Raw genomic sequence first — 71,488 nt, forward strand, 5'->3', positions numbered from 1 at the left:
TTTTAATGTTCTCCAAAAGAGTGATATTAACATATTAATACATATGTAGTAATAGACGTCTAGATATTTTTCTCTCATTTTGCGCGTGTGTGTGTGTGTGTGTGTGTGTGACGGGTGGGTGGGTGAGAAATTGCTCGAAACAGTTCAGCAGGGCTGTGCTTGAATGCGGATATGGAGAGGTTTGAGACAAAAAAAACCTCGTTTTTCTGGAAGTAGAAACGCATTTTTGCCAACAGTTGGGTTGAGTCTATGAGGACGCCATGACTGGCAGAAAACTCCGTAGCCCCTCCTATAGCATTCGGGACATTACAGCATATGAGACACGGTTCCCCCACGTTACCCAGCGAGCTTATTCGACGTGAGGTGCAGTGCATGGGAGCCCCTCGCCGGGCGGCAGCACCGCCGTCACGGGCGGCGAGCCCACCGGGCCGAGCCTACGCGAGCGTCAGTGGCATCCGAAGGAGGGGAGGGGGGCCGGGACCGAGGGAACCGTCTCTTGAGGTTCGTGAGGAACGAGGTGCCGGGGAGCTCCCCACCGTCGCGGGGCTGCGGCGGCGGAGCTGGGGGGGAGCTGCCGGCGGGTGGGTTTCGGCTGAGGTGGATTACCAGTTGTGTGGAGGAGAGAGGCCTGGGAGAGGGCACCGAGGTGTGCGACAGGGCTCGGGGAGGAGGTGGGGGAGCTTGCGCAGCGGTCTGCTCATGCGATTACCAGTGTAACGAGTCATTCGGCCGTCGGAATTACAATTCGCCCTCCTCCTCCTCCTCCTCCCGCGACCCAAGCCGACGATTCGAACGGACGGCGAGGAGCGCGGTGGTCGCCGAACCTCCACGCCTCCCCCTTGGACCCTGGTGGGGAAGCGGCGCCGTGATGGGCCGCCCGCCCGGCCGGAGGCGCCCCTTGGGTCCGGGTGCCAGCCGAGGGCTTCGCCCCGCAGCAGGGTCGGCGTCCTACGTGCGGCCGCGGAGGGATGAGGCAAGCCGTCCATCCCGCGGGCATCGGCAGGGGCTCAGGGAAGGCTGATCCGTTGCCCGGATCCGACCCTCCCCATCCCAGCGCGGAAACGCCCGTCATGCACAAAAAGGCGTCTTTTTGCACGGGCAGGGCAAGAGGGTTGCTGCACCCTTCGGTGCTTCAGTCCAGCAAGGTCAGCGTGTTGGGGACCAAAGGCACCCACGCGCCACCGACCACATCTTCCACTTTCCCTTTCCTTCGGAAAAAACCCAAACCACCCGGGGTCCCCGGCCAGGCGGGCTGCTCGCTGGCCAAGGAGCGGCTGCGAGACCCCGAGGGAGCGGAGCGGCTCCCAGCCTGACCCAAGAGAGCTGCACGTGCCTCCCATCCCTATCGCTCCGAATTCGCCATCCCTTCCCCGTTCGTGCTGCTCCAGCTCCGTACGCCATCCCTGCCCACCTCTGACTGCGTGGCGGCAACCCTCCCTCCGCTCAGAAACGCCTTTGCTCTCCGTTAGCCCAGCGCCACGGCCACCGATGCCCACCAGCGAACCCACGCTCTTCGCCGGGCGCTGCGCGAGGGCCTGCCGGCGCGGGGTCTCCGCCGAGGAACGCCGGGCGGAACGGCGGAAAACCGCGTTTTCGGGGCACCGGTACCTGCGGTTGCCGGCTGCATCCGTGCAGAGAGAGAAAAGTGCATACGAGGGCGGGATATGTAGCTGTCCAAGTGTGAACACACAGGACCTCAGCCAGAGGCTTTCTTGGGAGAAGACAAGGATGCTCGAGCGTTTTCCCCCACCAAGACATTCCCCTATTCCACAAACCTTATTTAGCACTTGGTTAACACGCCAGCAAGGAAAAACCCCTTGCCCTAACCACAGCAAAGCCCCTCTCCGTAGAGTGCTATACACGTAAATGTAGGCCTCAGTGTATGGCTAAAACTATCCCAAAGTCCAAAGTCTTCAGTGTTACGTGCCTTGTGCCAGAACACAGGGCCAGCCTTACACAAGGGTGGTTGAGTCTATCTCTATATTATATCTTTATATCTATCGAAAACATAGAAATATATAAATATATAGGATTTTATTTATAGATATATAAGCATGTGATTTTAATCTTTTGTACTGTGTGTATATGTACTGGGATGTGCGTATATACAATATATAGACCATATGCATATGTACTGTATACATACACTAGCTTACATGCACACACATCATACGTGTCTCCAAGGGAGACAGGAATTGCATAGGCATTACTGCATTGAATACAATGGCTGGGGGAGCAACGTACCATTTCTCTGCTTTTAAGACCTCTTTCGACAGGGCTGAGAGGGGAATCTGCAAAAGCAGAGGCTGTTGCTGCTTATTTGCAAGCCGGCTGTCTCGGTTGTCTTGCCCACTGGTCAAACAAACAGCAAACCTCATGAGATTAAGAAAGGAAGGGGACCCCGAAGACCCCGCGGGCCACCCGGTTGAGTTTGTGCTGCGAGAAAGAGATGGACCGAGCCTGAATCACGTCTGAGGAGCCGTATCAGCAAAAGCGCGACCAGCACGGGGGACATCGCCAAGGTCAGCTCGAGACCCGAGGCAGACGACACGCCGGGACCCCGTCCACCTCGTCCCCTCCTCACAACTCCCACCCCCCTCCCCGTGGCTCCCGCGTGCTTTTGCTGGTATGGGAAGAGCTTTGGTCTCTTGTGAGGATTATCCCTGCTGAGTTCGGTCTCGTGGCTGGAGGGCCCGGACCCCTGCGGCCACCGGCGAGCCCTGCAGAAGGACATGTCTGCATGTGCTTCACGGATTTCTGCTTCCCAGCAGGGTAAAAAGAGGCACGGAGCCTGAGCAAAAAGTGGGGAGGGGGAAATTGGCAACCAAAAAGCCCACGGGCCAGAAATACAAACCCGAGGGTCTGGAGAAATGTGCATTATTCACAGTCAGATGCCACAGCTAAGACGCGGGGCGGAGGGGGGGGGGTAAGGAGAGAATAAAGAGCTCGTCTGAGAAAAAACTAAACCGTTCTCTCTTTGCAACCGAAGCGGTTCAAGATGCCGTGAGCAACGCGTTCAGAACGACCTCCTCTCGCTCGCTCGGCGCAGGAGGAAAGGCAGCGATTAAACCCGACGCGCGGCCATCTCGGAGCCAAGGAGGCTTCGCCCTCCCCATGCCTGCCGCTGACCCCCCCACCGGCCAGGCCCTGGGCTTTGCAAACAGGGCACAGACACGCATTTGCTCCCAGGCAGGGCACTGGGAAGCCGGGGGCACTTTGCATTGGTATTTCTCCCTCCTCCCTAGCTTGCTTCATGCCGGCAGTCACGTCTCCATCCACAGACTATCCATGGGAGTAACAGCTAGAGATCTGAGATAGGTGGGTGACCCTAGAGGGAAAGCTTGCAAAGCACCTCTGTTTGTCTTTTCTGACTTGGGGGCGAAGGGGGGGGGGGGAATTGTTGGTGTTAGGGGAGCTGGGCTGGGCCAGCCATCGCCAAAGCAAGGGGTCTCCGACCTTTCCCATCGTGGGTACCCACGACGTCCCGCGGCAGGGAATCACGCTTCCTACCGACACCGCGCGCAAAGTTATTTGCAAAAGAAATAAGCGCCGTCCCTTTGCCGGCTGGCGAAAAAACACCACTCGCTGCACATTTCGCTCTGCCATTAGGAATAAGAGCAGCCGGCGAAAGACGTCACTGATGAGAGCGGGATTTGCAAACGAACCGAAGGAAAGGGGTGAAAAATTAGAGGAATCGCTTCCGAACGAGCGTCCGGCAGCTCTTACCTTGCCGAGAAGGCAAGGCACCATTTTCTCCCCAGTGGCAAAAGTAAAGAGGCTCAGAGCAGGAGTTGTAAACAGGCCTCTCGGGTGGCTCAGCACAAGCCCTGGGGGAGCGATCCTGTCTGCAAAGGTGTCCGGAGACCGTCCGCAAGTGTCCCTTCCCTCCACATAGGCCAGGCACTTAGACGGGCCTCTGGGACAGAGCCCCGTGCCGAGGAGCTTTCACTGCTGCAAACAGAACGGCAGGTTTTTTCCCCCCCCCCCCCCCCGCCTCAAAGAGCTACGGAGCTGAGCAAAGGAAAGAGAAGATGAAAAAAAAGGGGAGGAGGGAAACTTGTCTTTACAGCCTCTCCAACAGCCACAGCAGCTTCCATCAAGTTATCTTTGTTACTTTTGCTTCTGCTGCCACGTGCCATCCCGACAAAGAAGACTCTCCCCCACCTGCCCATTCCCCCCCCGGTGCATCAGTTCACTTCTGGTCTCCAACACCTACGTTCTCCTTGCCCATCTCCAGGTCAGAGACTAACGGAGCAGCTATTTTTCTACCTTTTTAAAATTTTTTCTTTTTACATCTCCTCAAATTTTAACCAAGGAGGGAGCCTGCCGTCTCCCCGGCAGGGAGCAGCTCTGTGAGCTTTTCGGCAGCACCACGAGCGGAGCCGATTCACCAGCCTGGAGGGCTACGAGCACCTCGGCGTGGAGACATCCCTATTTTATGGTCAAACAACAACCACCCAAGTCTGCACAGCTGGCAGAGGGCTTCCAGTTTAATTTTTACTCCTCTAGATGAATGGGTCAATTTGATCACACCATTTACTGGCAAAGACAGGGAAAAAAAAAAATGTGAACAAAGCCTTTTCTTTTTTTTTTTTTTTTTTTGCTCGCTAGGTGTTGCATATTGATGCCCCCGCGCTGCGACGGCACGACACCCTGACCTATTTTGCGACGTTTCCGTGAGGATCGCAGGGAGAAGCGCCTGGCGCCCCTATCCCCGCCGGCGGTTCGGTGGCAGGCGGGTGGTCCTGGGGCAGGTCCCCCCCCCAGCCTGGTCCTGCCCCATCCAGCCCGGGGGCTGCGCGTATCATCCGAGGTAAGGCAGAGGGGACACAGGGAGTTAAGTGCTACGGAGGGTAGCCCACCTGCCCAGCCCTTGCCGTTGACATTCGCGGGGTCCGCTCTACTCCCCTTGGACCGTCTGGCCGAGGAGCCCCATTTTCCGGCAAAAGGGGGAGCGTCGGGACGCAAGGATCGGCCGCCGCTCGTGCTGCGGGTGGGCTCGGTCCCTCCTCGGTCCCATAGGGACGGAGGGGAAAAAACCACTTCCAAAACTCTGACCGACACCGGTCTAGCTGTTCCTGTGGGGTCTGAAAGCGGAGCCAGTACGTAGCGGCTTGGCTGCACGCCTCTGCCCGGCGCTGGCTGTGTAGTTTGGGCAAAGGGGTTAGCGGGAGGTGAGCGAGACCTAGGTAGAAGTGCGTGTTTTTGTGGGGAAGACAGTGCGTGAACCCTGGCAGTGAAAGTGACTCCGAGAGAGATCGGTTCCAAACATGCTACATCTCCATTGAAAACAAACAAAAAAGTTTAAAAAATAAAATAATATTATATATATATATATATTTTTTTATATAAATGAAAAGCTATCAACTAGCAGCAACGGTTCTAGAGATATCTTAGCACCAAGACCAAGGGCAGGGGGGTAACAGGAGAAAGGAAAGGTTCAGTGTTGCTGATACCACCATCATGTTTCCAAACAACACAGCTTGGCACAAAGCTCGTCCCTCCGGGAAGTGAGAACGTGTTGGCTCGGACACCTTCTGGACAACACAACAGGTTCTCACTCCCACGATGGTCTGGTCAGGTTGGTGCTGTCCATGCCACATCAGCGGGGCAAGGCACTAGCATCTGTGGAGTTTTTGCACCTTTTTTGTTTGTGGTTGGTTTTTTTTTCTTTGTTTGGTGTTTTTTTTTTGTTAGTTTTTGTTTTTTTGTTTTTTTTTTTTTTTTGCTTTTCTAACCTGAAGTGATATTGTGTGAATGCCTGGAGCTCATTTACTTTAAAAGAATAAAACAAAGAAGAACCCCAAGCCCACAGAACAATCTCTTTGTGATGGAAGGTGCCAGTCCCCCATTCACATTTCAGCTGGACTCCGCATCCCTTCAAGAAAGGAAGAAATATTTTGCGGGAAGAAGCAGAGCATCCCTCCTTCCTGCTGTCATCAGTCTGCTGTGCTGTGGAACATGTTACCTTGGTCACAAGAGAATACGTGAACCTTTGTACAACATCATCACATGAATATAATCCAAGATAATCTTGCATTGATAGCTCCTGCCACCAAACTGCAGCAGGTTTTTCTTTCAGTCATACCAAACAAAACAAAACAAAACAAAACAAAAAACCCACAACAATCTAGGATTATAAAGACATAGTATAAATAATGTAAATTAGAATATAATTTTTTAAGCCTTTGAATCTCCACCCAGAGATGGCTCTTGACTCATTGGCTGTCTAGCTTCCACAGCAGCCCTGGTTTTGAATGAATAGTTGTATATATATATATTTTTATCTCCTACAATATAAAAATATAAATGCAAAAATTTCCCCCTGCCTTCTCTATTTTGCTATTTTATAGTCTGCACATGACATCATGTTATAATATACGTATGATAGACTGGTACTACGGTTACCATAAAAGGAGCTGAAAGCCAAGTATTACTCTACAGCCCAAAAGTAGGGAGAACTGAGAAAGGGGCATCACAGTTTAGTGGAGGCATTTGTTTCTAAATCAGAAGAAAAACCCAAAATCACGCCCCCAGCCTTTCCCTCCTGCCAGTAATCTCTGTGAGTGAAGAAACCTCCCACTCCAGCGAAGAGAACTGGGGGGAGCTGGAGAGCCGGGGGCAACATAAACGCACGGGATGCTCTGTCGGAAATCAGAAACCTGACGGTCGTCAACAAAAGGCTCAAATGGCTCAATAACTGGACTGAACAACGGAAAGAGAGGCAGAGATTAAAACCAAGTGGGAAAAAACCAACCAACCAAACCCCAAAACAAAACAACACAAAAACCAACCCAACAAACCGACAACACACATACAAAGGAAACCACCGGGAGGATGAGGCTGACAAAGACCCGTCGTCTAGCTTATAGATCATTAGGTTTGAATATGTAGAGTATGGCCCCAGCACATGCTTCTAAAGAATGAAATGTTGCCACCTACACTGCAGCTGCCATGGTTGGAGACACCAGTAAATGTCTAAACATTGTCTCAATCTTTAAAATTCTGCTTAGCTTCTATCAGACGCACATCGTCTTAAATTTTAAATTTTCAGTGTGGGTTTTTCCTTAATATATATAATATATATATATATATTTTATATAATATACCAAAGTTTAGAGTATAGATTAAAAAAATTATTCAACAGCTTTCTGATCTGAGGCATTCCTTCCTAAATATCGGGGTAAAACTCAGAGCCATGGTCCATGCTCTGCAACATCGGCTTCTGATCAAGAGACGACATCCTGCTCAGCATTTCGGCTGACAGTGCGTAACTATTGCCCGACTTCTCCTCGAACCAGCTATCTAGCGCCCTTTTGCAATCGAAGTTGGCAATGGGCGGCCCGTTAACGGCAATCGTCAAAAGATCACTGAGCTGCTCCAGCGTGAGCCGAGAGCGGTTGTTTTTGCGCACTCTCTGCAGGGCGTTGCGCCCCTTCTCACAGCAGGCCGATGAGGTGGGAAGGACTTTGAGGATCTGAACTATTTTATTTAAGAGGGGGAATCTCTGTTTGTATTTACAAATGTGACTGAGCAAGTCTTTAAAACCGTTTTTGGTATAATAATCCACCTTGAGTTCTCGCCACTCCATCAGCAGACTCCCTCGGGTGTCCAACCCCTCTCTGCAAACCTCTCTGGAAAACGATGGGACCGTCTCCAGGTGTTCAAATATTTGTACCATATCCTCCTTCCCATAGCTCATGAGCTCATCTGTGCTTCTGGGCCAAGCTGCAAGGTCAAATACCTGACAGGCCTTCACAAATGTCCGGCTACGGGAATCGAACCTTTGGGCTAGGATCACCTGGGTCTTCTGGCAGATCTTTTCTCTGATCGACTGGAATTTGGCTTCGGCCACCCGTAGGTTTTTCACAGCAATGCCATTAAAGCTTTCACGGAAGTTTTCCTCAAACTCCTGCAAGTACTCCCCGGGTGAGTCTGCTAGCCGGCTGATCTCCTGGATGGCCTCCTCTATTTTATCGTCCACTTGCGACACAAGAAGGTACTCCCCTTGGAAGACGTAGGCAAGGCGTGAAAGCACAGCAATCACATCCAGCAGGAAGTAGATGAGTTTAATCGACTGGTAGTCCATCAGGAACTGCAGGAGGGCCAAGGCAATGGCAGAAGCGTCCGCCCTTTGGGTCTGGCCGCTGACATCTTTGAGATGGGCCACGACCTCAAGGTAATCCTTGATTAGAGCATTGAGCACATTCTGCTCCCCAATGATCCACTTCACCGCTCGAATGTCCCCCAAGAACTCGGTCTCCTCGCACAGAGTGGCAGCAGTGACCCTCAACTCGCACATGAGTCGGGGAGAGTAACGATAGAAACTGAGCAGTTGCTTCAAATTGTTTTCTAGCTCCTCCAGGCACGGGAGTTCCTTCCCACTGATGGCATCCAAAATTTCCAAGTGGGGCCTGTGCACCATAAAGGGCAGGCAGAGAAGCCAGGGCAAGGTTTTTCTGATTGTCATGAACAAGTTGGCTCTCAGGCTGGCGGTAACGTTAGCACCATCGACTCCCAAGCCAATAGTTGGCTTCTCATCCTGCAGTCGTATTCCCAGGCTGGAAAAAGCCCTGTCTAGCGCTTGGAGGTAACTGTCTGTTGTAGAAAAGCCGAGTTCCTGAAGAGAGAGGAATTCGGTTGCCGGAGGCCCGTCGCTGCTCGTGTACTGCACATAAACCGCAACCGTGTCGGCAAGCAAGTCATCGCTCTGCCCGTCCAGAATGATGCTGAGGAAGGGAGACTGTCGGATGCGTTCAACCAGGTCCTCTCGAAGAGCCCGGGCGATATGGTGGATTAAGATTTGGCAGTCTCCCTCGTTCATGTATTGATCCACCACCTTGAGTTCGCACTTTCTCAGTAGTTCTGCCAGAGGCCGAAAGTCGTAGTAGGGCCTGCCCTCCAGGGCCAAGTGGTAGGCCGTATTGAAGAGCAGGGTCATATTTCGGCACATTTCCTCTGTCTTCTCTGGGTGCATCCTGAGCTTGTAAAGCTGCAGGCACTTCTTGTGGAGGTTGCTCTGGCTGTGAAGCTTTATCGTGTGTATCTTGAACTGCTTTGAGCCAATGATGAAGGCTGAAGTCCGAGAGGATTGCACTGTATACTGCCTACAGACGTGGCACCACATTTCATTCAACGTCGGGGAGTACCGCAGAAACCAAAACTTTTTAAGCCACTCTTGCTTGAACCGCCGTATCCTCCGGCCTGTCGCAGAAGACATCTTGGAAGGCTCGTCTGTAGCAGCGATCATGTCGTTGGAAACCGATTCATCAGCAGAATCCACCTCTTGGTCATCGTCCTCCATGATGGTGGGAACAGAGATGATGCTTTCCGAAGCTGTAAGAAAAAGAAAGGGAAAAAAATATGGTATTTGAAAAGTTGCTGAGCTAGAGAAGCATCCTACTGGCGACAGCATCCTACTGCCTGATGAGCTGGCCACAACCTGCCCTCTCCTGTCCAGAACGCACTACGGGTAGAATTTGAATCATGGCTTTGAAGAGAAAAAAACCCAAAACTAAATCAATGTTTCTGCATATGAACTTTGTCTCCAACATGCCACAGTGGACAGCAAGAAAGGACACTACATCCTGGCCACTTGCACAATACATGGTGTGACCCAAATATTCCCTTTGATGAAGGCTCCTGGCTGCTCGACAGCACGTTCCTGGAGGAAATGAAACGTATCTTCAGAAAGGGACACATGGTTGTGTTAAGGCAGTGGAGGAAACAGAGAGGGCTTTCCAACAAGGGACACAGCGGGACATCATTTCATACACAAAGAGCGCACATTTCAGTGTTACCACAGAGTCATTCAGACTTTCTCGGTAGCATGTGAGGCACTGCGGAGGGACTTCCGCTGAAAGAGAATGCATCAAAAATACAGCAAACAAACTGTCTGCAATGGAATGTCTTTTTTATTGGCAGTGCATTATCGATTACAACGGCAACAAATAGAGCAAGTTGTCATACAGAGTCTTTCCCAGACAGTGTTTTCCACTGTGCCCACAGCTGTGTCAGCTCCTGGCCCACCCGGTCACAAAACCTGACAACGAACCTTCCGTGGAACCACACGTTCACCTGAATACTCAGAGCAAAATGCTTTAGATGGGTACACAGCACACAGGCATCTCACTACTCTCCTTAGGCAGGGTTTGGAGAATGCTGTTACTCGGCAAGGCTTACCTGTGGGGTCCGAGAACTCTTGGAGCTCGGGTACCTGGGGCGGTAGCACAGGTGGCTCAGGCAACTTCCCAGATCTCAGCATGTCTAACTCGGCCTGCAGCTCCCGGATTTTCTTCTTCAGCCGGATGCAGTTGGGGCAGAAGGAGGTGGTGGGGATTTCGTGGGAGTTGCCTTGTGCAGAGGCCAGTGACAGCTCCGTCGGGCTGTCTGCTGTGAGTGACAGGGGCTCTTCTTCCTCATCGTCAAGGATGCCCACCTCTTTGGCTGAGCTGAAAGAGGAACCGTGGGGGACCTTCCATTCCCCCTCGCTCCGGTTTCTGCCGAGGTTCAGGGAGCCGTGCTGCATGGCACTGCCACACCTCTCGAAGATGTCTTCAGCCTGGTATTTAGACGCTTTTCTGAGGGAAACCGGTGTACTCGTTGCTAACTGGTTTTCTTCAAATTTTGCAGACTCCAGGGAAGCCTCCAGGACATCTTTGAAGATGAGGTCAATCTTTTTTTTCTTTGTTTGGGGGTGGGATTCCCCCTCGTCACAACTGCGCTTGTAGGGGCTCTTCCCTTGCTTTAAGGTCGCAAGCTGGAGCGGCCCCCTCGCGTCCTCTTGGTTTTCCACATTCTTTTCTGACTTTTCCCTCTGCAACTTTTTGTCTCCTGGAAAGGAAAACGAGGGGTGGGGATTATCACCGGGAACCGAGCAACATCCCTCAATCTAAAACTCAAACGAAAAAAGAACAAAAAGGTAGGCTGAACCCCTGCAGGTCTGCACGTTGCGTTACAAGCCAGGGAACTGACACAACTCAGTGGAAACCGAGGCTCGCGAGAGGAGGAGCCCTGCTAATGGGCACGTCTGCAAAAACAGAGACAGTCCTGGGTAGCCACAGCAGAGTAGGACCCACACACTTTAAAGAGAAGAGAAACTACAGGCAGCTTGTTTAACCTAAAGGTATTATAACCAACCTGAGCTAGAAGGAGACTACGAGGTGAATGACTGATCGCGGTGGAACCTAACACCCAGAGCCCAAGCGCCATTTCGGCTGGCTGGAAGACCTGTGTCTGTTTTGACTTGGTAAAAGGTATCAAGTGTACAGCAGTGCAGCGAGAGACTTGGACCATTTCATGACAACCCCAGCGTCTGTGCACGCCACCGCACAAAGTTTGCAAGCCCCTTTACTCTCGTTCAGTTTGGAGGCTGCTCCAGAAATGCAAAGGTAAAGGAGTAAAAATAACTTGCACTCTTAAACCCCAAGGTACTCATTGTCAACTGAACTACAGCGGGTGAATGCCCTCCAAGGATGGGACATCTAGCTTGTCCCGGTGGAGTCTAAGAGCATGGCCATTCAGTGATTAAAAGAAAAAAAAATAATAAAAGCAACCTCATACAAATTATTAATTGCTTAAAATAAAGGGAATAGCCAGATTTCCTTACCTGGAAATTCAAAAGACGATAGGATTGGCTCAATTTCCATCATTCTTCTATCTTGTAAATAACTTCAAGCATTGATGGCTTCCCAAACAAGACGCTGCTTTATGCTGATTTTTGGTTTTGTTTGCTTTTAAAGTGTATTCATGCTTTCGTAAGAGTTACGGAGCAAAAGCTACCATTCCCTCTCTAAGGAGAGCAATGCTAAGAATGCAGAAAAGATGCAAGACTCGAAACAGTTAGAGTAAGGCACCGTAAAAAGGGCTGGCCCGAATGGCAGGGATTTTGCACTGGGTTTGGATGCTGGCTGGCAAACCCAGCCACTTCTTGAGTGAATCCGTAACAACAGATCTCATTTTCAACACATTGACGAGAATTTCTACAGGCAAAGCTTTGAGCCTCTGCCCTAGTATCTCCCCTGTTACAGACTAAAACGGCTACTGGCAGAGGTAGGGATTTAGTGAATGGATTCTTCTTCTTTCTCAGTGATTTTTTTCCCCCAACCAACCGAGTGGTTCAGCCCTATGGAAAAGCTATAGAAATCACAAGACAATGCCTCATATTATTGGTCTCGACTCCACTGACGAGGCGGGTCAGAAACTACCAACAGAAACAATACCCGGGCACCACGTTATTTTTCTGTGAGTTAATAAAGCGTGCCTCTTCACTCGGCAGGCTCATCTGCAGGGGATTTGAATGAAATCTTTTAAATAGAAAGTGACTCAACGGATTTTGGTGCTGCTCCCTGACCACCTCCCAGTGCCCTCCCAGCTGAGGCTGCGATGTCTCTCGCAAGTCAAGCAACGGCTCAAGCGATGCTCCGTTTTAACAACGTCTCTGTGCTTCTTTTGCGAACGCAGGCTGAGCCCAGCTTGCCGCAGGATGAGCTCACCGAGACGTCGTGGGGTTTCTAGGATGGTCTCCGCAGCCACATGGGTTTCTACCCGAGCGTGTGGTAGGCTATGGCAGGTCCTGAGGAGCCCAGGGGCAGATCTTCACCACACTCACAGCACAAAGCAGGCTGTGAGTTACCATTTCAGCTCCCACAAACCACGGCACCGTGACAAACCACGACTAAAGGCACGTCTGTATGGCAGGGCAACCGCTCGTAGCCTTGGTGCCCCTCCAGAGCAGCTGCTCCGAGGGCGCAGTCCTTCTCTTGCAATACTTTCAGAAAGTACTAAGCCATCTGGACAACTAACGTGTGCATGGGATGCAGCAAAATCACTGCAGCCTGTACCTGATCGCTCAGTGATGTTCATTAACATAAAAAAGCACATTCATAACAATGTTAATTCAGAAATGGGAATTGCCCAAGTACAGCCATCAAGATGTAACACTGCAAGTGCGTAATAACTCCAAGGTGGTGGAGGATAACCAGCTTTTTCAGGACATCTTGTCCACCCCATGATTAAAGAGGAGACACCTTTTACCAAGTCAAGGCAGCAACAGCAGCTGTGTAATAATATACACGAGAACCTTAATTAGAAAGTTATATTTAGTGTGGCTGCCCCTCTGAGGCCCTGCCATTCTGTGGCTAGGCCTGGAAAGAAATGCCCTTAATTAACTTCAGGTCTCAGCATTGTATAGATGAAGAGATGCATTAAGAATTTTTGCCTTCCTCTAAAGCTTCCTGTATTGCTGACATTACACTGACCTAAAGGACCGCTGGGTTTGTTCCAGCATGGCTACTCTCAAGATAACAATTTTTATCCAGGGAAGAATCAGTCTGACAAGTACACAGCCTCCTGTATGTTGTACATGCACTCTAAGGTTGTGAGACTAAGGAGTCTCTAGCTGATGTCGCGCTGATCCCAAATTATCTTTCTGAAGAAAGAGGAGATAAATTAAGCGAGGAAAATGGACATACAAACACACCAAGGAAATCTCTCTTTCATATGCACACAGAACCAGCCAAGGCTCGCTCAAACAGGCTGCTCACAGGACCCAGAGAAAGCAGCACGTTCAGAAGAAAAACCTAATGCCTGTCTGCGGGACCACCACCTTGGCGATCTTCAGGCCAGAAAGTTTTGTGACAGAGGAGCTCTGTCATCCAGGGCTTTGCATCAGGCCCTTGCAGCACACACATGACACGACACACGACACGACACGACACAGCACAAATCCTTCTTTCACGATCTCCATGACAGCGGTTGCATTATTCTTCTCGCACACCCATCCATCCATGCCACGCAGCGCTCTCACCCAGAGACGCTCTGCTTCTAGAAATAACAGCCCTCTCCTTGCACAGCCTGCGCGTCGCCTACTTCACCCACCACACTCGGTTCCAACAAGCATGGCAGCCTGAGGGGATCGGGGGAGAGGGCGGGAAGGGAAGGGACTCACCGCTTGTGAGATTCCTGTTGATGGTCTCCTGGGACATACTATGCAACCGCTTCATGTAATCCTCACTGTACCAGACCCGCAGCTTCTCCCCAGGGCGAATGTCACGGCAGGCGCGGAAGTAAATCCTCTCGCTGTGCTGGAAGGCCATCAGGTTCTGCTCCCTCTCCTCCCGGGAGATGATCACGTACCTGAGGGCGAGGCGACAAGGCAGGCGTGAAGCGCAAACTCCTCTCCTGTGCCCACCCTTGCACAAGAATGACAACCACAATGAAGCCAGAATGACCTTCGGAGAGAGCCATCAACACAGCCAGACTGGAAAGCATGGAGGCGTAAATAATGGTGCGCAAACTGCCAGAGATACAGGACGAGGAGCGTGGACACCCAGGGAACGCTAAGCCAGTGGGTCCATTTCTGCTGGGGAAGGGATGACACCAATGTACATCCAACCTGAAGAAGTACCTGCCAGTAGAGGCGACATGGACTCTCGCGGGCATAAATATCTTTGCCTAGCGATGGAAACAAGGACTTCTGGACTCCCCACCATCACTTCACATCCCAGGGCCTCCTCCCTTGCTCTCAGGAACATATGGAATATGGCAGGGTCCCTCTGCCTGTCTCTTTCCCCCAAACACCATCTTCTTTTTTAGCAGATACCAGATTTCCTTGCTTCTCTCCTTTCGGACAAGCAGAATTGAGGTACTCCGGACAGAAACGTGTGCACGGGGGTATTCGCTGGTTGTCCAAAAGGAAACCAAGGACGTGCCAGTACTGGAAGGTTTTGCATGTGGGCATTCAGCTGGGTGTGACATAAAAACACAAACATCCCTGCAAGTGTCAGGAAAGTCCAGCACCACGCTATGGGGTTCTCCTGGCAGTGCTGACAGGGATTTATTTTCCTGATTTAAACCAGCTAAATTTCATCTCAGCAGAAATGTATTTATTTCCACTTCAAGCAACTGGCCCTCTGTGCAACTTGGTAAGACGGAGATCTACAGCTAGGATCATATTATTTGCTCTCACACTCCTCATGTTCTTGCTAGAGGCCATGAAAAAGGCTTGGTAATACCGGTTCCAGCTGCCGCCAATACAAGCTCGTAACACCCACCCAGGACCAGCAGGAGGCCCTGTCACCATACAGACAGACCCAAGAGCAGATCTCAACGGTTCACAGCTAAACAAAAGCTTTTTCTTCTCTTATGCCATTTGCCTTTACTATTCAGTACTCCCTGCTGCAGTAAGTTTAATGAAGGCGAGCGGCAAATGGCTCCTCTGACATCTGCTGCTACTAGTCCTTGCCCAAACACTCCCTTATAGCTCACAGGTATTTCTTCAGCTAAAGAAATCTGTCAATTTTTCCTTGAACGCTCTCCCCTTCTCTGGCCACGTGCATGCGCAGGTAAAGACACAAGCCCACCTGCACGTGATCCCACCAACCCACACACGCAAGGTCACAAACTCGGTGGAACTTCCCGCAAAACACAGAAAACAAGTCGGCAGCGTCTCAGACTGCCCAAGGCTCCGGCAATTCTGGTTTTAATGTTCAGCAACTGTGCACGTGCCTGCAATCAGCTGTATTTTTCCTAATGTGTGCTACCCAGGATGCTATGCAATCTTCAGTAATTATTTAAACGGCAGGCTCTGACACTGCCAAAATTAGCCGAACATAGGCTTATGTTAACCCTTATGTTACTTTTGATCAGAAAACGAAGGAACTATTAAACCACCGGTTTGTGTATTTGAGAAAGGACGGATGCCTGGACCAGCGCGGTGGGAAGGAGGTCCTGCAACGGCACACACCTAGCGCTGCCAGGCCGCCACTTTTGGGTGCTAGCGATCGCTCCACTAAAGGTGTTACCAGGCATTCAGACAGCCACGAGATACACAACCCTTGAGACACAGCGATGTGCTGTGGTCATTCTGATGCCCTGCAGCACGGGACATCCTAGAGGACGCGCTCCCCAGTCCCAGCAAAATGCCAGGATGCTTCCCAGCGCCGGCTAAAGAGAGTCTCTGGAGCTGCTCTGCATCCCACTGCCCAAACATCGGCGAGAGCGATGACAAGATCAGGCTGCCCCTGCGAAGGAGCCTGGCTGCCTGCAAAGATTTATCACCCTGAAGTTGCTCACGGCTCCTTAATACAACATAGAGGACCCACATCCCCACAGCCAGCGGCACTGAGGAATTCACAGGGCAGCGGCAGGACGGTCCGGTGCAATCCCAGCAAACTGCATTTGTCAGCAAGATTTAGAAAATTCTCTAAACCACAACTTCGCATGGGAAAGGGAGAGCCCGGTTAACTATTCCTACCAGGGCTCGCTTTTATTATCCAGTATTTTATCAAGCACGAGCGTGCTTTTTTCCCTTTTGCTTTCCTCCTGCCTCTAAAGCCCTTCAAATTTCTGCCCGAGAGCGTTCTTCAGCTCCGCCGCCTGCGTCCTGCGGCTCCAGCTGCTCCGGGCACGGCGGGGAGCTGGGAGGAGAGCGCAGGCTGAAGGCTGCGAGCTGCAGTACTGCTGCAGCCCTGCAGCACGCTCCCCTCCTGCGTCCTGCAGCGACCGGCGCTGCCGATTTCACCAGGAGCTACGAAGAAAGCCCTTAACAGACGGTGGTGGAATAATCCGGTCACAAACACGTTTCTTCACAGCGGCTGGCAATTAGTAACTGGTTTACGCTCCGAGAGGAAGCTTTACATCTGTGAGACTTCCCTGAGGTAACAGAAACGGGGATGAGATCATCCACATTAATGAACCGCTTTTTGAACCAGCGCTGCCCAGCCCTAGCAAAAGCGACCCCAGGGGCACAAATGACACGGGTTACAAAGGATTGCATAAAACCCAAATTCCACCTGTCAGTCTAATGCACCTCACCGCAGGTTAGAGGCAGGAAATTTCCTGAGGACAGAGCAAGTCGCTCCACAAAACGGCAGCCTGCTTGGCTAGGCAAGGGCACAAACTGCCTGCTGAGGAGAGGAAAAGACTGCACCGGTCTGCCTTCACTGACATTATCTATCCCCGAGGCCGAAGCGCTCGCATCCTCAGCGACCCTTCCCGTGAAGGCTGGAAAGCAGCCAGTCCCCCTCCTTGCTGCCGAATGCTCAAGCTGAATTGAGGCGAAAAGGCTGCCTTGCTTTAGATGCCTAGGACAGGCACGGCTACGCCGACGCAAGTACTGCGCGCAGACGGGCACGGCCCCACTGGAACAGCGGGTTTCCCAAGGGACCGTGATCCCTAGTGGAAGAACAGGGCTGGGACCACCGCTGGGGCAGACCTAGCCACCCAGCGTTGCTCCTGTTCCTGCAGACAGGCATTGCCACCAGCTGCGAGTAGGTCATTTCGTGTTCCGCTCGGTCCCTGGGACGAGCCAGGACTCAAGAACCACCACAGAGTCTGCCCAGGCTAATCGGGACCAGCCGCTGCACCAGTGGAGACCATTTACGACCCATTTGCAGCTCTTGGGGCTTGGATCAACCCCGTGGCTGTCGGAGGCACAGCTCCTTGCTCCACAGGGCTGCCTTTCCCATAGCCTTTCTAGCTAGCAGCAAAAATCCATCCTCATCTCCCTTTTTTTTTTCTTTTTTTTTTTTTCCCCTAAGCCACAGTCCACTCAGGACACCAAATTGCCATGTTTTGGGATGTCCCAGTGAGCACGCCCAGAAAAACATTGTCAAGGTATTTTTTGACAGCTGGGACCATTCCTCCCCAGGAGGGGAATAGAGCAGCCAGGAGAGACGGTGAGGAGGAAGGAGAGCCCCACGGTTGGAGGAAGGCTCAGGCTTCTGCCCCCCCCCCATCCCCAGGATGTGCCCCATGCCTCCCCCCTGCCCACCCTCTGGCTGTTCCCCTGGGGTGCTCCGCTGACACCCTGCCAGGGCAGAGCACCTCAGGGAAAAGGCCACCGGCTTTTCCCAAATCAACGTCGAGCACAGAGCCAGGGCAGGAGATCCTGCCCGGCAAGAGAGCCGCCACCACGGGGTACCGTACCTGCAAACCCTGCCTCAGCTCTCCCACGCTGAGCGCCGCCAGGAGACCCAGCAACTTGTTACCAGTTCAGGCAAAAATTATACGAGAGAAACAAATGACTCCACAGCAGCTGTGTTAAAAGGGTTATATATTTATTGCATTCTTCATAAAAATACTTTGAAGGAGAATTTTTTCAGCATGTACAAGATGTGGAGATACTGGGGTTGAGCACAGCAGTTTGCTTTGACACAGGCACTTACTTCAACAGCCAGTTAACACGATGTGTGCAGGAGGGAGTATCCTTTGCGAGCCAGTACAGAAAAGCCACTCCATCGAGGGGTCTACACAGGGCAGGAGATACTTCCCCAGATCTGGGCCAATCTGTAATAGTCCACAGAGGAAACTGGGGGAGACATCAGGCAGTTTACAGTACGAGGTCCTCTCTCCTGACCAGAGCCCAGCCTCTGGGGGCTTCTATTGAAGGCTGTGCATCCTGCACCAGGATTCTCTCTCTAAACGTGTCTGTGTGGGCAAACTGGTGACAGCGACGATGACAACTCCCTCCAGTGCCCAGCACCTGCGGGAGTCTCCTCCTCTGCAGACCTGAGGGTTCCCAGAAGGGATCCCCCTGGACAACATCAGAGGAGCTAATCCTATCAGTAAATCCATTAAGGGAACATCAGCAGGGACCAAATATTATAAAAATATAAAATACTACCTCTAATACATAGCAGCAGCACTATATTGACTCAGAAAGCCTTTAAAACATATCACCATTTTTTCAGTTCTCTGTGATTCATAAATTAGATCTTCTACTACCAGATTTCCCAATCTTCCCTTCAAGTGAAGAGAGACCATGACTTTCGCAGAATACAAATGTTACAACAGAAGTAAAACGACATCCTCAGAGGAAAGTGAGCAAGTACTGCCCTGGTCTGGCACCAGCACTACGAGGAATGTCCTCTGCATGAAACCAGCGTGGGTCATTCCTCAGAAAGGAGGTTTTTCTCCTTGCCAGACCTCTACTTCCTGGACCAAGGGCCCTTTACTGCACCACTAAAAATAAATTACTTGAATTAGAATTACAGAACAATGAAAAAGTAAAAAGGAAAAGCACGTCAGGAATGCCTGACACAGCAGACATACAGTGAACTTTCCAGAAGAGAAGCTAGTGCACTATACTTTCAAAGGACAGGCCAGACAGATTAAAGAAGATCCTTCAAGATCACATAAAACAAGCCATCCTTCTCCTATACTGCACTGCCTATGTTCAATTCCTGCTGAAGTTTATACAACTTTTTGGCCAAGTCTGTAGCCCAGACGTGGCAAGACAATGCGCGTTCATATTAACTGGAATAGTTTCCTGCAACCCACCTCCACATACAATAGGACAGCCTGGAGAGCAGCGGTGTGCTAACTGTGTGTGGGTAACACCTTGGCCCTTTTCCCTGCTGAAGCGTATCATGGTAACAGTCCAGATTACTCCAGAGATGAGGGCAGCATGGTAGGTGCAGATGTGCAAATCAAGGAGAAGACAGACATCTTGTAAAAAAGCTGCCACATAATGTTATCACCACCTGAGGTGACATTATTAAAGCCTAGTTTCAGAATCGGGGTTGTACATGGGAATCTCATGCAGCACTAAGCAATTCAAATGTTGTAACAGTCCTTTCTTGCATCTGTAAGGGGAAAGAAAGCAGTACAAAACCAACATGTCTAAGATTTTAACCTATATAGCTGTGAATTTAGATTGTAAACTCTTCACAGTAGGAGAACACAGTACAGATCCCACCCTAAATAACACTGAGTAAGTGCAAAGAAACTGTACTGAAGTTGACAGACTTACAGTGATACAAAACCAAACTGTTCCTGAGGTCAGAGGCAGGCCCTATCTCTTTCCTTATTTCTGTGCAGTCTCTCACATTTTGAGGAGGGTAAGGTGGTTCAAAACGGAAGATTGTAACATGCAAGAAATTAATATGATACAATTCTCTTTAAATGTTGTCATATTATGAAATAATTGTATTTTAACTGCAATCGTGAAGGGTGGATAGGTAGGGGTTTCAGACTGGAGTGGACAAAGATTAAACTCTTTGATGTAAGTGCATGTGGGACCGCAGGATCCAGGCACGTGCCATGCAGCCCTTCTCAGCAATCTAAAACCACAGAGTGCTCAGACCTGTCCTCTTGTCCTCAGTGTCGTGCCTTCTTCCCTTCCCTGCACAAGCTCTGCTTTCACACCCCTCTCCCCAAACCTGTGCGTAAGTCACAGTAAGCCCTGGATTGCCCATTATTGCTGAACGCAAGACAAAAATAATGAGCAATAAGAGTCTTTAGAGCCATAAGGATGTACTTCTGCACAGTGCATATACCAGTTTGCAGGAAGATGATGGGAAGGCAGTAGTAGAGTAAATATGTGGGTTGACTGCAAAGGGAGCTCTGTAGTACACTGTCTCAGTAAATAACATTTCACAGGCACGAGAAGAGATCAAGATAATGATTCCTACTGCATCTCTTAGCTTATAGAGCGTTCAAAGCATGGGGAAGCCAGTGAAAACTCCTAATCTCTATGAACAGAAAGATGTCCTACATCCCAAGCTCTCTAAGATTTGAGATTCCTCTTTGCTATTGCAGAGGGCCAGCCCTACTATTCAGCTGCCATAATTCATACTGCTCTGTTCGCTAGCAGGGGGATGGATGGGTTGGGGCGGCTGTTAACCTTCCCCACAGAGTACTGATACACATGGAGAGGCCATGTGAGCATGCAGCAGCTCAGGAAGGGGCATCTTTCTTTACATTACATGAAGCAGACTAAAAATGGTGTTTTCTCTTTCGTGACCTGGTAGTCCGTGCAGAAGGAGTCTGTTTTGGGGGGTTTTGGTTAGACTCTGCACTGGGCTCAGGGGGCTGTTTTGAGCAAGCTGCTTGCAGAAGAGACCCCTGCATGACACTAGGATCCTGTATCCTATGGAAAGCCTGGACCCCATCGCGGATTTCCGATAAGGTCTGGCACATCTGGCCAACCTGGCTGGTGAGGTCAGCCATCCTCTGACCGATGACATGCATGCTGTCTGCCATGTCTCTGTGAATAGCCACCAGCTCCTGGCAGAACTGCCTGAACAGGTCAGTTTGCTGCATGTGGGAATGGAGAAGCTGGCGATCGAAGCTGGAGAGGGGTGGACTCCGGGTGCGGGGGTGCGGGGGTCTGCAGGATGAGGTGGTGCGCGGGGACGGACGGTGCAGTTCCTGCCTTTGGCTGGTAGCTTCTGAGTGCTCTGATGAGGAAGAAGTGCGGAGGAAGGAGGGCCCGGAGAGCTGGTTGACTCCTGCACTGGCCCTCTGCAGCAATGAGAAGCGGTGTTCCCGAGAAGTGCCTGGCATCTCTTCATCTTCGTCAGCTTAAAGAGAAGAGGAAGCATGAATTATTAACGTGAAATCCCTCACAACTCTGACTTCTGTTTCAAGGTATCTCGAAGCACATGGAAAAAGGGTTTTCCCCTCCCCCCAGTCTGCCAGTTGAGACAAGCCTGTAGCTCCTGATGCATAACTCAACATGCACGTGCTGCAATGTTAGCATCTGGGTGACAAGTTTAGCCTTAAGAGGCCTGAAGAGCAGGCAAACCCAGTCAACCGAGGAGGAATCCAAGCTGCCATGGTATCCTGTACACAGCATTGTTCATTACTAGAACATAAATCCATTTCAGACAGTAGCAATGACTCCCCTTCCCCAAAACCGTAAGTAGCTAGAAAACTCCAATATTTTGGAGGGACAAAGATTCCTGGCCTTTGGTTCGATCTCAGAACACCCTGACACATCCGGTTCCTCATGCCAAAACCCTGTTTCCTTGTCATTTCTTACACCCTCCGCACTGAGAAAAGCATAGATGTAGTATTTGCTGCTCACAAAGTCTGTACTGCAAAGCCACTATGTGGTTTGGCATCACTAAGATAAACAGGCAGTCAGGCATAGCAGCAACAGGACCCTACGTTAATTGGGCAAGTATACTCGATGCAAAACCAAAACCAAAGCAAAACACCATGGGGAAGTTCTCATTAGTCTGATGAATATTTAGTGATGTGCCAGTTCATGGGTACAGGCACACCAAGAGTAAGAAGAGACGATACTTGTTGCAACTGCCCACTATCTCCTTGCATAAGCTCTATTCATTTTACCTCTGAAATAGCATAACTGGCTTCCAAGATAGATGCAAAGAATGACCAAGTCCCACTTTGTCAGTTCTTGAAGATTTTTGTCCTTGCTTTCCCACTAACAACATTACTTTGGGTATGAGATAAACCTAAGGCAGTAGGACAGTGCCACCCATGAAGTGTTGGTCGGCTGACTTCCCAAAAAGTTATCCCCTCTTTCTCTCCTTTGTATCCCTAAAAGCTCACAGACCAAGAAGCTGCACGGCCACACAAGAAAGCTGTATGTATCCAACTGGGCAAAGAACCTGCAAAAAGCAGCTTGTGGTTCAGCACTGGAAGGTGTCTGAGAACTGTGGTGCAAGAAGATTAACTTAGAAAGCAGGGCCAGTAGTTTCTTAAAAAACAGTGAAGAAGGGAGTCATTATCATCTACCTTTTCCACAGCACTTGTGCTGAGCCTTCAGACCGCTCATGAGAAATCATTAGCGGGCTGGCCTCAGAGCATAAACACCAGTGATCACTGAGCCCCCCCAACAGCCCTCTTGGAAGATGGTTACCATGCAGTAATCTATTAGTGACTTGCACATGAGTCTCAGCTTTATAGCATTGCTGTTTTATCGGGGTGCATGCAAGACAAAGAACTCCTAATCCTTTACAAACAATTTTTCACAGACTGGAGGTAGTTGGACTTCAACTACAGATGTTCCCTCACTTGTAGGATTAGTTCAGACTTACAATCCATTAAGAAAGTCAAATCTGAACAATGCCTACCCTTAGAAGACAGTATGGAAAAGGACTAGATAAACAGATACAGAAGATGATCTTAACTTGGAAACAAGCTTTCCCTCAAGCCATCTCAACACCCCACGATCACCAGAGCAGGCTGTCTTGAAACCAAACACGGCAGTAGGACCTAGCTTGACGGGCAACCCAGTATCTCACAAAACACACAACGCTCTTCTGGTGTCAAACTGAGATATGCAAGCATAAGACAAAGAGGTGTTAAGGCAATGATACTTACAGCTTGTTGATGGGCTGTCAACCACGTCCAGATCCGCTCTCCGGAAGCCGTGCATCTGGCGTGACGAATGCAGCGTCGACTCGATGGCTCTCTCGTGGGCGGTCAGGACGATGGCCGAGGGCCGCCCCGTGCTGCTGGGGCTGGAGAGGGACCTCTGCATGAATGCCAGTTTGTCCTTGGTCCTTCTCTTCATGTCGTCCCATCTGTGTTTAATGTCTTTTACAGACCTGGGGACCTGGCTGACTGATGTGATCTGCCTGGCTATGCCTTCCCAGATCTTGTCCCTGTCAGCATGGGATAGACGCATTGTCTCCCTCCCAAACAGCATGGCTTCATTTCGGGTCACCTCAGTGACCAGAATGTCCAGTTCTTCCTTGGAAAACTTGGGCTTCCTCTTTCGTTCAGCCATGTTCCTTGGGTTGAACATCCCACAAAGCACAATTGGGTAAAAGGAAATCAGCGCAAAGCATCCCCCTGCATCCAACCACTTGGCCAGTGCAGCACTGGGGCAGAGGAGTTCGGTGGGATCCAGCTCCCCCCACCCGCAACAACCTCTCAGTTTTCCTCAATCGCACCAGGAAAAGGCAGCCGTTTTGTTTCTAAGAGGCAATTTTCAAGCTTAAGAAAAAAAACACCAAGCAACACTAGTGTGAAGGAGCCTTCTCAGCTTTACAGTTAAAATGAAATTTTACACTTCGTCTGATGCCCTGACTTAGGTATGAGAATTTCAGTACAGCCTCACATCGCTTGCCGCAGTTTGTGCAGAGAAAAAAGCGTGAGAACTCACTATCACATTGATGAATTAGCTTCTAAGGTGACATTGCTCGAAAATGGGTTCTCGAGGAAATTTAGAGGCCTGAAACATATCTTATTGTTCTGCCTGGCACAACATGCAACGGAAACTTTTAGACCACCCTTTCTGTTAAAACTTGCAGGATGTCATGCGGAGGCTACATCAAATTGGATTATTTCCAGGGGAGGGACATTTCAACTAGACTCATGGGCAATTTCTGCAACTTGCTTTTTCTAAGCAAAAGTCTTTTCTTCAGCACCAGGGGTACTGCAAATCCAGCATCCGTCTGCTTCACAGCAAGCTCTTGTTTCACCCAGAAATGGTTGCCGTTTCCCATTGTTCTCAAAAGGAATGAGGCCACCCACTTGTTTTTCCTGGCTAGGCTTTGCTGTCACTGCCGCTGACAGGAGCCTGCACCCAGTTTCTGGCGCTTCAAACGAACAACTCGTAGCCTCAGCCCATTGAGAAGAAGAGGCAGCCATCCTGAGAACAAGCAGTTTTGTCCAAAGGGGATGTGTGTTAATTTTTCCAGCCACAGTCGAAGGAAACTTTAAAAATAAACAAAACATTAGTCCTAACTATAGCTTTTTATTGGGCGGGGGGGAGAGAAGGTGGCAGATCTATTCAATAGGGAAGGAGAACACAGGCTGTGTGAACATGCAGTCTCGCACATAAACAAGGTGGGACTGCGGACAGGGGAATAATCCACAGCCTGGGCATGCGGACAGGGGAATAATCCACAGCCTGGGCAATGGATGCCTGTGTAGAAACATGCGGAACAGCACGGAAGAGATCACAGGCCATGGAGGAGCAGAACTGCTGGGAAAACTTAGTGTATGCCTTGATTTGAATAATAGCAGAGTGAAGTAAAATGCCAAAATGGTTTTTCTAGTGCTACACATTACAAAAGACTGCTTTTACACATCTTCAAACAATTAAAAGCAGGGATGTCAGGAACTTTTTTGAAAGAGGTCAACGTTTTTGGTGCTTATGTCATATAGTTCTTAATATTTTAAAAGGAAGTTCTCGGATAGAAATCTACATCAGCATGGAGTTATGGTGGAGAATGTAACACTCATCTGAGGTAAAAGACTTCAGTGTTAATATAAATTGTCCCCAAAAGCTGTCACTATGAGCCTAGAAAATTAATGTTTTAAAAGGATATTAAGATGGAACAAAGAAAGAAGACATCTTAATGGTTAGGACACCTAACAACTGTAACTCTGAAGTGATACCATGGGAGTGAAAACCTATTAGCTTCCCTATGCATTAGTTTTCTTTCTGCTTATAGTCCTAAATTAAATGAAACCAAAGATGCTATCTGTTAGATACTAGATTTAATTTAGGACTTATTGTTAGTATCTTTGCAACGTTATGGGAATAAAGTCTGGCTGGGATAGCTCAGACCCTCCTCTTTCAAAAAATTACAGTTAATCCTAAAATCTTGCCTGAATGCCCTATCTCTCGCAGGCAGACTTTAGCCACCCCAAAATACTTTCCGAAAAGCTCATATAAGCAAAGGCCTCAGCATTTTTCCCCACTTGCCCCACGTTTGTGATAGCCCTGCTGGCACCTCCTCAGAGATGGGTGGCTTTCAGTGCTGACATGGCCCAGCAGAAGAGAGGTGGTTTGGGATGCATTCGCGTGAAAGGTGCTTGTGGGCCGCAGACTAAGAAAAACCTACAGAAAGGCAGACTGACCCTTGCCAAATGTCGTTCTAGTTTCTCCTTAGTGCCGTTACACTGCTGCTTAATGAATCTCACTGACACTGCTGCCCTCCATCGGGGTAAGTGTCAGAGGCTGTTAACCTTGGTTAAAGCTTGAAAACCAGTAGGAAAGGCTGCTCAAATCCAGGCCACATACAAGGAGAGATGGGAACTAAGTGCACAGATGCATTTCACTGGGACAAACATAAATGCATCCTTGAGATACTGTTTTGGTGGAGCTTCATTTATGGAGGGACTGAGGGAGCATTTAGGGAAGATGGTAACGAAATGATGGAGAGCCGGCAAAGCATTTGCTAACTGACCTCAAGGAAAAAAACCCAACCAACCAAACTTAAAAGGAAAAAGGAGTTCTCCCAGCTGAACACTGGAAGGAGAGAAAAGGCTATGTGGAACACTGAGCAAGGGAACGTTTATGTTTTGATTTTTATCACGTTCAGCAAAACTGGGTTTCATGTATATTCTCCGCAGGTACTCAAGACTGCACAATCAGTGCCTCCATGTGGTAGAAACAAACCTCCACTGACAAGTTGCTCTGGTGAAAAGGAGTAACAGTATTCTGCAAAGTGCCCCTGGGTAGGGGTGAGCTTGCAGAACAGAAGTCCTTCCCGAGCTGCTTGGAGCCACTGGCAGGGTCAGGAAACCTGCACCCTCTCTTCTCTGTTGAACCCACGGCTGCCATCCCTAGCAAAGCTGCACTGATGAGGAATTAGAGCCCTTTTTGCTCTTCCCAGACAAAGTATCCCACCAAGTGCACTTAGGACTATCTGTGGTAGACCTGGATGTTCAGATTTCAGGGTTTCCACTCATTTGCTCCAGCATGACTTCGGTCAAAACTACTTAAGATAACTTAAGTATTCCAATAGCAAACTCACCATGCAAAGAGTAATGAGTTCTGGCCAGTTTTAATCACAAATTCAATTAAAGTTAGGTTCCCAGCAGGCACATTAACCTATTCTGTATAAAAATGCAGACAGTATTACTGTCAGAGAGATCTTTTTCCCCTCATGCATTTCCACTAGCATGCAGGATGCCCCTAAGAGCAGTCACTGATATTTGGAAGTACCTCTCTGGGGATGCTGTGTGGGTTTTATCAAGCTCCAGAGGAGCCCGAGCTGTGAGGCTGTGAATTCACACCTCAGCCCAGGTCAATCTGAAAGTGCAAGACAGTACAGCTATTTCTTTAAAAACACGTGACATTGTAAACTATGTGAACAGTGGGCACCTAATGATCACCCCACAAAGATATCAAACAACTCCACTTTTCTTGGCCTCTAAGAAACAAGCATGTAACTTTTCCCAGGGCTCTAAAGTAGTTTTTTTACAGGGATCACAGTCCTGCAGTACTTTAGGATCCCTTTGCTCTGCATAAATTTCAGTCTGTAATGGATAAGAACATTTGCTCCACTTGCTGCAAGGTAACAAAGACCAGTTTATGAAGTTCAACAAAATGACTTGTGCATAGGCTGGTGGCTTTTATTCCCCCTGAACACATGGGCGTACACAGTAACCCTGACTTTTTTAAAATTTTTATTTTTAAAAGGTCCTCTAAAATCAAAGCAGTAGCTCAGTACTTAAAAGATCTGCTGATCTGCTTTGAGCAGGCTGTTGGAACACTTGACCAGAGCTCCCTTCCAAGCTCTATTATTGTAGGAAAATCTAATCGCAGACATCTCCATTATAAGGAGATACAGGAAGACTTACAGAACAGTCTTGCTTCTCATGACCTCTTTGTTACTATGTTTGGAGGGGAAATGGGGCAGAGAGGAAGCCAAAGGAGAAAGAAGTGAAGAAGTCTTGCACCAGCCTTTTCACATGGGCTGAGGGAAAGGATGAATTTGAACTGTGCCAAAAGCCTGAGAACTCAGGTACTTGCATGTAAGAAGGGATACAGACTATAAAGGCCCAAACTAGCCTAGAAACGCCACACATGAGGCACTTCAACAATTCAGTTAGGCACCACCAGTTTGATGGTACTTCCTACCCTGCATCTCAGTCTGGGCCAAATGATACATACACAGAGGGATGTTTCCTGGACTTTCTGAATTCCTTTCACTTTTGGTCAGATCCATTTTTTTTTTTTTCAGAGGTCCCCAACAATTGAATAACAAAATTTCCTCAGAAGTAGCCAGAGCAATCGCTGGTTCTGCACAATCCTTCAGAAGCCCCAAGAACTCCCATCAGCAGCAGTTTATGGTTTGTGCGTGAGAAAGCACCAATTTCACTTGAGGTTTGCTGTGATCCGTGGTAATCAGTCACCCTGAGCCCCCAAAAGAATAAAAACAGAGGAAGAGGTTTGCACACATCCCTGCAGGTCAAAACCATGGAGTTTCATAAAGTATTGGAAACAACAGCGCTTTACTCTGGACAGAGATGAAGGGTGCATTATTCTCGTGCCAGCAGCCAGCTTAGGAAAACATGCTCCCAGCATCAGGAGTTTGTCTCGACTGACTGACTGAAGAGGGAAAGGGCAAGAGGATGTTACCATTGCCATGCCATCTGCTACGCTTCGGACTCCTTCCTCCCTGTCATCCACTGCCTTGGGTAAACAGTCACTTGAAATTAAACCAGCAAGTGCTGCAGTGTACACATTGTCCTCAGTGGGAACATGAGAATGGGGTAATCAACAACAAAAACAATAGCCAGATCTACAAGAAGAGAGAGGAGTCAGCCCAAGCTGCCCTCCCCATGCCATACCCACCTACCCAGAGGGTGAGTAGATCTGCTTTGCAAAGCACTCCATCTGTGAGTGATGGCAAAGAGCACCATCTGAAAAACAAAAAGAGCGCTGTCTACAGCGTCCTGGAAGTACAGTTTCTGTGGGTAATCTCCATGACAGGTAATGTCCTAGCACTGGATAGCGAGTGCACCTTCTGTTTGAAAACTGCTAACAAACAAAACCAAGGCTTTTTGAGGGCCACTATCTCCACTTGAACTGTCAGTCAGACTCTACATAATACTGCTATTGGAAGCAATTTTCAAGAGTAAAACCAGAAAGATCAGCAAGACTGGTATAGCCTGCACAGGTCCTTTGATACAACCTTCCCCAGAAGAGTTGCAAACATCCCCTTTCTACAAAACCATAACCTCCTTGCTTTTCAAGGCTGTAGAGAATGGTCCAGACCACACTCGTCTTGAGACTTAACCATGGCAAATACAAGTTTAGACAAGAACATTCTGTTCTTTGGTGCTGGGACCATGAGTAGTGCCTATTTAAACCCAGATATCAAGCTTATGTTCGTGGCAGGAGGAAGAAGAGTTCATCATAGGAGTTTTGCTTTCCAAGACTGTGTTTTCCCCCAGCTTCACTGTCACCCAGATCAAATAAAGATCCAGCAGAAAAAAATCTCACTCTGATTTTTGAACTTGCATTCTTTACTTCAAGATATATGTCCCCCTACCTAATCTGTCCACCACGCCACTGCTTCTTTTTGGAGTGACAACTCCAGTCTCAGCCCAGGTCTAGCATTTTCTCTCATCCAGTAATGAACAACTGTAATGTTTGGAATTCTTACAGAAAAATGAGATCCTTTGCTGAACTTTATGAACGTTAAGTGTCAGAACAGCTGCTATCCACGTGAAGACTCAAATGGAGCAAAAGTGGTGCAACCAGATTTGACCAGCTAGTTCAGTCTTGCATCTACCTATACTTCATGCTCTCTCTTCCCTTAACGAGTGACAACTGAAAATCCTAGACATCCAGGCCAACAAACCAGTTAATTCCCACACTGCTTTACCCTTGCATTAAATGCCTTCTTGACAACAACCGCTTCCAAAATTCACCCCTGAAAGCAGGATTGGTCTGAATGTGGGATGGGCACCAGTGTGCAGCAATGCCCCATTCTGGTGACTCTCCATACACAGGAGGCACTTCAGTGCTTTGCCTCCGCCTCAGAAGGCTGCAAGAGTGACATACATTTTGCAGATACACACCAATACCTGAAGCACTGCAGCATGGTTAAACATGTTCCATTACTGCTGCAGTTAACAAACCAGAGCCAGCCCCACTCCTGGTTCAGTACTGACTGGTATTTGGGTTCTGCTCTGCTGAGTCCCGGGGCCGGCAGAGGGAGCGCAAGCACACACATGATTTCTGCGTTCCGAGCTGCAGCAACTCACTCCATGTTTCTCCTAACACAGTAAAGCTGACACTACGATGACAGCCACCACAGACAATTGTTGCAAGTGAAGCCCAGAAACAAAACAAAAAAAAGCACCTCTTCCAATGTCTGTCAAATGGGAAAGGACAAAAAAACCCCAAACAGAATCAAATGTTACCCTGGGGATAATGCAAAGCATTTTGCAAATATTTGAACATAAAGTAAAAATAAATAAATAAATAAATAAAAATAATGGAGTGAGACCTGTCAGCATTTGTAAGAGTAGATAAATAGGATCATCTTTATCATTCCAGAAAATAGCCATCCTCCATACACACATCCTTGTTTTAGTCCCTTTCATTGAATCTGACTCCAAAGGATTCACCACAATAAACTGAAAGAGCACAAGCACACCCTTTACAGAAGGGGTCATGGCACTTTGGTTTGTTTTTCTGTCACACAAAACAACAAGGGGTGTTTGATGGCCTCTCTCTGGAAGACAGAACCCCAAAAGGGAAGGCAGAAGAGAACTGGACTCACCTCATCCAGTTTGCTTTGGTTTCATCTGTCCCATCGATGGATTTGTAGCGGTTGTTCTTATCAACAATCTGCAGAACAAGAGAACAGATGCAGCATGTCAACTAGCTGGTCCAGTCAGGAAAAGGTCTACGACTCTCAAATCACTGCTTCAGTTCCAGCCTTAAGTCAGGACATGAAACTCTAGGCCATGAATCTCAGCTCTCCTAGTACTACAGGCTGCTGCGCTGGACACGTGTGTGGAGGCTTCTCTGAACTAAGAGGCATTTTCCTATGTACAAATATCCCTAATACAGAACCATGGATGCAGGTGACAAAACTGTTAACAGTCCTGAGATACAGAAAATTATCCTCCCTTCCAGGACAGGGCTGCGACACAAACAGAAAAGCATGAGCAGCATTTCATATCAGCAGCTCTCAATTTTTTCGCACCTGTAACTTAAGTCCCACATCTCATTTCTCATAATAATTAATATCCATCAATCTGGTGACATCTCTTTCTCATAGGCTAACCAAGGCCTGTAGTACTAGGGGAAAAAAAATACGGGGTTTGGTGCTGGAGTCTGCATGTAGATCAGTTCCTGATGGACTGGATCTCCTCTTTCCTGGCCTCTTGAGCCACCTGTTCTGCTCAAGCGGGCTGGGAAGAATACTGCAGGCCTGTGAGAGAGCTTTGCAATATCTAGATACAATCCTTCTTCTATCCTCAAAATGATGATGAGAGCAGAGAAAGGTACTGGAGGAGCCGTAGAGGTTGAGTGAGGATGGAAGAACATGGCAAGAGGAAAAGGAGAAGCAAGCTCTGCTTCCTACAGCTGCGAATTGAACTTGGGTGCCATGGCACCTGGTCTCCTTTCACATATCAAAACCCTTAAACTTCTAATAATTATGGCAGGTTGATGTTCGCCTACTGCCCATGTGGGTCAGTGGAAGATCTTTGCAGAAGGGGAAAGATGGCTAAGGTCTGGCTCCACAGACCCGCGAGTCCCCCAGCTCTGAGCTGCATGGCTGGGGCATCACTTCGTTGGGAAGACTCGTCACTCACCAGCCACGAGAAGAATCCTGCGGACTTGTCCTGGCTAGAGATCTGCCCCTCATACGGCCCGAAGATGTGACCTTTGGGGATCACCTCATTCATACAGCGCACATCATTCTCCCCATTGGGCTCTTTCACCACCTCCATTCCAGGCGGGATGGTCAGCGCTGCCCGGTCAGGGATGCCAACGGGCACTGGGGTGTCAGACACGAACACCGGGGGGCCATGGTTCGGGCACTCATCCACGAAGTACTCCTGGCAGGACTCGCAAACTGTGGGTGCAAGGGGAGCAGGGGTTAGGTTGGGCAGATGCAATGCCTGTACAGGCTCACATAGCTCATAGGACGCACAGTGCTCAGGCCAGCATGCCCCAGCTCCCCATCCTCCCCCCGGCCCAGCTGAGTCCCCTCCCCAAATTCCAACCTCCACACAAACAGATGCTTCAGCGGCTGCTCAACTCATTTCGCCACGCGTCTCTCAACAAGGGCTGTGCCCCAAGCCATGCCTGCCTAACCAACACCTGAGCTTGCATGAGCCCTGGTACCCTACGCAGACTGGCCACGTGCGCAGGGAAAGACCCCATCTCCACTTGCAGAGACAGAGGGTGCGGGCTCCTCGCACATCCCTGGTCAGTGGCAATGTCCTCAGGTCAAAAGGTTTGATTCCCCACGCACCCGAGGGGAACTAAAACAAACATCCCTGGAAAAATATACCCTCATCATACAGCCTTTATTCTGTGCTTGGGAGAAAGGCAGCATCCCAAGGCGCTTGCCCTGCAATCAGACAAGGACCCAGGCCTACAGTTTGATATTTTGTAGGTATGCCAATGTAACCAGCACCAGTTTTCTTACCCAGAATACGGGGAGGGGGGAAAGAGTTGTCGTTGACACAGTGCTCCCTTCACTGTTTCTGAATTCAAGCCTTTGGGTTCTGCAGACTCTTGGGCTTTTCCCACATGCACATTTTCATGTTTCCAGCATGCCTTCCACCAACCTCCCTACCGCTGCACAGCCCCATGATGGACAGGCTGCTTTTGTGCAACAGCTTCGTTATCAAACGTGCTGGTCTTTTCAGGAGATCGCACAAATTTGTCCCCAGCTTTTTCTTCCCTGCTTCCTGCCTGTATTGGGTCTGGCTGAGATGGAGTTAGTACTCCCTATAGCAGCCCTCATAGCACTGTGCTCTGCAGCTCTGTAGCTAGAAAGGTGTTGATAACACACCAGTGTTTTGGCTACTGCTGAGCAGCGCTGGCACAGCATCAAGGCTGTCTCTCCAACATTTTTGCCCTCCCCTCAATGGCAGGCTGGGGCAGGGCAAGATCTTGGGACGGGACATAACCAGGACAGCTGACCTAAACTAACCAAACAGATATTCCATACCATATGACGTCAGCTCAGATATAAAAGCTAAGTGAAGGGAGACGGGGGTGGGGACATTTTTGTCTTCCGGAGCAAGCACTACGCGTACTGGAGCCCTGCTTCCCAGGAAGTGGCCAGACATCGCCTGCTGATGGGAAGTAGAGAGTAACATCATTTGTTTTTTTTTCTTTGCTTTCGCGCGCAACCTTTGCTATCGTTTTATTAAACTGCCCTTATCTTGACCCACGAGCCTTTCGTTATATTTTTCTCTCCCCCGTCCAGCTGAGAAGGGGGAGTGATAGAGCGGCTTTGGTGGGCACCTGGTATCCAGCCAGGGTCAACCCACCACAGTCCTTTTTGGCGCCCAACGTGGGGCACGACAACGGCAGTTTTGCATTAAGCGTTCTATAGCTAGTTATTAAGTGGCAAGCTCCTGTGCAGGTCACAGAGCTTGTTAGCTGCTTGCTTATCTCTAGCTTGCTGAGTTTGGGAACATGTTAATGCAAATAATGGCTGTGTGCTTTGTCCTGGCACTGATGGCTTTGTTGTGCTGTGGGAGTTATCTTGTGTGGAGAATGAAGGAACGTGGGAACGTGCTAATACAAATAGTGTCTATGTGCTTTGTCCTGGCAGTGATGGCTTTGCTGTGTTGTGGGAGCTATCTTGTGGAGGAGATGAGGGAACACATCTCCCTCTCCCTACCAGGCATTGATGTGAATGGTTTTATTATGCAGGCTCCCGAGGTCCTTGTTCACCCTTACGTGAGCTGTTCAATACTAATAATTAATACTGGTGGCATATTATGGGTATTGTGGAACCTGGTCTCTTCCTGGTATAAGAGGAGGCAAGTTTTAGGTGAGGCAATATTGAAATGTGCCCTCAAGCGACCAGTCCCTGGGTGGCAGGGTATATGGAAGGATTTGGGCAGATTCCTAGGACGGTTATCACCTCCCATAATCTGGGATTTTACATCCGAACAGACAAGTAACCCTGGCAAACTGACACGTCACCTGATAGAAGGGTGCCTTGCCTATCCCAATGAAAACCAGCAGCTTCTTGCACTGTACTGGGGCCTGGCCTATGCCTACCGAGCCACAGTTCAATACTCTCAGAGGACCATGGTTGAGGCAGGGACCCAGACTGCATCTAAGGACACGATGCTCGAGATAGGGACCCAAACAACAACTACAGTAATTGCCCCAGTAGTGAAACGGAAACAGTGGACAAGGAGATCAACGGGTCCATACCATCGATTAGTGAGGGAAGAAGAAGAAGAGGAAAGGCTTGATTTAGAAGCTGGTCCTTCGATAAGGAAATTGGAGGAAGGAGTGAGGGAACTTAAACAAGAAGCAGAAACTACCCGGTCCCTGACGTCCTCAGAACTTCGGGACTTGCGGAAAGATTACAGCCGCCAGCCAGGTGAGCGGATTGCTGCCTGGCTGCTCCGATGCTGGGATAACGGGGCTGATAGTCAGCTACTGGAAGGCAAGGAAGCGCAACAGCTGGGATCCCTCGCTAGAAACCGGGGAATTGAAAGAGGAATTGGGAAAGAGGCAGCAATTTGCAGTCTCTGGAGCCGGCTCCTCTCAAGTGTGAAGGCAAGATATCCATTCAAGGAAGATCTTGTAAATTCATCAGAAAAGTGGACTACTGCAGATGAAGGCATTCAGTACCTGAGAGAGTTAGCAGTGGTGGAAGTCATCTACAGTGATCTAGATGACGAGGAAGTTTCCAAAGACCCAGAGGATGTCCTGTGCACACGAGCCATGTGGCGAAAGGTGATTCAAGGTGCCCCAGCGTCGTATTCTAACAGCTTGGCAGCAATGTATTGTCCAGATATGGAAACACCAACTGTGGAGAAAGTGTCGTCTTGGCTCCAAAACTTTGAGGAAAATCTCTGTGTCTCCTCATCCCTACAGGACAGTGCCTTGGCTGTTAGGGATGCTCCAAGAAATCAGTTCTCCCCTGCCCCAGTCAGAGGGAAAGGGAGCCCTAGGCGTATGCCACGTGGTACACTCTGGTTCTTCCTGCGTGACCAAGGGGAGGACATGAGGAAGTGGGATGGTGAACCCACCTTTAAGCTGGAAGCCCGCGTACGTGAACTGAGAGGGAAGACAGCTGTTAAGAAGGGGTCACCCAAGAAGAAGGCTGTCAGCGTAGTTGCTGTAGAGGCCCAAGAAGGCACTCAGCGATCCTCCAGGCATAGAAGAACTGAAAACACCTCCCTTGATTCTGGTGAGGGGACTTCTGGTCTGGTACCGCAAGGATCGGACAGTGAATATTCTGATGAGGAACAGCAATAGAGGGTCCCTGCCTTCGGCCAGGAGAAGGAAAGGGATGATCGGATATACTGGACTGTGTGGATTCGATGGCCTGGCACATCAGACCCACAGAAGTATAAGGCTTTGGTAGACACTGGTGCACAGTGTACACTGATGCCATCAGGATACAGGGGCACAGAATCCATCTGGATCTCTGGAGTGACAGGGGGATGCCAAGAATTGACTATACTGGAGGCTGAAGTGAGCTTGACAGGGGACAAGTGGGAAAAGCACCCCATTGTGACCGGTCCAGAGGCCCCTTGTATCCTTGGCATAGACTACCTCAAGAGAGGGTACTTCAAGGACCCAAAGGGGTGCCGGTGGGCTTTTGGTGTAGCCACTGTAAATGCAGAGAAGATCAAACAGCTATCTACCCTGCCTGGCCTCTCGGAAGATCCCTTTACTGTGGGATTGCTGCAAGTTGAAGAACAGCAGGTGCCTATCGCTACCAGGACAGTGCACCGTCGGCAATACCGGACAAACCGAGACTCCCTGGCTCCCATCCATGAGCTGATTCATCACCTAGAGAGCCAAGGAGTCATCAGCAAGACTCATTCACCTTTTAATAGTCCTATATGGCCAGTGCAGAAGTCTGATGGAGGATGGAGGTTAACAGTAGATTATCGCGGCCTGAATGAAGTGACACCGCCATTGAGTGCTGCTGTACCAGACATGTTAGAGCTTCAATATGAACTGGCATCAAAGGCAGCCACATGGTATGCTACAATTGATATTGCCAATGCATTTTTCTCCATTCCTTTGGCAGCAGAGTGCAGGCCACAGTTTGCTTTCACATGGAGAGGTGTCCAATACACCTGGAATCGGCTGCCCCAGGGGTGGAAGCACAGCCCTACCATTTGTCACGGATTAATCCAAATGGCACTGGAACAAGGCGATGCCCCTGAACATTTACAATACATAGATGACATCATCGTATGGGGCAACAAGGCAGAAGAAGTGTTTGAGAAGGGAAAAAGAATAATTCAGATTCTTCTGAAAGCTGGTTTCGCCATAAAGAAAAGTAAGGTCAAGGGACCTGCACAGGAGATTCAGTTCTTGGGAATAAAATGGCAGGATGGTCGCCGTCATGTCCCTATGGATGTGGTTAACAAGATAGCAACTATGTCTCCACCAGCTAACAAGAAAGAAACACAAGCTTTCCTAGGCCTTGTGGGGTTCTGGAGAATGCATATTCCAGGTTATAGTCAGCTTGTGAGCCCTCTCTATCGAGTAACGCGGAAAAAGAACTATTTTGAATGGGGCCCTGAACAACAACAAGCCTTTGAGCATATCAGACAGGAAATAGCTCGTGCAGTAGCTCTTGGGCCCGTCCGAACAGGACCAGATGTACAAAATGTACTCTACACTGCAGCTGGGGAACATGGTCTCACCTGGAGCCTGTGGCAGAAAACACCAGGAGAAACCCGAGGTCGACCATTAGGGTTTTGGAGCCGGGGGTACCGAGGATCAGAAGCTCACTATACCCCGACTGAAAAAGAGATATTAGCAGCATATGAGGGGGTTCGAGCCGCTTCAGAAGTTGTTGGTACAGAAACATATCTCCTCTTGGCACCACGATTGCCCGTGCTACACTGGATGTTCAAAGGAAACATCCCCTCTACACATCATGCAACCAGCGCTACATGGAGTAAGTGGATAGCATTGATCACGCAACGGGCTCGACTGGGGAAATCTAACCGCCCAGGAATTCTGGAAGAGATCATGGAATGGCCAGAAGGCAGAGATTTTGGAGCATCACCTGAGGAGGTGACTCGTGCCCAAGAGGCACCACCATATAATGAGTTATCAGAAGATGAAAGGTGTTATGCTCTGTTTACTGATGGATCCTGTCGTGTGGTAGGGAACCATCGGAAGTGGAAAGCTGCTGTGTGGAGCCCCACACGACAAGTCATTGAGGCCACTGAAGGAGAAGGCGAGTCAAGTCAGTTTGCAGAAGTGAAAGCCATCCAACTGGCTCTAGACATTGCTGAACGAGAAAAGTGGCCGGTACTCTACCTCTATACCGACTCCTGGATGGTGGCTAATGCCCTATGGGGGTGGCTACAGCAGTGGAAGAAGACCAATTGGCAACGCAAGGGTAAACCCATCTGGGCAGCAGCATTGTGGCAGGACATTGCTGCCCGTGTAGAACACATGACTCTAAAGGTACGTCATGTAGATGCTCACGTGCCCAAAAGCCGTGCCACTGAAGAACATCGAAACAATGAACAGGTAGACAAGGCTGCCAAAATAGATATAGCTCAGGTGGACCTGGACTGGGAGCGTAAGGGTGAGCTATTTGTAGCTCGATGGGCCCATGAGACATCGGGACATCTAGGGAGAGATGCAACATATAGGTGGGCTCGTGATCGAGGGGTGGACCTGACCATGGAGGCCATCACACAGGTCACTCATGAATGTGAAACATGTGCTGCAATCAAAAGAGCCACCAGAGTAAAGTCTCCCTGGAACAGAGGGCGGTGGTTGGGTTTTCAATATGGCGAGGCCTGGCAAATTGACTACATTGGACCACTGCCACGAACACGCCAAGGCAAGTGCTACGTACTCACCATGGTGGAAGCAACTACTGGTTGGCTAGAAACATATCCTGTAAACCATGCCACTGCCCGAAACACCATCTTAGGCCTCGAAAGGCAAATTTTATGGCGACACGGTACCCCAGAAAGAATTGAATCAGACAATGGGACTCATTTCCGAAATAACCTTATAAGCTCCTGGGCAAAGAAACATGGCATTGAGTGGGTATACCACATACCCTATCACCCGCAGGCATCTGGAAAAATTGAGAGATATAATGGACTGTTGAAGAGTATGTTGAGAGCGCTAGGCAATGGGACATGGAAGCATTGGGATGCAAATTTAGCAGAAGCCACTTGGCTAGTTAACTCTAGAGGATCTGCTAACCGTCCTGGTCCTGCCCAAACAAAACCCCTACATACTGTGGGAGGAGATAAGGTCCCCGTGGTGCACATGGGGAAGTGGCTGGGGAAGGCAGTGTGGATTGCACCTCCCATGGGAAAAGGCAAACCCATTCGTGGGATTGTCTTTGCTCAGGGACCTGGGTGTACTTGGTGGGTAATGCGGAAGGATGGGGAGACCCAGTGTGTGCCTCAAGGACATTTAACCTTGGGGGAAAAATAATCTGTGATGTGAGTTGTATGTTGCAGGAAGTAATGTAGCAGGAATGACCTGAACTGCAGAGGAGTGAACTTCGCAAGGAACCAGACAAGTGCATCGGTGACCCAAACCAAGCCGACGTTGGTGCCCAACGATTGAACGTACTGCTTCTCCTGTCCTGACCACTCATCTTGATGGATGGGGCCCAAGTCATAACCTGTGTGTGAACATCTGAAGGAGTGGAAGAAGCCCCTGGAATATCTATCTCTTAAAGGACAAGGGATAGTAATTAATAAGAATGTATAAATCTGTACGTTGGGTATAAAAGTTGTTTAAGTATGTAGTTTCAGTTGTAAGTGTTGGTAAGAAAGGATTTCAGTAATGAGAATTAAATACAATAGTATGGTTAGAAGATATCTGTATTAAATTATGTGGGACCTGAGCAGGACGCAAATGGTATGGAATAAGGGGTGGAGATTGTATTGGGTCTGGCTGAGATGGAGTTAGTACTCCCTATAGCAGCCCTCATAGCACTGTGCTCTGCAGCTCTGTAGCTAGAAAGGTGTTGATAACACACCAGTGTTTTGGCTACTGCTGAGCAGCGCTGGCACAGCATCAAGGCTGTCTCTCCAACATTTTTGCCCTCCCCTCAATGGCAGGCTGGGGCAGGGCAAGATCTTGGGACGGGACATAACCAGGACAGCTGACCTAAACTAACCAAACAGATATTCCATACCATATGACGTCAGCTCAGATATAAAAGCTAAGTGAAGGGAGACGGGGGTGGGGACATTTTTGTCTTCCGGAGCAAGCACTACGCGTACTGGAGCCCTGCTTCCCAGGAAGTGGCCAGACATCGCCTGCTGATGGGAAGTAGAGAGTAACATCATTTGTTTTTTTTTCTTTGCTTTCGCGCGCAACCTTTGCTATCGTTTTATTAAACTGCCCTTATCTTGACCCACGAGCCTTTCGTTATATTTTTCTCTCCCCCGTCCAGCTGAGAAGGGGGAGTGATAGAGCGGCTTTGGTGGGCACCTGGTATCCAGCCAGGGTCAACCCACCACACTGCCCCAAACTGGCAAGGTGCCGAGTAGGAAAGACTGAAGCCTATATAAGCAGCAGTGTTGCTTTTCCTTCAGTCACAAGACACTTACACCAGAAATCCACTTGCTGAAAGCTCTTGGTCATGATCAAATCCCGTTTCCCTTTCAGTTTCTTGGGCTCCACCTCCATGGACTGTGGGTCAGGCCTTCCAGAGCTGGGAAGGGAACAACAGAAAGATGATGTTAAACTACCAAGATGTTGGGACTGCACACAGAGAGGAGCAGAGGCAACAGGGCCTGACCAACTCTCTTACTCCCCACACCAGCAGCAGAGAAATGATTTAACTTGCCATCCAACCTGCCAAAAGCTGGTGCCTGAGACAGCTTAAGGCTAAAGCTTACAGCAGGTAGTGGCTTCAGCTAGAGCACCTCCATGCATGGCACACGTGTGGCACGTCCTACACTGGGCAGGAGAGTGGCAGAGGGGACTCCCACCAGCAGAGAGGTGCTACAGCCTGGGAAACGTGCGGTTCAAAGGCAAGGCATCACCCTCAACACATGCCAGCGCCACAAAGCCCGATGCGAACTAGCATATATAACAGATGTGTACCTAGCACATGAGTAGGTGACCACCCCTGTCATACACCTCAAGGCAGACCTCACAAGGGAGGGTTTTAATAACTTTGAGAAGTTCAGGTATATCTCACAAAATCAACTTTAAGCTGGAAGGGAGGTAGAGAGAAGGGGGTTACAGTACATCGGACCGAAGCTCAGCCGCGTACCAAGGCTGTCCATACTCCTGGTCCCGGCGCGGAGAGCAGGCCTCTGTTTTTATCGTCACCATCTCCCCTAAGGAAGCCTGGGTCTGGATCAAACAGTCCTTCAAGTTTTCACTCATGTTCTGAAAAACAACAAAGGAAGGGAGGAGAAAAATGAGTGGCCAAGAAATCACAGCCTTCCTCCCCCAGGAACCACAGCCTTCCTCCCCCAGTCCAGGATGCAGCCAGCAGAGCAGGCTCCCTCCTGGCATCGAGAGCTGCCATCACATACTGGGGCAACTACGTGCACATGTAGGTGGAAAGCTCTTCCCATGCTGGGGAGGAAAGAGCAGTTCAGTCGCAGGTCAGGTGAAGAGCGTGAGACACCATGAAGCAACCTGAGGCACCAGGAATCTGAAGTATGCTCCACAGAGCCCATTAAAAATGTCACGCATGTAATTTAAGACTGGTGGGTGGGATGTGTTACGGAAAAACGGAGCACCGCTACCTCAGACCAGGTCTTTGGGGACAGAATGACAAGAAAGAGGAATGCAAGTCGTGGCATGAACCAGGATCTGTCTACAGATACAATATATGCCAGTTGCCATCTGGGAACGGAGCGTGGTGTACTACACCCCTGCAGACAGAGCTTTCTGTGCACTCCAGACACCTCTGACAAACAGGTTAAGTGCCTACAGCACTCTGCCAGACTCCCCCGAATTGCACAAGTCATGCTCTTGATCCTCCTGTCCCTTGCGACGACCAGAGCTGAGCTACCACCACCCTTCTGGCACGCAAGCTGCTGTGGTGAAAATGCTTCTCCCTCAGCTCAATGCAAGAGCCAGGAACCACTTAATGATGTCTAAGGACAGCAAGCTCCAAAACGATAACAATTCCCTCCTCCACCCATCATGGGATGCTGTTGGAGAGAAAATATTGATATGGCAAGTGATGATAATTCGGAATGGGTTTAATTAAGATTTTTGGAAGGGCCACTAAGCTTCAGAGCATCCCAGCTCAAGACAAGGAATAAAGCAGAGCACCGCCTGTCTCTACTGCATTCGTCTTAAGACTTCCTCCAAGGCACACAAACTGGCCGCTCTCAGGCTCCGTACCAGATCAGACTTCACAGCTGCTCCCCCCAAAGTCCCCTGTGACCCCCCCTTTCCACGCCTGCTGCCCGACGGCACGCTCGCAGTGCCCAGCAGAGGGGCCTCAGCAGCTGATCAGACCCCTTCTGTCAGGGGAGCTGGTGGAAAAGCCCTTCTCCATCACAATTCGGCTCTGGGCATCCCGAAATTCGTGTTCTGAAGACAGGAATTTTCTTATTCCACACGTGCTTGTATGGGACTGAGCACCGTGGAAATCTGGTGTACGTTTGTGCCCTGTTTACAGCAAGCCAGAATGCCATTCCCAGCCTCTGTGGCTCTTCTTTGTGCCAGGGGACAAATGATTAATTTTTCCAGCCCAACTTCTCACATGCTAACATGCAGCCTGAAAGACCTTTATCGAGCCTATATCAAGGAGTCACTAGTTAATATTCATATAGTGCTCTGAAAGGAAAGCCTCAGCATTAAGTACAACTAGATACATATAAACACACGCACTTTTAAGCCTTTACAAGATGCCCAAAACAAGACACATTTTCTTTCAGAATTACCACAGCCAGTCAGAAGGGAAGCAGTATTAAGGGCAAGGAGGGGTTCATTATTTTGGCAGGCTGACCCCCTGGTCTGTGCTCTCCGGAGCGAGAGAGAAGCTCTCCAGTCCTGTCCCCACGCACCAGCCGGTGCTGCAAGCAGGGGCTACCTGCCCTTTACAGAGAAGGAAAAGTTTTTCCTGAAAAGTCTGAAGTAAAGCAGCTCAGGAGGGAAAAAGCAGCAGCTGGGGGAGGGAGAAAAATGTTAAAAACCAAGAAGGGACGGGAGCTGCCCCGGAGATGGTTAGCTGCGTGGCCTGCACTGGCACAGGAGGCAGATGCTGGCTGTGGGGCAGATGCTCTCGGTCAGAAAACCCACATTTTGGAAGCCTGGTGGACAGGGTGGACAGGAGTTAAAACAGCCACAACACCCAAGGCTTCAGTAGGAAGAGATGCAGACATCTGTCTCCAAAGATACAATGGCTCTCCCTTTCCCACTCTTTCCTTGCGAGGACTCCTCCATTCCGGAGCGAGAGAGACCCTGCGACGGCACAGTCTGACCTGCACGAGGCAGGCCACTGCGCTTCCTTCTGTAACTCTGGTTAAACTATAGCATACTTCCAGCAGGGGAAAAAGAAAAAAAAAGAAAAAAAAAAGAAGAAATCGCGTGTTTATTTTACACACAGAGCTCCTCCTTTTACTGTACAGCACATTTTGCAGCTCTCCCCTCTCACGGTCCTCCCTGAACTCCCTCCAACTTATCAGCAACATTCCTGCGCAGCACCGGCCGCAGCTCTCCTGCGCTGACGGGAGCAGCACCTTGCACCAAGATAACACGCTCCCTGCCCCTGCTCAGGATTTCCATGTTTGCGTCCAAGTACCGCATTTGCTTTTCTCGCCACCATGCCCAGCTGAGGATTTTGTGTTCGGTGAACCGCCGTGCCGCCGTAAGAGCCCTAGCTCCTGCAACAGCTCCCAGGCCACCGCCAGCCCTCCTACCTGCTCTGCAACTAGGTGTCTGCTTTTAAGACATTCACACAACTTGTTATCTCGCCCAGCATACATGTCAGCACAACTCCACCGCTAACTTGCCTCTTTTCATTACTTGCGACCTACCTGCGCTTTGTGTTGCCTACAAACATCATCCAAATTAACTTTGTGTTTTCTTCCAGGACACCGACAAACTTAGAATCATAGAATCGTTTAGGCTGGAAAAGACCTTTAAGATCATCAAGTCCAAACATAAATCTAACACTGCCAAGTCCACCACTAAACCGTGTCCCTAAGTGCCACATGTACACATCTTTTAAATACCTTTAGCAATGGTGACTCAACCACTTCAGCCTGTTCCAATGCTTAATAACCCTTTCAGCAAAGAAATTTTTCCTAACATCCAATCTAAACCTCCCCTGGCGCAAACTGAGGCCGTTTCCTCTCGTCCTATCACTTGTTACTTGGGAGCAGAGACCAACACCCACCTCTTGATTAGCATCAAGCCAAAAAAACAATTCCCAGCTGACACTACTAGAAATACACTACCAGCAAAGGCTCTCCTTTTGCTGTCACACTGTGACCTTTCATTTAGTCAGGTTTTCATTTAGTCATAGAATACTTTGGGTTGGAAGGGACCTTTAAGGGTGATCTAGTCCAACCCCCCCCACAATGAGCACGGACATCTTCAACCAGACCAGGTTGCTCAGAGCCCCGTCCGACCTGACCTTGAATGTTTCCAGGGATGGGGCATCCACCACCTCCCTAGGCAACCTGTGCCAGTGTTTCACCACCCTCGTTGTAAACAATTTCTTCCTTTTCTCTAGTCTGAATCTACCCTCTTTTAGTTTAAAACCATTACCCCTTGTCCTATTACAACAGAGCCTACTAAAAATTCTGTCCCCATCTTTCTTACAAGCCCCCTTGAAGTATTGAAAGTCTGCAGAAAGGTCTCCCCAGAGCCTTTTCTTCTCCAGGCTGAACAGCCCCAACTCTCCCAGCCTGTCCTCACAGGAGAGGTGTTCATCCCTCTGATCATTTTTGTGTCCCTCTCTGGGCCTGCTCCAACAGCATGTGGCACACGGAATCATACTCGCTGCTTATTCCGATGACCTGTGGCACAACGTCAGTGCATTAAACATGCAAGACATACCAATGCTTTTACCTTTATCAAGCAAAATTACAGCAACATCAGAAAATCACACCATGTTAGAAAAGACCTATTTTTAAAAAATCTGCACAGGCTCATTATTACAATTAACACCTCCTTAAATCATGACCAATCCAATCCCTACAAGCTATTACATTATTTTACAGGAAGCCAACATCAGACTGCAGGTAGCCTAGTACTCTAGTTTGCCCAGATTAGACTTAGTATTAGCTTACTTGTTTATGACTAACATGCAACATTTTTTTCAGTCTAACTCATTACATATACTCTTTTTTTTTTATAAAAAAAAAAAGCATTTGTGGCCCAGAGATTGCTGCTCAGCCAGCCCTTTTAAAATCCCTGGATGCAAGTTAGCCAGAATAGCAAACTTAAAAATGTACTGCTGTAGTAGTTGTTGTTTGGTAATTTCCCAAGCTACTGCTACAACAGAAAGCATTATGCTGCTGCTGTAACTGGTACTGTCATCTAGATTTTCTGCCAGCTACAGGAAAGAAACATTTGACATTTCTCCAGTTCCAGGCATCAGTAGATGACTGTGCTTTTAGGACTCTTAGCTTCTGATGTATTTAAAGCTGCTTTTAATTTTTCCTAATTTCACTGCCCATTAGTTTCTCTTTCTTGCCCTTTCTCCTCCCCTTTTAGTTTTCCACAACCATGAGAGTCTAGTTCACATTCTGCACTTTTTACTCCCTCCACTTCATTGGTTTGGGTTTTTTGGGGGCAATTTTTACAGTTGTGTTTGTTCTAACACTTAAATATGAAGATCCTCTGAAAATTTCAGATGATGTGCAGAAGCACCGTGTAAGCATAAGCAGAGCGGGCTCCTTGGTTACTGCTTAAGGTATCCCGGGGCGTACTCAGCCTCCCATGTGCATGTCCCTGTGCCCATCAGGACAGTCAGTCCTCCCAATGTCAGCATGCACGCAGCCTACTGCAAGTCCTAACAGCACGTCAGAGAGGACAGTCCCTAGGTGAGAGAGATGCTGTGAAGATCCAGGCGCTGTTTGCACACAACATCAAGTCCCTTGGACAGCAAAGGCAGTCGTGGTATGGGACGACACACAATGCCCCTCGGCAGGCCCAGGACACCAGTGTGACTGCTATGAATCCTAAGAGGCTTTCCCAGTTTCACCAGCAGTGCCATATAACCTCTGCCGTTTTCTTTACAAAGTAGGCAAGGACCTGTCACGTTTCTGCATGACACATCTTAAGATGCCCGGTGGCTTTACTATACTGCTCGCGATCAGGGAAGTACAAAACACAGGAACATCTGAGCTGTTAATCTCTAATGCGGGAAAAAAACGTCCAAATGGGGTTAAGCATGAACAAACCTGTGAATTCCTATCCTCAAGTATGCCGCCTTTATCACTGCCCCTCTTGTAGTTATTAGTTAACAGCCACAGACTCTTATCTGCATGGATCAGCCTCCAAAACAGAGCTTTAATTTTACATTTTACTGGCACATTTCCCAGATTGGGACATTCTTGCATGTGAAACAGCCATGTAGGAATCCATCCCCTCCTCAGCACACAGCTCCTTCACTCAGTTTTTCCCTGCTGGCCTTCTGGAGGTCAACCCCTCTTCTTTTAAGAAAGATCTTGCGTAGCTTGTACCACGTTTTAAAGTGCAGGCCCATGGTGAAAGATGGGCTTGAATTCATATGCTTTTTCTACAGTTGCATATTATTACCAGAAATAGTAATCCAGAACAGTCAGCTACTGACGAACCGAGAAGGGGGAAATAAAGCACAGCATTCAAGGCTCCAAGCTCCCCTGCAAACAGCCACGGAAGACCCAGGCTGACCGTCTTCCCCGAGGTGAATTCACTTACCAAGGTCCTTGGCCATGCCAACCATTTCGGGTCACTTTATGAAGTACCGGCTGGCTACGCAGCTCACGCTCGCAGCCAATGCAAACACCAAGAGACCTCGCAAAATAAGAGGGAGGACCAGTTTGCTCAGAGGAGGACCACTGTCCACAGACAGACACCAAACCCATGCTCCACTGGGAAAATTGCTTTCGCCTTGAGAGTTGCCACAGCGCTGACTTAACGTGTCCCCTCCGCCCTCCCCCCAAAGTACAACGTTCCTGTGGGCGAAACTGTCTTTCACCCAGCAAAGCAGCGTCCCGGCACAGTGAAGGCTGGTGGCAGGGCAAGAGCCAATGACCTGGCTCCCAGCTTGATGTGAGGCCGGGGCTCTTCCCTGACAGCTGCAGAGCAGGGCTGAAGGCAGCCTGCACAGCTGGAGACAAGCTGGGGCAGTCACAAATTCAAACTTAATTAGTGAAAATTACAGGGCATGGATGATGTAGGATTTGAGCAGCATGGGCTGCGACTAGGACTTGTTTAAATCATTGCCAATTACTCCACTGCAGTCGGAAGCCATGAATTCACCAGAAGAGAAGAAACATTTTCTTTGAGTTCTGAATTCTGAAAATACAGAAGAAGGTCAGGACTACTAGAAAGGCACCTGGAAAGCACCCCCAGTTTTGCTGCAGCTTTCCGAAGAAGCTTGGAGAGCAAGCTTCAAAACCACAAGACTTAAACCCATTTTACAGCAGGGAGGGCTGAGAGTTCTCAGTGGTTTCAATGACTTGCTCAAGACCAGCAACTGACATGACAAACAGCATTGGGGTGCCACAAGACCAAGTTCCCAGTGTCATCCCAACTGCACACAGGCTGGGGACAGGGACATTCCCGTTTGCCAGCCTGGAACTCCTCCTGCCATTTCTAGTGGATGCGAGATGCGTTCACATTGTCACTCTTACATGGTCCACTGGCAAACTGCATCATCAAAACCTGCCATGATCTACATCATGACAGACACGTTTCAGAGGGGGAAGACGGAAAAGAACTTCTGAAATAATCCCTGAACTAGTCGTAAGTTTGTCTTACGGTGACTTCTAGTGAAGGTAGAAAATGCTGCTGACTTTACAGGATTTGACACAAAATTCTCTATTACTGTCAGTTGGGAGCATTTGCCCTTTGTTGATCTCAGGGTAGTAAGCTAGTGGCACACATCAGCACAATCCTCTGCAAACCAGGTATTATCTGGCACAACTTCTCTACATTAAGTGTTGAGTCACCACAGTGGGATGCTGACAATGTAAAGCTCCCATGCAGCCTAAAAGCCTCTGAAACAGCGCGACATGCCACAGAGCCAAGACAGCTACTTATTGCAGCTGAAAGAATAAATAAGTAACTTGCATTTTTAAAATATATTAAAAATAATTCCTTTAAACTGGAAACTTCTCATTTTTACTGTATTTGGCTCCCTGCATTGATGTCACAGATTCACAGTTTAAGGGTAGAAAGAAGAATTAGGTCAACCTGACTGATCCCCTGTACATCACATGCTCTTACCTTTAGCCTACAAATAGGACAGAATCTCCACCCAAGTCTAGCAAGAGGAAGAGAAGCCAACACTTCATCAGAAGTTCATTTCAATTGTTAAACCTCATCACAGACAAGTTATATGTGAATCTCTCTAGTTCTGGGCACCAGTCAGCACTTCTTTCAAAGGGCCCTGCAACCCAGTGGGAAAGGCTGAAATACCTGGCATGTTGGGACGCTGCTTTGAGCAAACGGAAAGAATTGCTTCCCAGGTTAATGGCTGTAACAAACCTCACCATCTTTGGTCAGGACTGCCAGTTGCACTTCTTTGCCTTTGGCTTCTTCAACATAAATATATACCTACATTTATAAAGTTAAAACAAACAGACGCAAAGCCCCAGTACTAAAACAAGATGCTATTCCACCAACATTTGTCTCCCCAAGGACAGAATAAGAGTACAACCAAGTGGCAGATGTAAGCCTTGTTCCTTAAGGTACTACTGAAGGGTGTTTGGATAGCAATAGTGATAAGCACTGAATAAAAACACATACCTAGCAGAGCCCTGGATATGTACCCATGCAGGATCTTCTCAGCTTTCCAACCATTTTCATCATTCTTCTATGTAACTTTTCCAATTTTCTCTACATTACTTCAAGATGCTGGCACCAGAAAGCTACGCTGATATAAAACTGAGTCTGTAGTAAATATAAGGGTTACAGACCTAAAACTACCTCCTCAGCCTGATTCATTACCTCCCCATCTGTGTGTCCAAAATCACGGTCGTCTTTTCCAGCTAGGACCTAGCACAGAAAGCTCCCCAGAGCCGCCCGCCCATTCTGATCCCCACGTTCTCACATGGGACTGCTTGGGACACAGCCCCCATTTGCAGATCACATTCAGGACATACCTTTCCAGATTCATAACTCTCCACTTGTCTGCATAAAAGTTGTTTTGTTTCAATGGCTCCATTTACCAAACAAACTGCATTACTCCGTCCTCCCCTATCAATAACTACAATTCACCAAACTTGTTTCCCCCACACATTTTGCCAGTGGTGAGTCATGCTTTCTTCTGCATCATTGAGCAAGTGTCAGGCAGAATTGGCTTCTCCCTTACCCTCATTTGAAGGGAAGGGTCATCGAGTCTACTTTGCAAACGCAGTCTCCACAGATCATGTTGCAGAGACTCTTCTGTAAAATGATCAAGCTCTAGCTTAAAATAGCTGGATTATTTGCTCCTCTCATCTAAGGAGGCAATGCCAGAGCCTTGATCTTTTGACGCTGAAAAACCATTTTCTACGTTCATCTTAAAGTTAATCCACAAACAGTTGATTTATTAGTGTGCTAATACTGTCCTTTAGCTTAGAGTATCCTTCATCCTCCTTACTGTTTATACTGCCACTTCAGTTTATTTATTGGATGCTGACTCTCTATCAATCACTACCTTCACTTCCTAAGCCACTTGTACTTTATGGATCTTCTTTGGCATTAGATATTAATGGGGTTCTCATCATTGAGTTAACTGCCTTACGTACCTAAGTATATCACATCTACGCATCTTTCTTTAAGCCAATGGTAAGCTTCTCAAAAACCAAAATCAGACCTGTATGAGAAGTGCAAGACACCTTCCATAACATCAAATTTCAAGCATGAATTACTTTATATTTACCCAGGATTGGTGTCACGCTACACAACCTATCATTTCCTGGACCATCCACTTGACGATCTTCAGAACGGTCCCAACACAATCACTCTTCCAGTCTCCCGAATTTACTGCAATCCACCAAGACTGATTAAAAATGAACATCAGCAAGCTAGAGACATCCTCTCATTTATCCAGTGCTCCTTTTGTTTTAAGGGAACATGCTTTTTCCTAAGCACAGCTGTCAGCAAAACTTCGCTTACCCACAAGACCCACGCGGGTCCCTGGATCCCTACTTATGGGACTCTACTTTTAGACAATCAACTTATCCTTTCCTTGCTGCTGGCCCAGATGGCAGCCTTGACGGCAATCAAGGACACACAGCTCAACAAAGGGAAGTTATCTTTGGGTCTGCAAAAGTTCCAAGTTTTTCATCACGCAGGTGCTTTTATAGAAAGCAGAGATGTGAATTTACTGCCCAAATGACCTACTCTCATCTGCGGACAGACAAAAAGGCTGGAGTGAGGAAGTGCTCGGTAGGCACGCAGCAGGCTGGGCCACTGCAGCGCTCCTGCTCTGCTGTGCTGGGAGAGGGAAAAGACACTGGAGCACCTTTAATGTTTTATAAGGCACGCGTAGGAAATTCAAGATGACCCGGTCGGGTCCTGCCAGCCTCGCCGCGCACCTGGGACCCTGCCACATAGCACTCAGCACCCACGGGCTGCCCGCCACCAGCATCGCCCGGCCGCCCACCACGAGCTCGCGCGCATCCCGAGGACCCCTGCGCTTGTGCAGGCTGGCCAGCCTAAAAATTTCCGTGGGTGAGCAACACCAGTGATTCACATATTTGAACACTGACAGGGGTAAAAAGGGAAAGGGGAAGGGAAGGCGTGGGGGTGGGCAGGAAGCAAACCCCAGACACTACTTTCTAAATAGCAGATGTGGCTATTCTGGCTAGCAAACTTCCACTTTAATTTCTAACCCACAGAGATGGGAAATGATTCATGAAAAATCAACAGGATAAAATTAGCCGGAAGGCAAAGAGATAATTCATGCAACCCAACCGTCATGGGCTGAAGTGCCAGCACTACCAGCGCTGCCTGGCATTTCAGCCTCCGGTGCCCTTCAGTGACTGGCACCTGGCCAGCAATCAGCTCCACATATATTTCCTTAGTGTCTAAATTAGCCCCTCTGGAGAGCACATCCATCTTTTAACGAGACGGCATTTCACTCAACACTTTTCTAGAAGTTACAGCTTTTTTCTTTTTTTTTAAAAAAAGATTACCTGCAGTACTCTTGCCTTTCTCTTCCACTGCTGAATGTTTAGTGGTGTTAGTGGACAGGATGGGACAGGCTGACAGGACCAACAGGCTTGCGCACACATCTGTAAGCCACGGCCAAGCTACGCACAAAATTCAAAGTGCCCCACCAAGTCAGAAAGCTCAGCGCGTTTCACCAGAGCACTGTTTTCCTGCACAAAGCCAACAACGCGCTCAACAGTGACAACTGAGTGCTGGTCTGCCTTTATATACACTGGTGTTTTTTTATAAGACTGCCCTTAAATTCCGCCACATAAAAAGCACGAACCACAAAAGACAATTTCACCCTTGATACAGCCACATGACAGAAAGTTTCTTGAGCAGACAGTATGACTTACAAATCTCAGCCCCAAAGCTCTTTATCCCAAAGGCAGATGAGAAACCGCCACCCCTCCAAGAGACCTCTAGACTTCCAGCCGGCACCTGGTTATTGATGCCCCTTCCCACCGCCCAACTCAAAAGCTTCAGAAATCAAACATCAAATTGTAAAAGCCTCTGCAGGACCAATAGCTCTAGGCAGGCGGTCTCAGCTGCAGGGGGATCCCCATTCAATTGGGACCTGCGGGTACAGATGCAAAACAAAGATAAAATCCTGCTTTGGTACCATTTGTCCAGTTGGCGCCTGTTCATTTCTGTTGAAGCATGTTACATGACAGTTCCTCTGTTTGTTACAGTGGTTTCACTCCACTTGGGCTTCAGGACACAGCTTTTACTTGTTCAGCAAAAAAGGAAAGAATATGTGGTGGGAAAACGAGAAGGTAAGAGCAAATCATATTTTCATTTGTTCCTCAAATTCTAACAAACTAGCTCAGTCCTTTAAAAGCACTAAACGAACCCACCAGGCAGAACGAGAACAAATCAACTGTTCCACAAAATGCAGTGGAAGCAAAAGCAAGAGCCATATTTATTTCTCCTCATTTGTACCCTCTTGCAGGCCATTAGGGAGATAAGATCTCACAGTACAACAGACATTATTCAGGGCTGGTAAATCTGTCTACAGGTTAGGGGCTCACATTACGCCACTTGGATGAGTACTGGCTGAGCATGGGTCACACCGACCCCCTCTTCCTTGGGGCAGGCAGCAGTCCAGGTACTCCCAGTGTCGGATCTGCCAAGAAATCAGATATCCGTGTGCTGAATTCACCACCACCACCATTTGATCTGCACATTCCCTTCCATACAGGGAGAGGGGGGTTCAGACCCTGTATATCCTAAGGCAGCTAACTACAAAAAAATTTCCAGCAGGGTCCAAGCACTTCTGGGCCATTCCTTCAAACCCCGCTCCTCAAGTATGTCTTCTACATGAAGGTATTGGGTTGCACAGAAATACCTGGTCCTCTACACTACCAACAGTTTTAAAACACTGATTAGCAGAAGCGTGGAAAGAGCCCAAGAATTCATTCAGTTCCAGTCCAAAAAGAACAGGGAGCACATCACAGTGACTTCATGCAAGCACGTCACTGAGGGACTACAGAAGTTCACCCACTACCCCAAGAGAATTCAAAAGCAACATTTCACCACCTGACTACAGAATGAGACCTAGTTAAAAAGAACCCAACCAACCACAAGTCCATCAGACCTAAAGAGGATACGTTAGCATCTGATTTACTTGGTGCTAGCTCTCAACACGTCCGGGAGACTCAGTAAGTGGATCTGCTTTCTGGAGGTACTGCCTTTGCAACAGCAACACAGCGTTAGCTGGTGGCATCCTGCACTGAGGGTCAGGTACCGCTGCACCCATCCAGCGGTCCTTCACTACACGATTTAGGAAAAAACTCTCAAGGAACAAAGCAACTTGCACACATACCATACATCAGAAAGTTCTCTTCCCAATCACCAAGGGAAGAGAAATTCAGTAATTAAAAAGCTTCTGTTCTTCAAAAGCTGACTGATCTCATTTGAGCTCAAAGAAGATCATCTGCATGCCTAGGTGTGTATACATGACAACTCTAGAACATATTTTATCGTTCACAAAAGTATGTTCATGTGTGATTGGTATTGATTTTTCCTTCAGTCAGTTTCCAGGTGTTTTCATTAATTTACTCTGAAGGGATAAAAGGACTGGACTCTGCAAACTGTGGCATATTTACCGTTCACATTAGCCTTTCCAAGCAAGAGGTCTACAACTCAAGGAAAGCAACAGACCACATGAAGTACTCCAGCAGCCTCAGAACAAAAGAAATGTAAAAAAAGAAACCTACAACAGCAAAGCCCCGCAATATAAACAGACATGAGAAGTCAAGGTTTATCTGAATGAAAGGTGTAAAGAGGAACATGCTAGGAGTGGAAAAAGGTAATCCCAACCGAACTTACAACGTCTTTCTAGGAAGTTGCTATGTACACTTAGTCTGCTCACCTGTTTGAGCCCGCAGCTGAAGGACCACATTTAACTCCACTCAGCGTATTACGACACAGTGTATACGATACATTTTCAAAATAAAGCTTCATTGTACCACAAAGGAATGTACTGGACAATATTTCATGGCGGTTATCAGCCTGGAAACAGCTGATGTCCCTGACCAACATCAGCTCCAATTACCAGCCTTCAGCACTCTCAAAGGGTGTTCACGGGGGCTACACTCAGGAGCCTGGAGCCCACGGTCCTCAGTGCGCAGGGATGACCTGGCCTGGGGACCGGCAAAGGACTCTCAGTGCATCGGCTCGCCACTGTGCAAGGCGGGAGCACCACTGGCTCGTAGGGGTAGCTAATTAAAGCAATTCTAGAGCTGCTGCATGAGATAATCCCCCCCCCCCATCACCTCCCATGCACTTTCACCACGCTGTCCTCATACATCACCCCCAGGACCCATGCTCAAAAGCCAGCCCCCAGCCGACAGCGGCACAGGCAGCGTGGTGGAGCCGCCAGGAGTGCCGGACCTGGCAGGGCTCGACGCCGACACTTATTTTGGAACAGCAGTCTCTCCTCCGGGACAAGTCGCTACTGCCGAAGTAACACTAGCCTTGCTAAAAAGCCAAAGCCTAAGGAGGAGAGAAAAAAGGGGGCAGAGAATTGAAGCCATTTATCAGAGCATGCTCAAATTGGACGACTTTGCTTACGATACCCTTCTGATGGGCCCCTTATTGATGGCTGTCCGTGACCGAGGGACTGCACTGAAACGGTCTTCTGCAGTACGCATTACTGATCTCTCTCTGGAGGCTGCCAGTTTCTGCAGCTTAAACCTTAAATTATATGTATAATGTTTTTACCTTCTGACTGCAGAGAAACCGTTTTGAGTCTGAAACGCCAGAGCGCTGCCTCCCTGCCTTGCAGAGAGAGGAGGCCTTTGAACAACAGCTCTCAAGCATAGGAGCTATCCTGCTCACACAAATGGACCAATGATCAGGAAGCACAAGAGCAAAGCTTTAAGTGTCAGTATTTTTAATCGCTTGACTGTCTCTCAGCAGATATGTAGGTTCTTGCAATTATGTGCAGAGTTTGGGACAGAAGGAGGAAAAATGCCAGTGCTAGCACCATCTTCACTGACTCTAGCCAAAGTCTGAAGCCTATGTGGTGAGGACAGTGACTAGACCACTAAAACTCCACATTGTAAACATGATTCTAGATGCCAAGTCAAAATTGACCCCCAACGCCTCTGCTTTTTTCCCCTCCTTGCTCTCAATCCTCCCGGTCTTTTCTATTAGTAGTGTAGTGCCTATCATGCGGTGGGCATTTTAAAGAAAAACTTCTCTAACATGGGATGCTTGTGCTGCTCTCCTCACCAGGTTTCTTCTCCATCCACCCTGGCTGCTCCCACCTTCCAAAGAAGCCACGGGACTGCTCTGTATTTTCCATCGCTCTTTGTTTGGCCTCTTTTACCTGCAAACTTCTTCACCTTCCAAAGCACTTCTCCCTCACCTTCTTTCTGAAGATGCCAGGCAGGGCAACATGAACCTTTCTGCCTCTCACCTTGTCCTCTCTGCTTTTTCTCTGGGAGGTTGGACTTGCTACTGGAATCCACTTGCATGGCCAAGCTGAGCTAGCACGGATTGCTAGAAAGCAACATTTCACGCCGCAGCTTTAAAAGGACCACTGCTCTAGAGGCTTTACTTAAAAACACCTTCAGTAGCAGAGAAGAGGTCACAGGGAGAACAGAAGAGCCTGTGAAATTTAAGCTTTCTTTAGTCCACTACTGTGGAGAGGTCAGTGCAAGAGGAGGCACTGAAGCTCTCTGCAGCTGCACAGGAGCTCTGGCCCAAGAAACTTCACCCTCTACAGCCGAGCTTCATGCAGGAGCGATGTACAGAACTGCTTGCGATATGCCACAAACATGACAACGAGGGGCAAGACGTGAAGCGGCAAAGCTAGCACGCCGCGGCAGGCCGGGAGGAATTCTGCCGCTTGCTCCGTGCCTGTAGATGTTGCACGTGTCAATCCCCCCTCACTGGAAACGCCTGTGCTTGAAGTGGCTCTCAGCCCTGGGGTCTGAAGGGCCCACGCTCAGGTGAGAGCCTAGATCAGAGAACTCAATACTGATGCAAGAAGACAATGTCACGCATACCCGGATACACGTCCGACTGACTCCAGATCTCTTAAAATGCCAGAAAGCTGCAATCCAAACTGAGGAATAAAAGCGATGTTTGCTTGTTTTGGCATTCTTAGGAGAAACGGTTGTTCATACGCCTCGGATACACATGTTCCCAATGCAAAGTAGGCATCAAAAGTTCCCACCTGCACTCACACCACTGGGAACAAGAGTCATTACTTCTTACAGCTACCTGGCCTTGTACCTTCAGATCAAGTTTTAGCAGCTTATTTCTTCCTTCTGGAGGTCCCCCAGTCAATCTACAGTATTATTACTTGAGTGTCAATCAAAAAAAAACAAAACCATTTTGTCTTTGGGACTGTGTTTAGTTTCTCCACGCAAATTTTCACACACATGCCAACAGCCCCGGATTGGCAATAACAATCTTAAATATGCTACTCGGAAAAGTCATGAATATTAGGCAGTATTTTAAGAGCTCTGGAAATGGTTAGTAGCGCTTATAGTCAAACCAGCAAGAGAGAGGCCCTGCTAACAGCAACTTCAAGAATAAAGAGATAGGTAAAAGCACATACTTCTCTTGCATAAATGGACATGGGGTGGGATCAAAAAAACACAGCTTCACTTGGGAATTAACCAGCATGAGACAGAAGTTATGAAAGGAAAAAAGAATATGAAAAAAAACCCAAACCCAAACAGAAGGATAAAGTGTACGTGGTACTCTTTAAAAAAAGACCAAAGACCTCTCTTGCCTGGGCTTGTCAATTTTCTCCTCAATATACATACTTTTCTCCGATTCCTGACTCAGGGTGGCAACTTCCACTCACCGCAATGCTTGTGGGCCCCCGACTGCAGAGCCAGCCTGCTGCAGCGGAGCAGCCCTCCCGCTTCAGGCTCCTCTCGCAGTGTTCGTGGACATAACCCTACCCCGCTCCTACCCATTTTCAGCAGGTCCCTCGCTTTCCAGTTAGGAATACGAGCAAACAATCTGCCCCTACCCCATACCAGTAGGGCCAACCTCGCTTCAGTACATCGAAAATAAGGTTTCAGACAAGCCCTTGCTTTTGTCCTTATTATTTAAAACCAGTGTTACCCTCACAATAATCCTCCCCCTTAAATTGTCAAAAAACCCCAAGTAATCGCTACCAGGGACTGGTAAGGTTCACAGTGAGAGAGCTCCCCATAAACTGGCCCAGAAAGCACCGTGCTTCATGCACGGTCCACAAAGATGCCAGAGGAGCAACAGGCCGCTCTCCTGAAACCAGCAAGGTCCGCACCAAAACCATCGCTGAGCTGGGAGCCGCGGGACCTCCTCCCGCACGCCCCACGGGCAGCCAGAAAGAGCAGCAGCTTTTGATGGGACTCCCGGCCAGGAGGAAAGAGCAGCTTCCCCCGGTCCTGCTCCTGCACACCGCAGTGGGATCGGTCACCTCAGCATCTAGCCAAGAGGCAAGGGCAACCTTCAGCATCTCCCGTGGCTACCTCAAATCCTCCCCGGTGAGCAGCGCCAGCTAACCTGCCTTGCCTTCGCTACCGCAGTCCTTCTGCTGGCCGCACCAAGAACCCCGACACTTGGAGCTCTTTGCAGACTTGCACACGATTCCAGAGCCCTGCGTCGCGCTGAACCGTTCTTTTTAGAGCAGGAGCACCTTCGGCGGAAGCACCCCTCGCAAGAAGCGGACGGCGCATCATCCGAATGCTTTTGTTTCCAACTGCTGCTCGCACGTGAAAACAAAAAAAACCCAACAAACCGCGCCGTCCTCACCAGCGACGCGCGCCTGTTGCGGGGTTTATACACGACACATGAGAAAGTTGGAAGAGTCATTTCCCTTTCCACTTTTCATGGCTTATCATCTCGGTGATTGCACAAGGGGAAATTTAGGGGACACGAAGCCCAACCCAGGCAGCATGCTCGCGCTCCACCCATCTCACAGGGAACCAAACCTTGCCGGCAGGACCGGATCCAGGGGCTGCTGGATATTTGGAGCCGGAGCTCCTTTGCTGCTTAACAAAAAACCGCGGCGCGCACCTGCAGTGCTGGAAAACAACCCTCTCTTACGGTCAAGTCGGTATTTTGTTTGGTTTGTTGGGGTTTTTTTTAAGCAGGTTCTGCCAGTTCTCCTCCCATTAATGAGCAGCATTAATCACTGGAAAAAGAGGAAGCAACACCGAGCCAGCAGTTTTGCCCACAGGCCAGCTTTTTTTTTTTTTCTCTCAGGGATGCAGAAAGGGAAGCATTTTCCCTTTGGAATATGCTAAGGGATATAGGAATCGGGTTTATAGAAAAAAACCCACACGCTCTTCAGGAGCGGTTGCAGAGAAGCCAGAAAGATTCAGTAAGTTAAAAAAAAAAAAAAAGGACAAAGGGGGGGAAAAAGGCCCCGAAACACACATTTGGTGAAGTTTTTCCACACGACTCAACAAAGTATCCCCAAACGGAGCTGGGAGGTGTTTGCAGGCATCAGGACCGCAAGCGGGGTGCAGCTAACGCGGGGTTCCCGCCTCTCCGGGCTTCGCCGCGACCCGCTCCGCCGCTGAGCGGGTCGCGGCGAAGCCCGGAGAGGCGGGAACCCCGCCGCCGAGATCGCCCGGTCCCACCGAACTAAGCCCCCGGCCACCGCCACCACAGCCGCCGCCATCCCCCGGGAGGGGAGTGTGTGTGGGGGGGGAGCGCCCCACCCCGCCGCGCCCGCGCCCGCCGCCCATTGGCCGCCGGCCGCGTCACTCACCGGCCCCGCTAACGGCCGCGGTGGAGGGAGGGGAGGAAGAAGAAGAGGAGGAGGAAGAAGAAGGGGGGGGGGGGGGGGAAGATGAGGGGGAGGGCGGGCGCAGACGCGGAACGGGCGCGGCGGCGGAGGACGGGCCATAGTGGAAGGGGGGGGGGGGGGGGGGGGCACCCTACCTGTGCCCGCGGGTCGTCACCGCCGCCCCGCCCGCTGCGGGCACCCCCCCCCCCCCCCCTCCTCAGTGGGGCACCCCTCAACCGGACTCTCCCTTCACGCTCTGGGCCGGGTCCCGTCGTCCCCTCACCCCCCCCCCCCCTCCCTCACACACACACACACCCCCCCCGCGCTGCGCAGCCATTTTCGTGGCCACCTTGGCTACCAGCGGGGCTGACTCACCTCAGCGCTGCGGGCGCGGAGGGGCCCGCCTCGGCGTCGGGGGGCCCCGCTCAGCCCGGGGAGGGAGGGGAGGGGAAGGGGAAGGGGAAGGGGAAGGGGGGGGGGGGAGAGCCCGGCTGGCTGCGCCCTCCCTCCCCGCCGAGCCCCGCTGGCTAGTCCCAGGCGAGGACGGGTCCCGGGGCCGGGCCGGGCTCGGCGGAGGCGGCGGCAGCGGCGGCTCCCTCCCTCCCGGCCGTGACCACCATCTTATTAGCACAGGAAATGACATGGAGAACGGAAGAGAGGGGCGTTCGGGGGCCGAGCCCGGGGACCCCCCGAACCGGAGGGGGGGGGGGGGGAGGCGCCGCCGCCGGCCCGGCCCGGCCCGGCCCGGCCCGCTAGGGTTGTCCCGGGGGCTGAGGTGCTCCAGCCTTTCTCTCCAAATACCCGAGGTGGAAAGAGAGGAAGGGGGAAAAAAAAAAAAATTAAAAAAAAAAAAAATAGAAAAACAAACCCCAAAAGCCGCACAAAGCAGGGAAAAAAAAAAAAAAAAAAACCCAACCCACACGCCCAGCAAACCCAAATCACTCCCGGTTCCCACCTCCTGCTCCGGAGCCTGCGAGTTCTGCGCGGAGCCGGCGGCGATCTGCGCCCGCGGCCGGCCAGGGGCTCCGGGAGGACCGAGGGGGGGGGGGGCTCTTAAGGACAAAAACCGGGCGGCCCGCGGGGGGAGCCGCCGGCCGAGGGGGCCCGGCCTGGCCCGGCGGAGCCACCGGGCTTTCCCCCCCCCCCCCCCCCCCTCCCACGGCGGCCACCACCTGCCGCCGCCTCGGTGGAGCGGGGACCGCACCGCCCGCGCCCCTCGGGGCTCGCCCGCCTCTTTGGGGGGGCCGGGGCCGGGGACAGCGGGGTAAGACCTGCACCCCCCACTCCTACCCCGGCCCGTGGGGCTCCTTCAGCGGCCGGGGGACGAGTCTGAGCGGCCCCGGTGTGGGGGGACACCCCGCCGGTGCGCGCCTCTGATCGCCCGTTCGGAGCCTCATGCCCTTCTGCGAGCAAAAAAAATAAAAAATAAATAGGGAATGTGAAGACGCGGGGTTTCCCTGGAGCTCAGAGCTCGGTCGTATTTCAGATTACAACAGCTCCCCCCCCCCCCCCCCCCCCGCCAAAAAAAAAAAAAAAAAAAGAAAGAAAAAAAAAGCAAAACCAAACAACCCACCCAACAGCAACAACAACAAACCCTACCCTCCAGCGCTGTGCAGAAATTACGAGCAACATGACGGATGACAAAAGTAGGCACAATTTAATAAACAGAGGAAGCCTGTCTCACCAATAAAACAAATTCTAAATAAAACCATCTGCAGGCATTAAATTTGAAACAATGCAAACTGTTTAGCTGCTTTGCCAAAAGAGGCGCAGCAGGGGGTAAAGAGAGGGATGGATAAATAGCCATAATTTTCCAGTTCCTTTGGTCGACAATGGGCTTGTATGCGAACAGGGCTGTGGTGACAATGTGCATGCCTGGATACTTGGAACCGCTTCCCTTTTTCTGCAGCCCTGAGAAATACCCTTTTCTGCAGTCCCAAGAAATAAAATTCTTTCCTAACGTCCTCCACCCCGAGGTGCCTACTATAAAAGGATGGTGTGGAGCCAAGAAAAATCGGTGACTGCACAAAGTAAAAAAGGACACAGCCCAAGCAAGGTAGAGGCCCACTTCTGCCATCCTTGAGCTGCTTCCACTGCCGTTGCCAAAAGTTTGGGGGGTGGCAGGACTTCTGGATCAGGTCTTGGTGTATCACTTAAGTTGGCAAAAGATAATTTGCCTGGCAAGACAGCGAGGAAGGTAATCGACTCGGGTTCAAAACAAGCTGGCTTTGCAAAGGCAGCCAGTGTGGCACAGATGATTATTCGGAAGTTCAAACGAGTATCGTTCGTCAGATCTCCAGCTGTGGTATGCTTCTTGTTCCCCATTTCTAACCTCTGGGGAGAGGATTCCTTCTCCGAGGGTAAGCGTGCTGTGTAATTTTACCCCTTCCAGTAATCGTGGATAGATGGACTTTGAGGCACTTGCACTTGCCTGGGAAAGACATACCATAAGCTGTCAGCACCTTCAGACTCCTCAGAAATATTAGAGATCCTAATAGAGCTGCCTGAGTTTGCAGTTTCTCTCTGTGTGCTGAAATGTGTGAGAACACTAAACTGGCAGCAAATACGACAATGGGCTTGTAAATATGATTGATGAATGAACCGGGAGAAAAAATAATAATTAAAAAAACAATAAAAATCATGGAAGTAATACAAATGCACACTGAATGCCATGCTAATTTGGAGTAATAGTTTTGTCGTAGCTGTTATAGTCTAAGGCTGTAAGGGCAGGCTCAAAGGGAGGCATAAAGCTTTTATTTATAATGAAAATTAAATATGTAAGTACAATATAAATAACAGCTATTATGTCTCCTTGCAAACACAGGCATGCTAATTTATTGGGAGGGAGTTGCCTCGTCTTAATGCGTGCCTGTTGTCTCTATAAGTTTAATAGTCAGGTGTATTGGGTTTGCGTGGCAAAGTTTTGGTAGAAGGGGGGCTACGGGGTGGTTTCTGTGAGAAGCTGCCAGAAGCTTCCCCCACGTCCGATAGAGCCAATGCCACCCAGCTGCAAGAGGGACCTGCTGCTGGCCAAGGCTGAGCTCATCAGCAATGGTGGTAGCGCTTCTGGGATAATGTATTTAAGAAGGGGGAAAAAACAACTGTGCAACAGCAGCCAGAAGAGAGGAGTGAGAATAGGTGAGAGAAACAGCCCTGCAGAGCCCCAGGTCAGTGCAGAAGGAGGGGAGGAGATGCTCCAGGTGCTGGAGCAGAGATTCCCCTGCAGCCCGTGGTGATGAAGACCCCGGTGAGGCAGGCTGTCCCCCTGCAGCCCAGGGAGCTCCACGGGGGAGCAGATCTCCACCTGCAGCCTGGGGAGGACCCCACGCCGGAGCAGCGGGTTGCCCAAAGGAGGCTGTGACCCCGTGGGAAGCCCACGCTGGAGCAGGTTTTCTGGCAGGACTTGTGACCCCGCGGGGGACCCACGCTGGAGCAGGCTGTGCCTGAAGGACTGCAGCCCGGGGAAGGGACCCACGCTGGAGCAGTTTGTGAAGAACTGCAGCCTGTGGGAAGGACCCACACTGGAGAAGTTCATGGAGAACTGTCTCCCGTGGGAGGGACCCCACGCTGGAGCAGGGGAAGAGTGAGAAGTCCTCCTCCCTCTGAGGAGGAAGGAGCGGCAGAGACAAGGGGTGATGAACTGACCATAACTCCCATTCCCCGTCCCCCTGTGCTGCTGGGGGGAGGAGGTAGAAAAAATTGGGAGTAAAGTTAAGCCCAGGAAGAAGGGAGGGGTGGAGGGAAGGTGTTTTAAGACTTGGGGTTTATTTCTCATTATACTACTCTGATTTGATTGGTAATAAATTAAACTAATTTCCCAAGTTGCGTCTGTTTTGGCTGTGAGGGTAATTGGTGAGTGAGCTCTCCCTGTTCTTATCTTGACCCACGAGCCTTTTGTTATATTTTCTCTGCCCTGTCCGGCCGAGGGGGAAGAGTGATGGAGCGGCTTTGGTGGGCACCTGGTATCCAGCCAGGGTCAACCCACCACATCAGGCAATAAAATCCTTGTGAAGAAGATTTTGTGTCTTTTCCATCTAGAAACTAATTACAGAAGGAACACAGTGCAGACTTATACTCTCTCTGCTAAAATCTTACCTTTGGGCTTGGAAGGGCTCCTCCTTCCTCAGCAAACCAACTCCTCACTTATTAAGGAGACATCGGACTAATTTTTTTTTAATGAGTGCTTCAGCACTTTTTTCTTGCGTTCAACTCCCACTCCATCACCCACAGCAATTCCCCTCTGTCTGCCGAGCTTTCAGAAAAAACTTTACAAATGGCAACATCAGTTAGGAATGAGGTAATTAAGTGTCGACTTTCCAGTATTAGACTGTCAAATCTGTTCCTGCGTGAAACGCTGGATATTCTCCCGGAGAGGCAAAAGGGTTCTTCTACTGACGCTGAGCTTTTAGCCAACGGTATAAAAAATAACGCGTGCTAAAGTGGATAGAAAAGAACCCAGCTTGTCAACAACTACGCTGAAATGGTCTTCAGAGCTCAAGATGCTGGGAGTCAGCAGGTACCTCCCTCAGCTGCAAAGTCCGACCCCTGCAGCAGAAGCGACTGGATGTATTTTGCGCAATGAGCATGTCATTCCCTAAAAATGCCCGGTGGCTCGGGCGCAACACTGCAAAGAGGGGGGGAAGTCAGGACCTGTGCTGGAGGTGGCGTGGTGGGGGGCTGCCTCCCCTGGGGATGCCTGGCTGTTTAAGACAGGGTGCCCAAGGAAAGGTAGAAAAGCCTCCGAGTTCTTCTGCAAGCCATTGTGCACAGCAGCCGTCACGTTACTGAATATTCTCTCGTTTAAGATTGTCGGCATCCTACGTAACCACATCAATACCAAGAGGCTGGCGTCTGCTTCCCAGGCTTCGAGGAACGAGTTGCCTGGGGCCAGACTGCTTCTTCCTCCAGGAAAGGTCGCTTGGTTGCAAGCTGAAAGGAAAATCCTACTGCCATTACCCAGGCAACACCTTTCCTGCACACAGAGAAGATTCAAATCTGCAGGACCATCGTGCTGATGCTCTCAATTAGTGTGAAGTTAGCTGGCTGCTAAGTCTGTTAACCAGCTTTTAACATTAAAAACACTGGTAAGAAGCCACACCAAAATTAGGGACATTTCTCTTCCACGCTGATGGGTTGTTGGATGGTGGATTGGAATACAGATTCTTCCCTTTGAAAATCTGAAAATGTCCCACAGAAGAAAAGAAAAAGGAAATTACATGACCGAGGAGGAAACTCGGCCAGAAACCCATAGTTACAAATGACTGTAGCAGGGTGGGACAGGCCCCGAAAGAGGCGCGGGGGAAGAGCTCTTTGAAGAGCGTGTAACTGTGCAGATCTGCAGCTTGTGTTTATTTCTGCTGTACAATAGAAGCGGCAATGACCTTTACCCAGCGGTGCTGTGTCTTTTTCCTCACTGTGCTGCATGAGTCTTTCACCGTTATCGGTGGAAGAATATGAATGCTTTAGCAGCGCAGTGCTCTGCATGAATTTTACAGATGTCACTGGATTAAGCCTGATGAACCATCCCCCAAGGAGGCAGATAAACATTGCTGAGTTCCACTGGAAAGCAAGAAACTTCTGGGTGCAACCTTTTCCCCTTTTCTCTCTTCTCCGGGCTGTGGCAGTCGTGCCACCATCTGCTGAGCCTGTCTCGACAGCTAACGTGAGCCTCCTCAGCCCCTGGCCACAGCAGCTCTCGTGCTAAAAAGAGAGGAGGAAAAGGCACTGTTAGGGACAGCGGGGAGGGTGGGATGATCCTGCCCGGGGTTTGGATCAGCATACGGAGCCAGGAAACCCTCCCTGTAGAGCTGTACGGGAATTTGAGGGCATGGTCCGATGATAAAGATGCTGTGATGCAGCGGGTCGGTAGAGCCACTCCAGCAGGTACGGTCCCTTGGGCTGGTACTGCTGCCCTCTCTGAGCTAGCTGGCTAACCCCGCAGAGATTTAGCCAGGCAATTGCCAACACCAGCAAAAGGAGGTGGTGGGACTGTGCCATCGGGGGAGACGAGGAAAGCCAGACCTCTCCCGCGGCAAAAATGAACCACGGGATCAGCCTCAGCATCCATGCCTTCGAGGCAGTGTGGTCGGTGGGTGCTGCTGTGGTTGCCCAGCCCCGTCTGTGCTGACAAGGCTGTTTGCAGGCCATGAACTGGAGCAGAGAGCTGAACTGGGTTAAAAATAACCCACCAAAAAAAAAAAAAAAATCCAAGCTGCTTAATTATTGTAGTATTGGTGCATGCATGTGGATTGCCTTTTACCCAGATTGGTGCCCGTATCTCGGGCTGCGGGGACGGCAGTGGGAATGAGCACACAAACCATAGCCAGAAAACCAGAGATTAGATCCCTTGCCCAAGACCAGTCCTGAAATCTTTTGGACCAGATGAAGCGTGTACAAATAGTGCCTTTTTCAAACACCGGGGTTGGAGAATTTGCGCTGGTGTGTTTTTAATGAATAATCAGAACTGCTTTTCCATATGAAATAGCCTCTCTGTAGCTGGCCCAAAGGCTGGAAAGCAAGGAATGTCTCTGCTCACAAGCACTTCAAAACTTGGTGGTTTGTTTCTAGGCATCCGTCACATGTTTTGGCAATCCATAGGAATGTGCACTTCTGTATATCACAAGCAGCTACCCTGTCTGGAGCCAAATAACTTGTGTGTAACTATAAAGCTGTCTTTAAGAAAGACACTGAATTCTCATCTGAAGAAATCGAGAGATGAAGAGTTTTATCTTTCCCTTTGTCCTTACCCTCCTCATTATGAATGTGGACTTGGATTCTCTGTATGAATTCGGCTGCATCTGCCTTCTAGCCACTGGTTCTTTTTCTGCTTTTCTTTATACTTTGATACACTCTTGGTATTTTCTTCTTAGGAAGATACTAGCTACACTCTAGTCTAGTCAACTCAAAATATTTCTTTCTGGATAAGTTAACAAATTGATCTCTTTAAATCTCTCAACAACAGACATTTTTGCCAGTCCTTATATCGTTTTCCTGGCTTTCCTGTGAATCCTGCTCGTTTTTTCAACACCTCTTTTAAAATAGGGTTGCCTGAACTGCCCCTAGCAGTCTAAGGTCCACCTAAGCAAAACCACACACATATATACAAATTTCTTCTCTACAGCTATGATTTCAGGATCGCCCTAGTATTTCGTCATGTCATGACACTACAAGTTCCCCGTGAACTGTTTGTCCTTTTACCCTTTCCAAAGCTGCCGTTCCCCAGGGGATGTTCTGTCACTCCGTGGGAATGCCCTGTGCCTGCACCGCCGTGCATGGCACTGCCCGCAAAACCCCTTTCTGGGAACAGGCCCATGCTCCTGACATCAAACACTCTCAGATCAGATAGCGTAACACCTCCTCTTCCCTAGTTTGCTAATCTTGGTGTCACCTGTGAATTTTATCAGTAGTAGTTTTATATTTAACTTTCTGGCCGCTGATTAAAATACTGAATAGGTTAGATGTAAATACTCCTTCTTAGAAAGTCCTGCCACATCACCGTTTTTGTTTGCTGGGGATTCTTCACCAACAATTTAGATTTGAGATGTGAAAGGAGCCAGTTCTTAATCTAGTTAATGGGTGCGTTATTAATATAAACCGTGCTATTCTGGATTGATTAAAATGTCATCAGTACCAAGTTACCGGGTTTCTGTAATGCTGATAAAACAGAATTAATTCCTACCCCAGGGGTACAAATTCCTTGCATTGGCTTCTAAACTGGAGAGAAAAGGATTCTTCTCTTACACACAACTCCGTGGGTTTCGTCTGTTCAGGATACGCCAAATTTGAGTGAGTATCCCAAAGGCGGGTCCTTCCAAGCAGCTGGCATAGCGGGACCCTGCCTGACCCGCTCGGTCCCCGTGCACGACTGCGGGTCCAGCTCGGTGCTGGGTGCCGATCGACGGCCCGCTGCGCCGACGTTTGCTTCCCTCCAACTGCACCCCAAGTGGCAGGACCCCAGTACCCTCTGCTCCCCTGTCCCATGGGACCAGCACGTTGCTGAGAAGAGAGCTGGGAACACTTTCAGCTCCCTCCCAGGGTCCGCGGCATCGTCTGTGGATGATGACGGGGAGCTCCAGATGTTGCTGTGCCTTCGGCTGCAGATCCTCTCCTGGGGATATTTATCAGTCCGCTACTAGTTGTTTATCTATTGCAGTACCTTTGAGGCTGAGCTCCTGAGCAGGGGAACACAATTTGGGAGAGGCTGTCGTCACTCCAGCCCAAGTCTTGCAGGACATGTTGTAGTTTTGTTTCTCATCGACCTTTGCTGAACCCTCTACCCGCTCTTCTTACCAGGGAGTTGCAGCTACTCCCTGCTGCTTTTGGGAAAGCTGGGGGACCGCCTTTGCTGCTTGCTTCATCGCGGGAGGATGGCCCTTGTCAGGCAGCTTTTACAGTTTGACTTCAAGACAGCCAGACGCAATGCCTCCTGCACACATCATTTATTAAGATTTCATTTTACTGGGGGGGGGGGTACGACACAGGAGTGTTGCACTTCCAGAAATGCTTACATGGTATGTTACAGACAGTCTGTGCTACAGTTATCTACTAGCTGATGTTATCCTTAACAGGCTGTTTTATTAAAATAAGTTAATTCAACTGCACAACCAGAGCAGAGAGCAGCAAAGCAAACAGTTCCAGCAGATTTTCACAGGCGGAGCCGCTGCCATTCTCTGCTGCACCGGAGTATTATGTTACGGGCACTACATCGTAAGAATATGATCTATAAATCTCAGGATTCTCTCTTCCAAGTTAGAGACATGAAGATCAAAATTAGCTCTGAATTAAATTTTTACTTAAAGTAACCCAATTCATCTACATCGAATAATGACTTCCGCGTGGTTTTGAAGTCTTAGAGAAAAAAAAAGACTTTTGTAGCAAGTAATATTTCGCCTGTTTTTTTGCAGTCCAAGCCATTTCACGTTGTTCTAATGCATCAGTGTCTGAAAATGATTGCGACTGGAAGCTAATAATAAACAAAAAGCAAAATGACTGTCCAATCCTTATTGTCTGTAATGAGAAGAATATTGGATATAATTACAAGCCTTTGAGTTTTTTACTAATCTTTGCTGTTGATAATAGCATAATTGAAGACAATCAAATTGCTTTGTAAAAAGAGCATTCACTTAAAGGGCAACACGTTGCACTTAACTGTAGTATTGAAGAATGTAAGCTGAAAACAGCCTTTAATTTTGCATTAAAAACAGGATCTGAAGAAAAACAGTGGTAGGGAACTACAGTGTTGCCAACTCTCATGACACTTGGTATTTTCCTTAAAGCTTCTGAGTACATGGGTTTCTCAGCTTTCATTTTAAAAATAGTGCTTTCTTGTCCTCTGGCTAAGAGGTTGCAGAAAGCTTGAGGTTATGTACAAAATATGTAAAGATTCCTAAGCTAGAAATAAATAAAAGGCACCCACTTTTTTATTATTACTTTAAATGTCATCATGATTTTAAAGCTAATTCTGGTTGCTGAGTGGCTGGCGCTTTTTTTCCTGAACTCTGCAGGCTGCCAGCGCTCCTGCCTAATGGCAGTGTGTGTAAGTCAAGAACCACCTTTTTGTGTTCTGTGTTTGTGCAGCACCTGGGTCATCTTACAGTCTCTACGTCTTCCATGAATACCAGTAATTATAATGAATAAAACAAGTAATAACAATGACTATGGTGCAGGGTATTTTTAAAGCAAAACAAACTACTTTATTGGAGGCGCGAACACTAAAAGTGTTCAACGTGAAGAACTCCATCAAAGAAGTCCCACTGAGCTGAAAACAATGTTTCCATGGGTAAGACTTGCATGGGTAAGGTGTTTCAAAAAGTAACTTTTTTGAAAAATCAGAAAAGGTTCTTTTCTCATTTTCTTTACCTTCTGTTTCTTAGTACATGAGCTTCATTTTTAGGTGGGGCTAAAATATGGTTTTGCCCAGTGAAAGCTTTAGTTTCCCCCAAAGGCTGAATGCTATTTTCCTTTAGCTAGTAACATTGTTAATGCCTTGCTTATCAAAGAAGAGCCTTTTTGGCTAATAGAAAGTGTCAAAAGTGGTTTTAATAACTATTTCAATAAAAATAGATACAAACTGAAGATGAAATCAGTAAAAGTTTTGGAATTTTTTTTTTTTTTTTTTTTTACTATTTCAAAATTAGAACAGCTTCAACACTTTAAAAAATTTCACTCAAATGGATTTTCATGGTTTGATCAGTTGTAAGAACATGTGGGCAAAGAAACACCTTAAAAGTATGGGGTAGATTCAGTGGATTTTCCTACTAAGAATGTTTTTATTTTACTTTAAATTTCCACTATCAGTTTCATCCAGATTTGTCTGAAAATCATTTGTCTCATGTTTTTATAACTAGCCCTTCCAGTAGGAGGAAAAAATAAGTTGGAGGGTTTTTTTTTCCCCCAATTTACTTTGTGAATATGATAGTACATTGTGTATATTCCCTTTCATTGTTTCCCCAGTATAGGCACTTAGGCAACTTCCCCTGTTTGTGTCGGTTTTCATACTTTAAAGAAGAATTGAGAAAATGCCCAAGCTGACCCACAAACCCTTGCAGATATAAGCCTCTATTGGCTTCGAATCACTTTTTCAAACTGGCCGGTGCCAAAGGTTTTGAACACTCTTCTCGTGGACCTGCGTTCCTTGCTGTGTTGGCTCCCCAATGTCACTGAACTGAAGAGTCCCCACCTGGACCAGAAATCCAACTCCATCCCCACCACGGAGCCAGGGCTCCCGGGAAGATCCTCATATACCTGTTGGCTTCACTCACCGCGACTTTTTCACGTGGAGGCATCGCCAACGGGCCGCCTGCGAGGATGCTCCATCCCAGCCTCTTGCTCTTTCCCACTCCGTCGGACGGGGATGCGGGCTGGCTCCTTCCTAGCAAAGCCCGTGTCGTCGCTGTCTCCAGACAGGGCAGACACCTCTCCCGTCTAACCTTTAGATATAGGGGAAAAAAATCTTTACTATGAGGGTGATAAGACATTGGAACAGGTTGCCCGAAGGAGTTGTGGACGCCCCATCCTGGAAGTGTCCCTCTCTCATGATCAACGCGTGCTGATTTAAAACAATTTATGCAGGAGACATCTCTTGCAGTTTCTAAGCATCTCCTTTGGGGTTATTTCCTTTGTATCTAGCTGGTTTTCAGTGCCATTTTAAAACATGTTTTCTCCTTTCCAATTTCTTACTTGACATGCTTATTCCAGAGGCAAGTTTTTATTATTTATTATTTCATCATTTAATTTTTTTATTATTTGATAAAACTAGAAAATTTGTTAATTTCTTATAGAATGCAGAAATCTCTTTTGGGAGTAAAAAGCTTTTTTTTTGGCCTTGCAGTTGCCAGAAATGTGTGGCTGCTGCTGCTTTTTACTTTGGAAAATCACGAATTAAAACAAAGGATGTCAGAAAATTAGCTATTTCTTTATGCAGGACCTAGATTAAAACCAATTTTGTTTTGGGCTGCTATAGAAATTTCATTACCAGTTCTCTCTGGGCCACTCAGTTGCCATCACTACCAATAGACAAAGCATAAAGGAGGAAATGGAACGTTAAAAGATGAGTCCGCTCACTTTATGCTCCATTAGAAACACATTAAATGACAAACAGCAACCATCATGTTTGCCAAATAATTAAAAAAAAATAAATGTTAAAGAAAACTGGGCTTTCTTCAGGCTTCCTGAAGACTATACAGGCAGAATAGTAGCTTTAGAGTGGGACCTTGCAAGGCTTTCCCTGGAGCTCCTCCTTCACCTGAAGGACAGCAAGTGTAGTATTCCTCCCGCAAAGGATGGAGTTGTTTCTGCTTTCCTTTGGTGAATTAGCAGGTGGAAATCGATTCGTGAACAAAGTTGTGTCTCTAAATATGGGGTTTTCCCTATTTTTCCTGCTCAAGCTCATTTCCAAGCAAGACACCTACCTGAGGATGGAAACCAAGCCAGAGCAAGAGGGAATTGTCAGGAAGGTATTTTGGGACTGGGACAGCCCGTACTGGTGAGAGAACAACGTGGAGTGGAGAAAGGGGGGGGAAAACACTGAGAGGAGAGGGCAGGGTGTGGAAATACAAGTATCCCATAGCATGGGAATGCTGAACCCGGTAAAGCCCCTTTCCACCCAGCACTGCTGATCCTTCAGCAGCTGCCCACGTGGGAAGCCGGCTCATGTTGATGTACCATTAACTTTTTTTCCATGTAAATGGCAGCAAATCAAAATCACTTTTCTAAGTTCTCTACCGTTCTTCTGCCATTAGTCGACTCTCTGCAAGAGCTGCTCATAAGGTTTGGATATATACGTGCTGCAGTCACAGAATGACACACGGTGCCGAGCGGAGACTCCTGAGCTGGCCTGGAGCTTCCTAACTCGAGCAATAGGAACAGCCTGTGGCAATGCAGAGCCCAGCATGGGCTAATAAGATACCTGACAGCTAAATGGCTATCAGAACACCAGCTTGTTATTTTGAAGCTAATTTCAGCACCTTTATACTATAATACAGTCATTTCTGTGCCATCTTCCTTACGAGCATCTGATATGATTTCCCTCGTACCACAGGTTAGTGGTATATCATATCGTATCATACCATACCATACCATACCATACCATACCATACCATAGTGCTCCTTCTGGTTTTAAAAACAGGAGAATATGCACTGTACTTCAGCAGACATATAGTGCCCAAATATGGCAGGCCTGTCCTATTTTACATTTTAAGTTGTACGGTTTTCTTTGTTAGCTTTTACTGCTGGAAATGAGCTTTGGGCAACGCCTTTATCCATGGGGATATAGAGCCATCAAGTAGTTTTCACCAAGTTTGTTGTCCAGAGCTCTGTTATTGCACTGTTTCTCCAGCAAGGGGCATAGGAGATCTTCAGCTGAAGCCTGAAGCCACTTCATCGTGGCTTGCTGGGTTCTTGGCAAAGCTATTTCTTGAAGGCCAGAGAGTGCACGTTTCTGTGTGTTTCTGAGCCACCTAGAAGGACTGAATCAAACGAATGATCAAGAGACGTTGGCAGGCTGCTCTCTGACGCTACCCCCATGCTATCGTTTACACCAGTTTGGGTCAAAGACTGGCAGATTTGGAGTAGATGTGAAAATAAAGTATTCCACTTTCATTACTGTTTATGCATTTACAGGCTTCCTGAGTACTTGCGGTGGCATAACGCATCCCGTTTCGTAAGTGTGTATCTTAAAGCACAATTTCACAGATGCTGGTACTGAAGGATGATATCTTTCCTCTTGCTTTCTGAGCAGCAAGCCAACCTCCGTAGCCCCAAAGCAGCTGCAATCCCTCTCAAAGCCGTGTCAGTGAATACTGTGAAAGCCTCGGACGTTCCCACTCTAAGCAACATTTCAAGGGAGGTTTGTTTCAGGTTTTCCCTTCCTTCCAGCGCCCCAGTGACCCACTTGTGCTGGAAAACACCATCACCAAATCCAAGGACGCAGGCACGCGTTACCTGCTTGCTGGTTGCCTTCATGTGCACTGTCAACAGAGTATGGTGTGCATTGCTCAAATCTGGATGACGTTGCAGGGGTGATGGGGGAACTGCAAAAGGGCCAAGCATCTCTCTACCATGCGGTTAGAAGCATTGGGTTGGGTGGCAGAGGAAGGTTACCACCTCAGCCGCTGTGAGGAGTTTGTTGGTATGGAGTTGGCATCGCTGAGTGAGGGCTCACCCAGGACCTGCAGGATAAACCAGAGCCCGGCTGCTAAACTTCTGCATTTCTGCTGCCAGCTGTGGTATCCAAGACATGGTGTAACCACCCAAATTCTGATCCACAGTGCCATGTAAGAGTCTGTGCAGGGGAAAGCAGAAGGATTCAGCCAACGGCAGAGCTGGCAGGTCTGCAGTTGTGGCTGGTGCTATCACTTAACAGTTCCCAGGGCAAATCCCACCAGCCCTCTTCCAGGATGGGGGGAAGATTTCCTGTTATGATGCTTTTTCATTTACCCTATTCAAACTTGGCTTCACCTGTCGTTGGATGGAGAAGCCGAACCTGCTCTTTTCAATGCCTTGATCCTCTCTGGCTTTATACTACTGTCTCCCATCACAGCCACACTGTGAGATAACTTGGACCAACTGGCTGCTCCTCTGTAGTCCCAGAAAGGGCAACTTTCTGAGCAACTGCTGAGAGAGGAGAGACCGTGCAAGCAATACTTATGGCAAGAGAACAAGGACCATCGCGACTGACTGAGCTTCGGCTCCCCAGGGGTCAGACCGATTGCCACAGTTAAGTGGGACACATTTCTCACTCTACTGGAGCCTCTGAAATGGAGGGATTTGTGTTGTTTACTGAG

General features: G+C 48.9%; 1 protein-coding gene across 6 annotated transcripts; it reads right to left on the reverse strand.

The window, feature by feature from the left end:
- Positions 1-2,015: 2,015 nt before the first annotated feature.
- On the reverse strand, positions 2,016-58,192 carry PRDM11 (PR/SET domain 11). Of its 6 annotated transcripts, none has more exons than XM_049825164.1 (8): positions 58,162-58,192; positions 39,909-40,027; positions 39,238-39,341; positions 31,276-31,538; positions 30,234-30,301; positions 13,949-14,136; positions 10,183-10,833; positions 2,016-9,336 (listed from the first exon to the last, which is right to left on the reverse strand). In XM_049825164.1, the coding sequence occupies exons 2-8, from the start codon at positions 40,022-40,024 to the stop codon at positions 7,172-7,174; spliced, it is 3,555 nt and encodes a 1,184-aa protein (XP_049681121.1). In that variant the 5' UTR covers positions 40,025-40,027; positions 58,162-58,192; the 3' UTR covers positions 2,016-7,171. The 6 variants fall into 6 exon arrangements, with proteins under 6 accessions (XP_049681121.1, XP_049681119.1, XP_049681120.1 ...); XM_049825162.1 differs by lacking the exon at positions 58,162-58,192 and adding an exon at positions 57,582-58,110; XM_049825163.1 differs by lacking the exon at positions 58,162-58,192 and adding an exon at positions 55,976-56,264.
- Between the last annotated feature and the right edge of the window lie 13,296 nt (positions 58,193-71,488).

Source organism: Accipiter gentilis, chromosome 22 (assembly GCF_929443795.1).
Source record: "Accipiter gentilis chromosome 22, bAccGen1.1, whole genome shotgun sequence".
NCBI classification, from domain to species: Eukaryota; Metazoa; Chordata; class Aves; order Accipitriformes; family Accipitridae; genus Astur; species Astur gentilis.

Excerpts from the sequence above, each read along its gene's own strand:
- PRDM11 (XM_049825164.1), bottom strand. The coding sequence starts at position 40,024 with ATGAGTGAAAACTTGAAGGACTGTTTGATCCAGACCCAGGCTTCCTTA. Across the intron at positions 31,539-39,237 it reads TCAGCAAGTGGATTTCTGGT|TTTGCGAGTCCTGCCAGGAG; the intron begins GTAAGTGTCTTG and ends TTGCACCCACAG. Across the intron at positions 10,834-13,948 it reads CAACAGGAATCTCACAAGCG|GAGACAAAAAGTTGCAGAGG; the intron begins GTGAGTCCCTTC and ends TTTCCTTTCCAG.